The sequence below is a fragment of the Rutidosis leptorrhynchoides genome, chromosome 6 (genome assembly GCF_046630445.1).
Source record: "Rutidosis leptorrhynchoides isolate AG116_Rl617_1_P2 chromosome 6, CSIRO_AGI_Rlap_v1, whole genome shotgun sequence".
Taxonomy (NCBI): Eukaryota; Viridiplantae; Streptophyta; class Magnoliopsida; order Asterales; family Asteraceae; genus Rutidosis; species Rutidosis leptorrhynchoides.
The window spans coordinates 176,316,548-176,388,636 of record NC_092338.1 but is presented as its reverse complement, the minus strand read 5'-3'; the positions used below and the strand labels follow the sequence as shown (position 1 = coordinate 176,388,636).

Here is a 72,089-nt window from a genome sequence, read left to right as displayed (position 1 = left end):
CAACTTTGTTTCCTCGTCATCAAGGACGGGGGTTTTGTTCACATCCTTAGCCATGCTTTCGCACCAGACAAGTATTTGCGGGAAGTTGGCTCCCACAACAGATTGGTCAATAAAAAAGAACGTTTCTTTCCAGTGACCCGCGTTCGATTTGGGGGTTTTGGTGAAGTTCTGACGGGCGAAGAAAGTAAACCATGACTTATAATGATTGGCTAGGCGGTATAGATGGCAGAATACCTTAACTAATGGTACCTTGTTTAGTGCAACGCACCACATCTCAAACAACACTATTTTCCCTATGGCGTAAGGGTGTAATTTCCCTAGTCCTACGCAGAAATGATCTAGAACGCCTAAAAAGAAGTCGGAAGCTGGCATCCTAAAATTTCCATGCTTAAACGCATGCTCATATATGGCTACCTTATTCTCCGGCAGTTTGTGGGCACGTTGATTAGATTGGGGAAGCAACGGATTATACTATGCTAATGGTGGGTAATGTTTCACTAAAAAATCTATATGTTTTTTCTCTATTATTGACACTACACTATCTACATAAGTCTCATTAACTTTAGTCATTTTCTTTGAGTGATCGAAGAGTAATTAACCTTTTGAAGTTGGCCGGAATATTTGGGATTTGATCGGAATTGATTTCGCAGCGTATCGGAGGAGCTTGAGACCGAAAAATAGAAATGAGGGTGAATCAGGCCTATTTATATTGCAGATTGGGAGTCATGGGGTGAAACGGTTTCATCGTGGTTGTACACGCGCGTGGATGTCAGTTTGATGTGCCCACTATTGAGCGTGTGGCTAACACGTGCCTGCCAACTGCCACTTTACGTCTTGTCAGCCGAATGAGCTTCTGCGACAGTGACAGGCATTTAATGACCTCGAGCCGCACGCGGAAAATTTAATGCTAGCCGTTTTCTTGTTTTTTCTTTTTCGCTTAATAGTTTGATATCATATGTCATGCGTCATATAACATCAAACTGGGGAGACATAATGATACCGCAACCCGCATGCGCATTCTATCTGTATGCGGGCACTCGCTAGCATGTATATGCGTGTATCTTGTATGCGGTATGCGGCATGCGATGATGTATCGAATGCCTTTGTTCCCGGTATGGCGGTTACTTGGTTATCAAGTCAATATCTTTTCCATAATTATATACGTGATTCGGGGGAGTTAGTTATGGGCGAAATTATCAATATCTTAGATGGTTCTAGAATTAGGGTTTGCCTATATATATAAACTCTAATTATCATTCTAGGAACAACCAACATTACGTAACCACCACCTACTACACATTCTACGTAGCAAGCTACCATCATTCATCTTCTCAAGGTTTACAGGTTAGTTTCTTATTGGCTAGCACCTACAACCTTGCTAGGGGCCTTCTGATCAACGACCGTTATCGAAGGTGGACTTAATCACTTAGCCACCCCGCTGACATCATCATGTCGGCCAGGGTTATTCACGGTAGCTGGACCGGAGAGCCTTGTTCTAAGATCCTTAAACCCCCCCTTTTTTACATATTGAACAGGCATATTGACCCTATGGAAAATATATGCATGATCAGAATACCTCCCTTTTGATGAGTAGGAGGCATTATACATTGCAGAATTTAACAGACGTCCTCATCTTGACGAAATTCGTGAGACAATGCTGCTTTATACAGATCAAGCAAGGGTAATATTTACAAATTCACCATGTAAGTTACCTGGACCAATCCACATGCCAGACCATGTTTATTTTGATCCCGACAATCTTCATGAGGGGGACAATAGATATGGTTATGGGTCAGGTGCTTATACACGCTCATCATATGAACATGGTTCATCAAGTCAACAAAGGAGAAATGATAATGTGGTTGATATCTCTGATATTTCTGAAAGTGCAGAGATTGAGGATATCAAGCATGATAATATTGATTTCTTTTTAGATGAGGTGATTCCTAAGAGAGAAGGTGACTCGGAGATTTTAAGGATAATGGATGTAGACAGAAAGATGCTTTGGATGAACAAACATTACAAGATGATCAACACCAACAACAATCGGAGAATAAATTGGTACCCGAGGATAATCAAAACTTTGAGGACATTGAGGAAATTCTAAAGGAAAAGAGTGTAGTAAATGTGTTTTCAGAGCTTCTATTTATCAACATTCAGACATGGACAGTAGAGTTATGTCTACAAATTGAAAAGGAAATTTTCTCAAATGGCAAAGAAGATTCTTCAACACCTCTGAATCTCGATGTTTCACTTCAAACTTCAGAGGTTGTATTTATCAGAGGGGTTGATTACAAAATTGAAGATGATGAAGAATATCTGATTCTACGATCACCGTATATTGAAGAATAAGCTTACAAGATCTTCGATGAAACAGATCTAATATTGGCACCATCAATGAGTGTACTCGGTGCCTGAAAATTCCATAAGAAGCCTGAATATCTAAGATCTTATCTAGCCATTTGAAAGTCCTACAAGATAAAGAACGAAGAAAATCTTTAAGATCAAAGGAGCTATGAAATTAAAAGTGTAAGGAACTAGAGAGGGGGGTGAATAGTTACTTAGTGATTTGTTAAAACTTTTTTGATTACTTTTGTTGTCTTAAGACCAAAGTATGAGTTTTAACATAAAATCGTATGTGCTTGCAAAAGATAAACGTAATGAACATGAACACAAGAATTTGTAGTGGTTCGGGTGGATGTTAACTAAGAAACCTTAATCCACTCCTCAATTCACTAATCGAGAGTTATCTTCACTAGCTTTCTCCAAATACGTTGAAGATCCGGTTACACCAAAAGCTCTTCAATAAGCTACATCATCACCATCTTTGATCACTCCAAAGACTACCTAGATCTCACTTGCCTTAACCTTGGACAAGCACCAAATTTCTCACTAGAAATTTATCCAACTTCCAATTCCCTTTAAGGAAGAGGGATCACTAAGTACAATGATGTTGTTACCACAAAAGCTAACCTAAAGCTAGTATGTCATCTACTATTACAAATTCTCCAAAGAGAACTATACTACTTCTTTGATTACTACTTCTTTGATTACTATCAAAGAATGTAGTTTAAAAACTCACAAATGATAGAAATTAAGCTTTGGAGTTTACACATAATTTTACTAATTAAGTAGAATCTCTCTTTCTCTCTTAATCATGATCTCTCTAAAGATGTGTTGTTGAAGCTTAGGAGATCAGCTCATATTGATTTTGAAGTGTGTTGAAAAGAGGTGGTCTTCAAGTTTGTCAAATGTTGGTATATATAGGAAAGGAAAAATTCTCTTAGATGGTGCACGGTTGACTTCACGGTCGACCGTGCATTGACCTTGCTCATACTGGACAGCTTTTCAATATATCCTTTGGAGCTTTTTTTTCTTTGAATTTTTGGCTTTTTTACCCAATATAGAGCTTTCAAAAGATGCTTAATACACCTAGAAGTCCTTAACCTTCATCTTATACTTTTGGATGCATTCATTGAAGTGGACATGAGCATGCTAAAGAGGAAAGTCACATAGTCTTCTTTTGTGTCATTGATTTGTAGATTTTTTATGCTTTGACAACCCACAACACTCCAAACATCATATCCCATGTCTTTAACAATTTGTCAATACTTTGATGGATGTATCTTGCCTTATTGGTTGTTTGGAACAAGTCAAATGAGACTAATTTGAATCTTGTAAAGACTCTTTGGGAGTTGCATTTATCCTTTGACAAAACACAACAAGCCAAACACCTATCCCATGTATTTAAACTATTTGTCAACATTTGATTGCAAGTATATGCATTCATTAGTTACTTGCAACCCTCCAAATAAGACCCATTTGTTTTATATGAAGACATCTAGGAAGTTACACTAATCACAAAGAGATAAGAATACTTAAGCATGGAAGTAATGCTTAATGATTAATCAAGTGGAGAGCATGTCTTTAGTTGGGACTTAATGACCATCCTAATCATGTCTATATTTAATTTAGATTTAAAAGGATGGTTTTGTAAAAGGACATTTAGCAACACTTATGTGCTTAACATTAATCACAAGCTAAATTTTCATTAAGACGTCATTAGGTGTGATTAACCAAGATTATCGTTCTAGTGACAAAACTCATTTGCATATGAAGGGTGTAACTATTGTAAGCATGTTAAAACAAGTTTTATGAATTATAGATGCCCCAAAATGGTCAACCTTTATTTGATCAAAAACTTGGGCAGAGAAAACTTCGATCGACCCACGGCTGACCGTGGAGTCGACCGTGCACCTTATTCCTCAGAACCAAGGTACAAGGCATCTACAGTCTAACCTGTAGTCGATCGTGGACCCAGCCGTGCTCATTCAAGATTTTACAAATGACTTTTTTGACTTTGTTATTGTGTGCATTGGTCGTTTACTAGACATTGTGTAGGCTCGTAAACTTGTGTTGTTCTATACGCTTTTTAAATACATAAGACTTGGTGTCATCATCAAAACAAATTGGTTAACATTTGAATATTATCATTGGATCACTAACCAACAAAAAGCATCAACAACATCTTGATGATTAATCAAAAGGGAGTTTTTATGCCTGTATTCTTAGTGACCAGAATGGATGATGAGGATTATCAATTCTCAAAGGTAGATTTTGACAAATTAAAGATGAACGACATCATCTTCAATTACAACTACTTAACCGACTAGGATGATGCAACAACTTTTCATGCAATTGCATTGAAAGCAGTTTACAGGTTTATCTTTGATTCAATGAGATGGATGTATGTTCATGAATTTCAGATGGAGTTAGACTCTGGACATACAAAAATTGGAATTAGACCTCCAAATTTACTGGTTGAAGGATTGCGATATATGTTCTTACTTCAAGTCTGTGACAATCCATATGGATTTTTCTTTCCGAATTCGAATTACACGAAAACATTCATAAGAGCTTCTGAATTCATGAGATACTCCGACGGAACGTTGAGATACTCTCTCAAGTATTTGAAAAAGAGATTGGAGAATGGGTGCTACTCTTAAGAAGATGCTAAAATTGTTAAAGTGCTTATTAAGAGACTTTGAAGCCAACTCAAAACAAGAAGAAATGTGAGAAGGTATGAGAAGCTCAAAGGATTCAAATCAAGGATTCATTTCAGAGGAACAAAATTTCTGTAGATGTTTGATTAGGATTACATTGTAAAATTCACATTTAACACTAAGGGGGATATTGTTAAGACCCTAAAGTTGTATATTGTTAAAGTGAATAATGCTTTAATAGAAGTATCTATAGAGAAGGGCTATATATAAAACCAAACTAGTCCTAAATACATAGCCATTGCATTGTAGTGAGTTTAAGAAGCTGTGGAATAATATTTCGTCCGAATTACTCTTTGTCCGAATCTGTTGCTTTCTGTCCGAATCACATTCTTCTCTTGATTCTTCGTTATTCAATCATGATCTGACCTATCGCAGTGTTCAGTCAACTCAAGGCGAGGATCTTCTAATTGGTAAGCGCAAAAATCTCCCTTTACACTCTAGACTTAAATGATGCTAAAACATCTGATACTCATTGTCTTGCAACAACTGCAACATCTAAAAATTCATGGTTGTCGCATCACCGGATGTTGCACATGAATTATAAAAGCCTCAACAAACTAGTCTTGAAAGACTTGGTTGATCGCATTCCATCTTTCTAATAAAAGTAACATCACGTATGTCCAACATGTGCAATGGGGAAACTTTCTTTGATTTCTTATAAGTCCAAGGTAACCCCAAGTACAATAAGTTGTTTGCAATTATTGCATATGGACTTGTGCGGACCAATGCGTATTTCTAGTCTTGGTGGCTGAAAATATGTGTTGTTATTGTTTATGATTACTCTCGATTCACTTGGGTGTTTCTTTTGAAATCCAGATTCGATACCACATATTCTCTCATCAATTTCATAAAACAAATTTAACTAACTCACAATTTTCTAGTTCAAGGGATAAGATCTGATAATGGGATGGATTTCAAGAATGAACAAGTGGTGAAGTATATGCGGAAACTCGGGTATTACGCATGAATTTTTTAGTAACACGTACCCCACAACAAAATGGAGTAGTTAAACGACACAACATAACGTTAGTTGAATCGTCTTGCACGATGCAGGCATATACTAGACTACCACCATCATTATGGAAAGAAGCCAAATCTACTGTTTGTTTCACACAAAATAGCTCTATCATCACTCAACATCATGGAAAAACTTCTTACGAAATTCTTTATGGTCAAAAACCTAATGTCAAATTCTTTCGAGTCTTTGGATGTACATGTTACATTCTTAATGACTTAGTCAACTTAGGAAAAGTTGAATTACATGGTGATCAAGCCATATTCGTAGGGTATTCATCGAACAAAGTTACGAATTGAGTGTATCATAGACGCTTGAAAACAATCAAAGAAAGCATTAGTGTTCGATTTGATGAGATATTAGCAATGGCACTTGAACAACTCAGTTCAAGACCTGGTCCAAACATGTAATCTTCTTCTGCACTTAACTCTGATTCTTTGAAGACAAATTGTCTGAAAGCAATTGAAATGTCTTATTGATTAAAAACGTTCCATATTAATTGATTTCGTTGCGAGGTTTTGACCTCTATATGAGACTTTTTCAAAGACTGCATTCATTTTAAAACAAACCATAACCTTTATTTCATAAATAAAGGTTTAAAAAGCTTTACGTAGATTATCAAATAATGATAATCTAAAATATCCTGTTTACACACGACCATTACATAATGGTTTACAATACAAATATGTTACATCGAAATCAGTTTCTTAAATGCAGTTTTTACACAATATCATACAAACATGGACTCCAAATCTTGTCCTTATTTTAGTATGCAACAGCGGAAGCTCTTAGTATTCACCTGAGAATAAACATGCTTTAAACGTCAACAAAAATGTTGGTGAGTTATAGGTTTAACCTGTATATATCAAATCGTAACAATAGACCACAAGATTTCATATTTCAATACACATCCCATACATAGAGATAAAAATCATTCATATGGTGAACACCTGGTAACCGACATTAACAAGATGCATATATAAGAATATCCCAATCATTCCGGGACACCCTTCGGATATGATATAAATTTCGAAGTACTAAAGCATCCGGTACATTGGATGGGGTTTGTTAGGCCCAATAGATCTATCTTTAGGATTCGCGTCAATTAGGGTGTCTGTTCCCTAATTCTTAGATTACCAGACTTAATAAAAAGGGGCATATTCGATTTCGATAATTCAACCATAGAATGTAGTTTCACGTACTTGTGTCTATTTTGTAAATCATTTATAAAACCTACACGTATTCTCATCCCAAAAATATTAGATTTTAAAAGTGGGACTATAACTCACTTTCACAGATTTTTACTTCGTCGGGAAGTAATACTTGGCCACTGGTTGATTCACGAACCTATAACAATATATACATATATATCAAAGTATGTTCAAAATATATTTACAATACTTTTAATACATTTTGATGTTTTAAGTTTATTAAGTCAGCTGTCCTCGTTAGTAACCTACAACTAGTTGTCCACAGTTAGATGTACAGAAATAAATCGATAAATATTATCTTGAATCAATCCACGACCCAGTGTATATGTATCTCAGTATTGATCACAACTCAAACTATATATATATATTTTGGAATCAACATCAACCCTGTATAGCTAACTCCAACATTCACATATAGAGTGTCTATGGTTGTTCCGCAATATATATATAGATGGGTCGACATGATAGGTCAAAACATTGTATACGTGTCTATGGTATCTCAAGATTACATAATATATAATATAAGTTGATTAGGTTATGGTTGGAATAGATTTATTACTAACTTTCACGTAGGTAAAATGAATAGTTTTTATCAATCTTGTTTTACTCGCCATTTCTTCGTTTCTAATCCGTTTTGAGTGATTCCAGTGGCCATGGTTTCGTATTGAACTTAACTTTATGAATCTAAATAGAAAAAGTATAATTTTATAGTCAGAAATACAAGTTACAAGTCGTTTTTGAAAGAGGTAGTCATTTCCGTCGAAAGAACGACATCTTGATGACCATTTTGAAAAACATACTTTCACTTTGAGTTTAACCATGATTTTTGGATATATTTTCATGTTCATAAGAAAAATCATTTTTCCAGAAGTATAGATTTTAAATCAAAGTTCTTCTTAGCTTTTAATTATCCCAACCAAAACAGCCCCCGGTTTTACTACGACGGCGTATATCCAGTTTTATGGTGTTTATCGTGTTTCCGGGTTTTAAATCATTAAGTTAGCATATCATATAGATGTAGAACATGTGTTTAGTTGATTTTAAAAGTCTATTTAGAAGGATTAACTTTATTTGCGAACAAGTTTAGAATTAACTAAACTATGTTCTAGTGATTACAAGTTTATAACGTTGAATAGAACAGCTTTTTATGTATGAATTGAATGATGTTATGAACATCATTACTACCTCAAGTTCCTTGGATAAACGTACTAGAAAGGGGAAAAATGGATCTAGCTTCAAAGGATCCTTGGATGGATTGAAAGTTCTTGAAGCAGAATCATGACACGAAAACAATTTCAAGTAAGATTTCCACTCGAAATAAGATTGTTATAGTTATAGAAATTGAATTAAAGTTTGAATATGATTATTACCTTGTATTAGAAAGATAACCTACTGTAAGTAACAAAGGTTTCTTGATCTTGGATGATTACTTGGAATGGATTTAGAAACTTGGAAGTAAACTTGCAATCTTGGAAGTATTCTTGATTTTATGAAACTAGAACTTTTGGAATTTATGAAGAACACTTAGAACTTGAAGATAGAACTTGAGAGAGATCAATTAGATGAAGAAAATTGAAGAATGAAAGTGTTTGTAGGTGTTTTTATTCGTTGGTGTATGGATTAGATATAAAGGATATGTAATTTTGTTTTCATGTAAATAAGTCATGAATGATTACTAATATTTTTGTAATTTTATGAGATATTTCATGCTAGTTGCCAAATGATGATTCCCACATGTGTTAGGTGACTCACATGGGCTGCTAAGAGCTTATCATTGGAGTGTATATACCAATAGTACATACATCTAAAAGCTGTGTATTGTACGAGTACAAATACGGGTGCATACGAGTAGAATTGTTGATGAAACTGAACGAGGATGTAATTTTAAGAATTTTTGTTAAGTAGAAGTATTTTGATAAGTGTCTTGAAGTCTTTCAAAAGTGTATGAATACATATTAAAACACTACATGTATATACATTTTAATTGAGTCGTTAAGTCATCGTTAGTCGTTACATGTAAGTGTTGTTTTGAAACCTTTAGGTTAACGATCTTGTTAAGTATTGTTAACCCAATGTTTATAATATCAAATGAGATTTTAAATTATTATATTATCATGATATTATGATGTATAAATATCTCTTAATATGATATATATACATTAAATGTCGTTACAACGATAATCGTTACATATATGTCTCGTTTCAAAATCATTAAGTTAGTAGTCTTGTTTTTACATATGTAGTTCATTGTTAATATACTTAATGATATGTTTACTTATCATAATATCATGTTAACTATATATATATCCATATATATGTCATCATATAGTTTTTACAAGTTTTAACGTTCGTGAATCACCGGTCAACTTGGGTGGTCAATTGTCTATATGAAACCTATTTCAATTAATCAAGTCTTAACAAGTTTGATTGCTTAACATGTTAGAAACACTTAATCATGTAAATAACAATTTCATTTAATATATATATATATAAACATGGAAAAGTTCGGGTCACTACAGTACCTACCCGTTAAATAAATTTCGTCCCGATATTTTAAGCAGTTGGAGGTGTTGACGTATCTTCTGAAAATAAATGCGGATATTTCTTCTTCATCTGATCTTCTCGTTCCCAGGTGAACTCGGGTCCTCTACGAGCATTCCATCAAACCTTAACAATTGGTATCTTGTTTTGCTTAAGTCTTTTAACCTCATGATCCATTATTTCGACGGGTTCTTCGATGAATTGAAGTTTTTCGTTGATTTGGATTTCATCTAATGGAATAGTGAGATCTTCTTTAGCAAAATATTTCTTCAAATTCGAGACGTGGAAAGTGTTATGTACAGCCGCGAGTTGTTGAGGTAATTCAAGTCGGTAAGCTACTGGTCCGACACGATCAAGAATCTTGAATGGTCCAATATACCTTGGATTTAATTTCCCTCATTTACCAAATCGAACAACGCCTTTCCAAGGTGCAACTTTAAGCATGACCCTCTCTCCAATTTCAAATTCTATATCTTTTCTTTTAATGTCAGCGTAGCTCTTTTGTCGACTTTGGGCAGTTTTCAACCGTTGTTGAATTTGGATGATCTTCTCGGTAGTTTCTTGTATTATCTCCGGACCCGTAATCTGTCTATCCCCCACTTCACTCCAACAAATCAGAGACCTGCACTTTCTACCATAAAGTGCTTCAAACGGCGCCATCTCAATGCTTGAATGGTAGCTGTTGTTGTAGGAAAATTCTGCTAACGGTAGATGTTGATCCCAACTGTTTCCAAAATCAATAACACATGCTCGTAGCATGTCTTCAAGTATTTGTATCGTCCTTTCGCTCTACCCATCAGTTTGTGGATGATAGGCAGTACTCATATCTAAACGAGTTCCTAATGCTTGCTGTAATGTCTGCCAGAATCTTGAAATAAAGCTGCCATCCCTATCAGAGATAATAGAGATTGGTATTCCATGTCTGGAGACGACTTCCTTCAAATACAGTCGTGCTAACTTCTCCATCTTGTCATCTTCTCTTATTGGCAGGAAGTGTGCTGATTTGGTGAGATGATCAACTATTACCCAAATAGTATCAAAACCACTTGCAGTCCTTGGCAATTTAGTGATGAAATCCATGCTAATGTTTTCCCATTTCCATTCCGGGATTTCAGGTTGTTGAAGTAGACCTGATGGTTTCTGATGCTCAGCTTTAACCTTAGAACACGTCAAACATTCTCCTACGTATTTAGCAACATCGGCTTTCATACCCGGCCACCAAAAATGTTTCTTTAGATCCTTGTACATCTTCCCCGTTCCAGGATGTATTGAGTATCTGGTTTATGAGCTTCTCTAAGTACCATTTCTCTCATATCTTCAAATTTTGGTACCCAAATCCTTTCAGCCCTATACCGGGTTCCGTCTTCCTGAATATTAAGATGCTTTTCCGATCCTTTGGGTATTTTATCCTTTAAATTTCCCTCTTTTAAAACTCCTTGTTGCGCCTCCTTTATTTGAGTAGTAAGGTTATTGTGAATCATTATATTCATATATTTTACTCGAATGGGTTCTCTGTCCTTCCTGCTCAAGGCGTCGGCTACCACATTTGCCTTCCCCGGGTGGTAACGAATCTCAAAGTCGTAATCATTCAACAATTCAATCCACCTACGCTGCCTCATATTCAGTTGTTTCTGATTAAATATGTGCTGAAGACTTTTGTGGTCAGTATATATAATACTTTTGACCCCATATAAGTAGTGCCTCCAAGTCTTTAATGCAAAAACAACCGCGCCTAATTCCAAATCATGCGTCGTATAATTTTGTTCGTGAATCTTCAATTGTCTTGACGCATAAGCAATCACCTTCGTTCGTTGCATTAATACACAACCGAAACCTTGCTTTGATGCATCACAATAAATCACAAAATCATCATTCCCTTCAGGCAATGACAATATAGGTGCCGTAGTTAGCTTTTTCTTCAATAACTGAAACGCTTTCTCTTGTTCATCCTTCCATTCAAATTTCTTCCCTTTATGCGTTAATGCAGTCAAGGGTTTTGCTATTCTGAAAAAGTCTTGGATGAACCTTCTGTAGTAACCAGCTAGTCCTAAAAACTGGCGTATGTGTTTTAGAGTTTTCGGGGTTTCCCACTTTTCAACAGTTTCTATCTTTGCCGGATCCACCTTAATACCTACTTTGTTCACTATGTGACCGAGGAATTGAACTTCTTCCAACCAAAATGCACACTTTCAAAATTTAGCGTACAATTCTTCCTTCCTCAATACTTCTAACACCTTTCTCAAATGTTCACCGTGTTCTTGATCATTCTTTGAGTAAATAAGTATGTCATCAATGAAAACAATGACAAACTTGTCAAGGTATGGTCCACACACTCGGTTCATAAGGTCCATGAACACAGCTGGTGCATTAGTTAAACCAAACGGCATGACCATAAACTCGTAATGACCGTAACGTGTTCTGAAAGCAGTCTTTGGAATATCATCTTCTTTCACCCGCATTTGATGATACCCGGAACGTAAGTCAATCTTTGAATAAACAGACGAGCCTTGTAGTTGATCAAATAAGTCGTCGATTCTCGGTAGTGGGTAGCGGTTCTTAATGTAAGTTTGTTCAACTCTCGGTAGTCGATACACAACCTGAATATACCATCTTTCTTCTTGACAAACAAAACAGGAGCTCCCCACGGTGATGTGCTTGGTCGAATGAAACCACGCTCTAAAAGTTCTTGTAATTGGCTTTGCAGTTCTTTCATCTCGCTGGGTGTGAGTCTGTAAGGAGCACGAGCTATTGGTGCAGCTCCTGGTACAAGATCTATTTGAAATTCAACGGATCGATGTGGGGGTAATCCCGGTAATTCTTTCGAAAATACATCGGGAAATTATTTTGCGACGGGAACGTCATTGATGCTCTTTTCTTCAGTTTGTACTTTCTCGACGTGTGCTAGAACAGCATAGCAACCTTTTCTTATTAGTTTTTATGCCTTCAAATTACTAATAAGATGTAGCTTCGTGTTGCCCTTTTCTCCGTACACCATTAAGGGTTTTCCTTTTTCTCGTATAATGCGAATTGCATTTTTGTAACAAACGATCTCTGCTTTCACTTCTTTCAACCAGTCCATAATGATTATCACATCAAAACTCCCAAACTCTACTGGTATCAAGTCAATCTTAAATATTTCGCTACCCAGTTTAATTTCTCGATTCCGGCATATATTATCTGCTGAAATTAATTTACCGTTTGCTAATTCGAGTAAAAATTTACTATCCAATGGCGTCAATGGACAACTTAATTTAGCACAAAAATCTCTACTCATATAGCTTCTATCCGCACCCGAATCAAATAAAACGTAAGCTGATTTATTGTCAATAAGAAACGTACCCGTAACAAGCTCCGGGTCTTCCTGTGCCTCTGCCGCATTAATATTGAAAACTCTTCCGCGGCCTTGTCCATTCGTGTTCTCTAGGTTTGGGCAATTTCTAATAATGTGGCTCCGGTTTTCCACATTTATAACAAACTACATTGGCATAACTTGCTCCGACACTACTTGCTCTGCCATTACTCGTTCCGACACCATTTGTTCCTTTCGTTCTGTTAACCCCTGGTCTGTAGACCTCACACTTCGCCGCGCTATGACCATTTCTTTTACACTTGTTGCAAAATTTGATGCAGAACCCCGAGTGATACTTTTCACACCTTTGGCATAGCTGCTTCTGATTGTTGTTGTTGTTGCGGTTGTTATTGTTGTTGGGATGATTGTTGTAGTTGCTGTTGTTGTTGTTGTTGTTGTTGTTGTTGTTGTTGTTGTTGTTGTTGTTGTTGTTGTTGTTGTTGTTGTTGTTGTTGTTGTTGTTGTTGTTGTTGGGCTGTTTGTTGTAGTTGCGATTGATGTTGCGATTGTTGGGATAATTGTTGCGCTTATTGTTGTAATTGCTGTTGTTGTTGTATTGGTGATTCTTATCACCGTTTTCCTCCCACTTTCTTTTAACTTACTTCACATTGGCCTCTTCAGCAGTCTGTTCTTTAATTCTTTCTTCAATCTGGTTCACTAGTTTGTGAGCCATTCTACATGCCTGTTGTATGGAGGCGGGCTCGTGTGAACCTATATCTTCTTTGATTCTTTCCGGTAATCCTTTCACAAACGCGTCGATCTTCTCTTCCTCATCTTCGAACGCTCCCGGACACAATAGGCATAATTCTGTGAATCATCTTTCGTACGTGGTAATATCAAATCCTTAGGTTCGTAACCCTCTAAGTTCTGTCTTGAGCTTATTGACCTCGGTTCTGGGACGGTACTTCTCGTTCATCAAGTGCGTGAATGCTGACCACGGTAGTGTGTAAGCATCATCTTGTCCCACTTGCTCTAGATAGGTATTCCACCATGTTAACGCAGAACCTGTGAAGGTTTGCGTAGCGTACTTCACTTTGTCCTCTTCAGTACACTTACTTATGGCAAACACCGATTCGACCTTCTCGGTCCACCGTTTCAATCCGATCAGTCCTTCGGTTCCATCAAATTCCAAAGGTTTGTAGGCAGTGAATTCTTTGTAGGTGCATCCTACACGATTTCCTGTACTGCTAGATCCAAGGTTATTGTTGGTATGTAGCGCAGCCTGTACTGCGGCTATGTTTGAAGCTAGAAAAGTACGGAATTCCTCTTCATTCATATTCACGGTGTGTCGAGTAGTCGGTGCCATTTCCTTCAAAATAGTCAAATGGAACAAGTTAATCATACAGAATATTAAGAGTAGTTAATAGTATTTCGTAGCATAATATGAACTCATTTATAAAAGCTTTTTCTTCATATTAGCGTTTTATAAGTTTAAATTCGGGTAGTACCTACCCGTTAAGTTCATACTTAGTAGCTAATATACAATTCAACTACTACAATTCTATATGAAAAACTGATTATAATAATATTTCGCGTTCAAACTTTTATACAATATTTTACAAACTTACAATACCGCTTATTTTACTTAAAGCATGAAATATAGCACACAATAACTTTGATACAAGATAGTTGTGAAGATAATTCTAGCTAGTACACAAGTCATTCAGCAAAGGCAATAAAGACACGTAATTCATACGTCCAGAAACAAGTCATGCATTCTGGTTTTACTAGGACTACTTCCCATCCTTGGTCTTGTGGAACATAACCGTTATGGCCGTTGATAAGACAGCGTGTTGTAACGTCGTCAAAGGGACGAGGGTTACGTAATGTCCAACAGTCCCGTAACAATCTAAAAACCTTGTTTCTCACCCAACTACTGAGTCCGTTACTTGTGGAAATGTTTTGTTTAATAGTTGTAGCCCGATGTTCTTGTTCTCACTTTGGTGAGAAGCGAACATTACTAACCCGTAAGCATAACATGCTTCTTTATGTTGCATGTTAGCCGCTTTTTCTAAATCATGAAGTCCTATGTTCGGATACATTGAGTCAAAATAATTTCTTAACCCGTTGCGTAAAATATCACTTGGGTTCCCCGCAATATATGCGTCAAAGTAAACGCATCGTAACTTATGGGTTTCCCAATGTGATATCCCCCATCTTTCAAACGAAAGTCTCTTATAAACCAAGGCATTCTTGGAAAGTTCTTCGAATGTCTTACAAACTGATTTTGCCGTAAATAGTTGTGCCGAAGAATTCTAACCGACTCTAGACAAGATTTCATCAATCATGTCTCCGGGTAGGTCTCTTAAAATATTAGGTTGTCTACCCATTTTGTGTTTTTATACTGTAAAATAGACAAGAGTTAGATTCATAAAAAAAAATACTTATTAATACAAGCAATTTTTACATATATCATAAAGCATAAGCACACTATATTACATATATTACACCATACGAATACAACTATCTTATTCTGACTCACTCGTTTCTTCTTCTTCGGTTTTGGTTCGTTTTTCCAAGTTTCTAGGGATATATGATGTTCCCCTAATACTAGCTGTCGTTTTCCACAACGGTTTAGAAAAACCTGGTGGTTTAGAGGTTCCCGGGTCATTGTTACAACTTAAGGACTTCGGGGGTTGACGATACATATAAAGTTCATCGGGGTTGGAATTAGATTTCTCTATTTTTATGCCCTTTTCCTTATTATTTTCTTTTGCCTTTTTAAATTCAGTTGGGGTAATTTCTATAACATCATCGGAATTCTCGTCAGAATCCGATTCATCGGAGAATTGGTAATCCTCCCAATATTTTGCTTCCTTGGCGGAAACACCATTGACCATAATTAACCTTGGTCGGTTGGTTGAGGATTTTCTTTTACTTAACCGTTTTATTATTTCTCCCACCGGTTCTATTTCCTCCTCCGGTTCCTCCTCTTCCAGTTCTGATTCTTCTTCCGGTTCTGATTCTTCTTCCGGTTCTGATTCTTCTTCCGGTTCCTCTTCGGGAACTTGTGAATCAGTCCAATATATATTCGACTCTTCGTTATTATTAGGTGAGTCAATAGGATTTATGCTAGAGGTAGACATCTATCACACAATATCAAACATGTTAAGAGATTAATATATCACATAATATATACATGTTAATAATATATAGTTTCCAACAAAAATGTTAAGCAATCATTTTTAAAGAAAACACGGTCGAAGTCCAGACTCACTAATGCATCCTAATAAACTCGATAAGACACACTAATGCAAATTTTCTGGTTCTCTAAGACCAACGCTCGGATACCAACTGAAATGTCCCGTTCATATTGATTAAAAACGTTCCATATTAATTGATTTCGCTGAGAGGTTTTGACCTCTATATGAGACGTTTTTCAAAGACTGCATTCATTTTAAAACAAACCATAACCTTTATTTCATAAATAAAGGTTTAAAAAGCTTTACGTAGATTATCAAATAATGATAATCTAAAATATCATGTTTACACATGACCATTACATAATGGTTTACAATAAAAATATGTTACATCGAAATCAGTTTCTTGAATGCAGTTTTTACACAATATCATACAAACATGGACTCCAAATCTTGTCCTTATTTTAGTATGCAACAGCGGAAGCTCTTAGTATTCACCTGAGAATAAACATGCTTTAAACGTCAACAAAAATGTTGGTGAGTTATAGGTTTAACCTATATATATCAAATCGTAACAATAGACCACAAGATTTCATATTTCAATACACATCCCATACATAGAGATAAAAATCATTCATATGGTGAACACCTGGTAACCGACATTAATAAGATGCATATATAAGAATATCCCCATCATTCCGGGACACCCTTCGGATATGATATAAATTTCGAAGTACTAAAGCATCCGGTACATTGGATGGGGTTTGTTAGGCCCAATAGATCTATCTTTAGGATTCGCGTCAATTAGGGTGTATGTTCCCTAATTCTTAGATTACCAGACTTAATAAAAAGGGGCATATTTGATTTCGATAATTCAACCATAGAATGTAGTTTCACGTACTTGTGTCTATTTTGTAAATCATTTATAAAACCTGCATGTATTCTCATCCCAAAAATATTAGATTTTAAAAGTGGGACTATAACTCACTTTCACAGATTTTTACTTCGTCGGGAAGTAAGACTTGGCCACTGGTTGATTCACGAACCTATAACAATATATACATATATATCAAAGTATGTTCAAAATATATTTACAATACTTTTAATACATTTTGATGTTTTAAGTTTATTAAGTCAGTTGTCCTCGTTAGTAACCTACAACTAGTTGTCCACAGTTAGAGGAACAGAAATAAATCGATAAATATTATCTTGAATCAATCCACAACCCAGTGTGTACGTATCTCAGTATTGATCACAACTCAAACTATATATATATTTTGGAATCAACCTCAACCCTGTATAGCTAACTCCAACATTCACATATAGAGTGTCTATGGTTGTTCCGCAATATATATATAGATGGGTCGACATGATAGGTCGAAACATTGTATACGTGTCTATGGTATCTCAAGATTACATAATATACAATATAAGTTGATTAGGTTATGGTTGGAATAGATTTATTACTAACTTTCACGTAGGTAAAATGAGTAGTTTTTATCAATCTTGTTTTACTCGCCATTTCTTCGTTTCTAATCCATTTTGAGTGATTCCAGTGGCCATGGTTTCGTATTGAACTTAACTTTATGAATCTAAATAGAAAAAGTATAAGTTTATAGTCGTAAATACAAGTTACAAGTCGTTTTTGAAAGAGGTAGTCATTTCCGTCGAAAGAACGACATCTTGATGACCATTTTGAAAAACATACTTTCACTTTGAGTTTAACCATGATTTTTGGATATAGTTTCATGTTCATAATAAAAATCATTTTTCCATAAGTATAGCTTTTAAATCAAAGTTCTTCTTAGCTTTTAATTATCCCAACCAAAACAGCCCCCGGTTTTACTACGACAGCGTATATCCAGTTTTATGGTGTTTATCGTGTTTCCGGGTTTTAAATCATTAAGTTAACATATCATATAGATATAGAACATGTTTTTAGTTGATTTTAAAAGTCTAGTTAGAAGGATTAACTTTATTTGCGAACAAGTTTAGAATTAACTAAACTATGTTCTAGTGATTACAAGTTTATAACGTTGAATAGAACAGCTTTTTATGTATGAATTGAATGATGTTATGAACATCATTACTACCTCAAGTTCCTTGGATAAACCTACTGGAAATGAGAAAAATGGATCTAGATTCAAAGGATCCTTGGATGGCTTGAAAGTTCTTGAAGCAGAATCATGACACGAAAACAATTTCAAGTAAGATTTTCACTCGAAATAAGATTGTTATAGTTATAGAAATTGAATTAAAGTTTGAATATGATTATTACCTTGTATTAGAAAGATAACCTACTGTAAGTAACAAAGGTTTCTTGATCTTGGATGATTACTTGGAATGGATTTAGAAACTTGGAAGTAAACTTGCAATCTTGGAAGTATTCTTGATTTTATGAAACTAGAACTTTTGGAATTTATGAAGAACACTTAGAACTTAAAGACAGAACTTGAGAGAGATCAATTAGATGAAGAAAATTGAAGAATGAAAGTTTTTGTAGGTGTTTTTAGTCGTTGGTGTATGGATTAGATATAAAGGATATGTAATTTTGTTTTCATGTAAATAAGTCATGAATGATTACTCATATTTTTGTAATTTTATGAGATATTTCATGCTAGTTTCCAAATGATGGTTCCCACATGTGTTAGGTGACTCAAATGGGCTGCTAAGAGCTGATCATTGGAGTGTATATACCAATAGTACATACATCTAAAGGCTGTGTATTGTACGAGTACGAATACGGGTGCATACGAGTAGAATTGTTGATGAAACTGAACGAGGATGTAATTGTAAGCATTTTTGTTAAGTAGAAGTATTTTGATAAGTGTCTTGAAGTCTTTCAAAAGTGTATGAATACATATTAAAATACTACATGTATATACATTTTAATTGAGACGTTAAGTCATCGTTAGTCGTTACATGTAAGTGTTGTTTTGAAACCTTTAGGTTAACGATCTTGTTAAGTGTTGTTAACCCAATGTTTATAATATCAAATGAGATTTTAAATTATTATATTATCATGATATTATGATGTATAAATATCTCTTAATATGATATATATATATATATATATATATATACATTAAATGTCGTTACAACGATAATCGTTAAATATATGTCTCGTTTCAAAATCATTAAGTTAGTAGTCTTGTTTTTACATATGTAGTTCATTGTTAATATACTTAATGATATGTTTACTTATCATAATATCATGTTAACTATATATATATATCCATATATATGTCATCATATAGTTTTTACAAGTTTTAACGTTCGTGAATCACCGGTCAACTTGGGTGGTCAATTGTCTATATGAAACCTATTTCAATTAATCAAGTCTTAACAAGTTTGATTGCTTAACATGTTGGAAACACTTAATCATGTAAATAACAATTTCATTTAATATATATATAAACATGGAAAAGTTCGGGTCACTATAGCAATGACATTCGAAGTAAATGAGTTGTTTGATACTTTATATATATAACTCAACTCCATCTATCAATGTTTTTCAAATGAAAATGTTTAGTCTATGTCTATTGAGTATCCCCTAAGTCTTCTAGAGGAATATTATGCTATTCAGAATACAAAATCGTATGTTGTTATCCATGAATCTTTTTCTGAATCAAGTTCATCTCTCCCTATGACTCAAAACGATACCCTTGAAGGAGGTCATCAAGAGTCTAATAATTCCATTCATAAAGATCACGATTCCGCATCGACCTATGTTGATGATTCACTTGAATCCTAAATGTATGAAATACATCCGCATGAATTTCGATGGAAGAAAGATTATCTGATAAATCAAAACATTGGCGATCCTGATGTTGCTATTAGAACAAGAAGCGCTACAAGAAATGAGTGCTTATTGCTATTTTTCTTAGCATGATCAGACCAACAACAGTTTCAATTGCATTGCAAGATCCCAATTGGGTTAGTGCAATGCATGAAGAAATCAACCAGGTTAATCGTCTGAAGTTATGGACTTTAGTTCCACCACCGGAAGGACAAAAGCCTATCAGAGTGAAGTGGAATTTCAAGAAGAAGACGGAATCAGATGAAATCGTTGTGCGTAACAAAGCTCGCTTAGTGGCTAAGGGATGCCATCAGCAAGAAGGCATGGACTACCACGAAACTTTTGCTCCTATGGCTCGAATTGAAGAAATTTGACTATTTCTATCTTACGTCGCACACAAGAAATTCATGGTCTACCAAATGTATGTGAAAACAGCCTTCCTAAATAGTATACTACAAGACGAGGTTTATGTCGAGCAGCCTAAAGGTTTTGTAGATCCCACTCACCCGAAGCATGTTATTATCTTCAAAAGGCTTTGTATGGTCTTAAGCAAGCACCGAGAGCATTGTACGAAACTTTAACAAAGTACTTGCTGAAAAACGGATTCACTCGCGAAATAATTGACACGGCTCTATTTATCTGGAAACGGAAATCCCCTATCCTTTTGATACAGATTTTTGTTAATGACATAATCTTTGGTTCCACATCCCCTGCCGTATATAAGAAATTATCCGATCTCATGAAAGACAATTTTGAGATGAGCATGTTAGAAGAGCTTCATTTCTTCTTAGTGTAGCAAGTAATATAACTACAAATGGCATATTCATTAGTCAGACAAAATACATTAACGATATACTTAAACGTTTTAAAATTACTGAACTAAGAACAATGTCAACCCCGATGAGAACTCTTGCAGAAGCTGTCAAAGACGGGGAACCCTTCGATATTACCATGTATAGAGAAATGGTTGGATCTCTCATTATTTGTCTGCAAGCCGATCTGACATTACTTTACCTGTCGATGTATGCACGAATTCAATCGAGCCTGAAAGAGTTACATTCGAAAGCGGCCCATAGAATATTTCAATATCTAAAAGGAACACCAAACCTTGGGATTTGGTATCCACAAGGAGCCAATTTCACTCTGATTGCATACGCTGATGCAAATCATGGTGGTTGTCATGTTAACCGTAAGAGAACATCTGGAAGCTTTTATATGTTGGGAAATAGACTAGTTGGTTGATCATCCAAAAATCAAACCCGTGTTTCTTTGTCAACAACTGAGTCAGAGTATGTTACTGCTGCTTAGTGTTGCTCACAAGTTTTGTAGACTATCTAAAATGGATCGAAACCGTGTTGGGTTACAATGTCGTCTAACAGGAAAGCCTTCATTAATAAACCGATGAATCGAACATAAATCAGCGATTTCACGAAATCGAAGGTTAACGAATTCGAATTTAGGTTGTTCTTACAACCTTGACCACATTAATAATCAATGAGGGTTCATTTAATTCAACAAAGGCAACAGCAACCCCCATTTGTTTAAGCTCAGAAGAAACTTCTGCAACGTATAACAACTTGCCAAAAGTCTTCGTCACCTCCATGATGTTTTTCGATGAAAAACAATTGACCGGAAAACTGAAAATGGCTACCCAAGATAATCGAAAAAATCCCTCGGACCGAGTGGTCAGTGGTTCGATTAGAAGAATGTCCTACACTTTACGGTGTTGAGTTTAGCTAGGTTGTCTTCATCGAGATAGCGGCCACATAACCAAACGGATCCCATTTAACATTGTTATTCACAATTTCACCTCGACGAGTCAAACACGCCACTAGCTTTTCTTCCGAAAAGGGGCGTAATCGACAGTCAACACACTAAGAACAACCTTATATACCATGTCGTAATTGACATTCAGATTAGCCCTTACAATCTGATTTCGAACACGATGAAGAGTATCTAATTTAGAGTCAACTTTGACTGGGATTGATTCGCCTAACCTGTATAAATTGGTTATGGTATTCATCAGAAACTGGGCAGACCGTGAAAACCGGGTGGAAAGTTACATGATAGATCAGAAAATAAATTAGGGTTCGCGATGAAATGTCCCGTTCTTATTGATTAAAAACGTTCCATATTAATTGATTTCGTTGCGAGGTTTTGACCTCTATATGAGACGTTTTTCAAAGACTGCATTCATTTTTAAAACAAACCATAACCTTTATTTCATAGATAAAGGTTTTAAAAAGCTTTACGTAGATTATCAAATGATGATAATCTAAAATATCCTGTTTACACACGACCATTACATAATGGTTTACAATACAAATATGTTACAACAAAATAAGTTTCTTGAATGCAGTTTTTATACAATATCATACAAGCATGGACTCCAAATCTCGTCCTTATTTAAGTATGCGATAGCGGAAGCTCTTAATAATCACCTGAGAATAAACATGCTTAAAACGTCAACAAAAATGTTGGTGAGTTATAGGTTTAACCTATATATATCAACTCATAATAATAGACCACAAGATTTCATATTTCAATACACATCCCATACATAGAGATAAAAATCATTCATATGGTGAACACCTGGTAACCGACATTAACAAGATGCATATATAAGAATATCCCCGTCATTCCGGAACACCCTTCGGATATGATATAAATTTCGAAGTACTAAAGCATCCGGTACTTTGGATGGGGTTTGTTAGGCCCAATAGATCTATCTTTAGGATTCGAGTCAATTAGGGTGTCTGTTCCCTAATTCTTAGATTACCAGACTTAATAAAAAGGGGCATATTCGATTTCGATAATTCAACCATAGAATGTAGTTTCACGTACTTGTGTCTATTTTGTAAATCAATTATAAAACCTGCATGTATTCTCATCCCAAAAATATTAGATTTTAAAAGTGGGACTATAACTCACTTTCACAGATTTTTACTTCGTCGGGAAGTAAGACTTGGCCACTGGTTGATTCACGAACCTATAACAATATATACATATATATCAAAGTATGTTCAAAATATATTTACAACACTTTTAATATATTTTGATGTTTTAAGTTTATTAAGTCAGCTGTCCTCGTTAGTAACCTACAACTAGTTGTCCACAGTTAGATGTACAGAAATAAATCGATAAACATTATCTTGAATCAATCCACGACCCAGTGTATACGTATCTCAGTATTGATCACAACTCAAACTATATATATTTTGGAATCAACCTCAACCCTGTATAGCTAACTCCAACATTCACATATAGAGTGTCTATGGTTGTTCCGAAATATATATAGATGTGTCGACATGATAGGTCGAAACATTGTATACGTGTCTATGGTATCTCAAGAGTACATAATATACAATACAAGTTGATTAAGTTATGGTTGGAATAGATTTGTTACCAATTTTCACGTAGCTAAAATGAGAAAAATTATCCAATCTTGTTTTACCCATAACTTCTTCATTTTAAATCCGTTTTGAGTGAATCAAATTGATATGGTTTCATATTGAACTCAATTTTATGAATCTAAACAGAAAAAGTATAGGTTTATAGTCGGAAAAATAAGTTACAAGTCGTTTTTGTAAAGGTAGTCATTTCAGTCGAAAGAACGACGTCTAGATGACCATTTTAGAAAACATACTTCCACTTTGAGTTTAACCATAATTTTTGGATATAGTTTCATGTTCATAATAAAAATCATTTTCTCAGAATAACAACTTTTAAATCAAAGTTTATCATAGTTTTTAATTAACTAACCCAAAACAGCCCGCGGTGTTACTACGACGGCGTAAATCCGGTTTTACGGTGTTTTTCGTGTTTCCAGGTTTTAAATCATTAAGTTAGCATATCATATAGATATAGAACATGTGTTTAGTTGATTTTAAAAGTCAAGTTAGAAGGATTAACTTTTATTTGCGAACAAGTTTAGAATTAACTAAACTATGTTCTAGTGATTACAAGTTTAAACCTTCGAATAAGATAACTTTATATGTATGAATCGAATGATGTTATGAACATCATTACTACCTTAAGTTCCTTGGATAAACCTACTGAAAAATAGAAAAATGGATCTAGCTTCAATGGATCCTTGGATGGCTCGAAGTTCTTGAAGTAGAATCATGACACGAAAACAAGTTCAAGTAAGATCATCACTTGAAATAAGATTGTTATAGTTATAGAAATTGAATCAAAGTTTGAATATGATTATTACCTTGTATTATAATGATAACCTACTGTAAGAAACAAAGATTTCTTGAGGTTGGATGATCACCTTACAAGATTGGAAGTGAGCTAGCAAACTTGAAAGTATTCTTGATTTTATGAAACTAGAACTTTTGGAATTTATGAAGAACACTTAGAACTTGAAGATAGAACTTGAGAGAGATCAATTAGATGAAGAAAATTGAAGAATGAAAGTGTTTGTAGGTGTTTTTGGTCGTTGGTGTATGGATTAGATATAAAGGATATGTAATTTTGTTTTCATGTAAATAAGTCATGAATGATTACTCATATTTTTGTAATTTTATGAGATATTTCATGCTAGTTGCCAAATGATGGTTCCCACATGTGTTAGGTGACTCACATGGGCTGCTAAGAGCTGATCATTGGAGTGTATATACCAATAGTACATACATCTAAAAGCTGTGTATTGTACGAGTACGAATACGGGTGCATACGAGTAGAATTGTTGATGAAACTGAACGAGGATGTAATTGTAAGCATTTTTGTTAAGTAGAAGTATTTTGATAATTGTATTGAAGTCTTTCAAAAGTGTATAAATACATATTAAAACACTACATGTATATACATTTTAACTGAGTCGTTAAGTCATCGTTAGTCGTTACATGTAAGTGTTGTTTTGAAACCTTTAGGTTAACGATCTTGTTAAATGTTGTTAACCCAATGTTTATAATATCAAATGAGATTTTAAATTATTATATTATCATGATATTATCATGTATGAATATCTCTTAATATGATATATATACATTAAATGTCTTTACAACGATAATCGTTACATATATGTCTCGTTTAAAAATCATTAAGTTAGTAGTCTTGTTTTTACATATGTAGTTCATTGTTAATATACTTTATGATATGTTTTCTTATCATAGTATCATGTTAACTATATATATATCCATATATATGTCATCATATAGTTTTTACAAGTTTTAACGTTCGTGAATCACCGATCAACTTGGGTGGTCAATTGTCTATATGAAACATATTTCAATTAATCAAGTCTTAACAAGTTTGATTGCTTAACATGTTGGAAACATTTAATCATGTAAATATAAATCTCAATTAATATATATAAATATGGAAAAGTTCGGGTCACTACAGTACCTACCCGTTAAATAAATTTCGTCCCGAAATTTTAAGCTGTTGAAGGTGTTGACGAATCTTCTGGAAATAGATGCGGGTATTTCTTCTTCATCTGATCTTCACGCTCCCAGGTGAACTCGGGTCCTCTATGAGCATTCCATCGAACCTTAACAATTGGTATCTTGTTTTGCTTAAGTCTTTTAACCTCACGATCCATTATTTCGACGGGTTCTTCGATGAATTGAAGTTTTTCGTTGATTTGGATTTCATCTAACGGAATAGTGAGATCTTCTTTAGCAAAACATTTCTTCAAATTCGAGACGTGGAAAGTGTTATGTACAGCCGCGAGTTGTTGAGGTAACTCAAGTCGGTAAGCTACTGGTCCGACACGATCAATAATCTTGAATGGTCCAATATACCTTGGATTTAATTTCCCTCGTTTACCAAATCGAACAACGCCTTTCCAAGGTGCAACTTTAAGCATGACCATCTCTCCAATTTCAAATTCTATATCTTTTCTTTTAATGTCAGCGTAGCTCTTTTGTCTACTTTGGGCGGTTTTCAACCGTTGTTGAATTTGGATGATCTTCTCGGTAGTTTCTTGTATAATCTCCGGACCCGTAATCTGTCTATCCCCCACTTCACTCCAACAAATCGGAGACCTGCACTTTCTACCATAAAGTGCTTCAAACGGCGCCATCTCAATGCTTGAATGGTAGCTGTTGTTGTAGGAAAATTCTGCTAATGGTAGATGTCGATCCCAACTGTTTCCGAAATCAATAACACATGCTCGTAACATGTCTTCAAGCGTTTGTATCGTCCTTTCGCTCTGCCCATCAGTTTGTGGATGATAGGCAGTACTCATGTCTAGACGAGTTCCTAATGCTTGCTGTAATGTTTGCCAGAATCTTGAAATAAATCTTCCATCCCTATCAGAGATAATAGAGATTGGTATTCCATGTCTGGAGACGACTTCCTTCAAATACAGTCGTGCTAACTTCTCCATCTTGTCATCTTCTCTTATTGGCAGGAAGTGTGCTGATTTGGTGAGACGATCAACTATTACCCAAATAGTATCAAAACCACTTGCAGTCCTTGGCAATTTAGTGATGAAATCCATGGTAATGTTTTCCCATTTCCATTCTGGGATTTTGGGTTGTTGAAGTTGACCTGATGGTTTCTGATGCTCAGCTTTGACCTTAGAACACGTCAAACATTCTCCTACGTATTTAGCAACATCGGCTTTCATACCCGGCCACCAAAAATGTTTCTTGAGATCCTTGTACATCTTCCCCGTTCCAGGATGTATTGAGTATCTGGTTTTATGAGCTTCTCTAAGTACCATTTCTCTCATATCTCCAAATTTTGGTACCCAAATCCTTTCAGCCCTATACCGGGTTCCGTCTTCCTGAATATTAAGATGCTTCTTCGATCCTTTGGGTATTTCATCCTTTAAATTTCCCTCTTTTAAAACTCCTTGTTGAGCCTCCTTTATTTGAGTAGTAATGTTATTATGAATCATTATATTCATAGATTTTACTCGAATGGGTTCTCTGTCCTTCCTGCTCAAGGCATCGGCTACCACATTTGCCTTCCCCGGGTGGTAACGAATCTCAAAGTCGTAATCATTCAATAATTCAATCCACCTACGCTGCCTCATATTCAGTTGTTTCTGATTAAATATGTGTTGAAGACTTTTGTGGTCGGTATATATAATACTTTTGACCCCATATAAGTAGTGCCTCCAAGTCTTTAATGCAAAAACAACCGCGCCTAATTCCAAATCATGCGTCGTATAATTTTGTTCGTGAATCTTCAATTGTCTAGACGCATAAGCAATCACCTTCGTTCGTTGCATTAATACACAACCGAGACCCTGCTTTAATGCATCACAATAAATCACAAAATCATCATTCCCTTCAGGCAATGACAATATAGGTGCCGTAGTTAGCTTTTTCTTCAATAACTGAAACGCTTTCTCTTGTTCATCATTCCATTCAAATTTCTTCCCTTTATGCGTTAATGCAGTCAAGGGTTTTGCTATTCTGGAAAAGTCTTGGATGAACCTTCTGTAGTAACCAGCTAGTCCTAAAAACTAGCGTATGTGTTTCGGAGTTTTCGGGGTTTCCCACTTTTCAACAGTTTCTATCTTTGCCGGATCCACCTTAATACCTTCTTTGTTCACTATGTGACCGAGGAATTGAACTTCTTCCAACCAAAATGCACACTTTGAAAACTTAGCGTACAATTCTTCCTTCCTCAATACTTCTAACACCTTTCTCAAATGTTCATCGTGTTCTTGGTCATTCTTTGAGTAAATAAGTATGTCATCAATGAAAACAATGACAAACTTGTCAAGGTATGGTCCACACACTCGGTTCATAAGGTCCATGAACACAGCTGGTGTATTAGTTAAACCAAACGGCATGACCATAAACTCGTAATGACCGTAACGTGTTCTGAAAGCAGTCTTTGGAATATCATCTTCTTTCACCCGCATTTGATGATACCCGGAACGTAAGTCAATCTTTGAATAAACAGACGAGCCTTGTAGTTGATCAAATAAGTTGTCGATTCTCGGTAGTGGGTAGCGGTTCTTGATGGTAAGTTTGTTCAACTCTCGGTAGTCGATACACAACCTGAATGTACCATCTTTCTTCTTGACAAACAAAACAGGAGCTCCCCACGGTGATGTGCTTGATCGAATGAAACCACGCTCTAAAAGTTCTTGTAATTGGCTTTTTAGTTCTTTTATCTCGCTGGGTGCGAGTCTGTAAGGAGCACGAGCTATTGGTGCAGCTCCTGGTACAAGATCTATTTGAAATTCAACGGATCGATGTGGGGGTAATCCCGGTAATTCTTTCGGAAATACATCAGGAAATTCTTTTGCGACGGGAACATCATTGATGCTCTTTTCTTCAGTTTGTACTTTCTCGACGTGTGATAGAACAGCATAGCAACCTTTTCTTATTAGTTTTTGTGCCTTCAAATTACTAATAAGATGTAGCTTCGTGTTGCCCTTTTCTCCGTACACCATTAAGGGTTTTCCTTTTTCTCGTATAATGCGAATTGCATTTTTGTAACAAACTATCTCTGCTTTCACTTCTTTCAACCAGTCCATACCGATTATCACATCAAAACTCCCTAACTCTACTGGTATCAAATCAATCTTAAATGTTTCGCTAACCAGTTTAATTTCTCGATTCCGACATATATTATCTGCTGAAATTAATTTACCATTTGCTAATTCGAGTAAAAATTTACTATCCAAAGGCGTCAATGGACAACTTAATTTAGCACAAAAATCTCTACTCATATAGCTTCTATCCGCACCCGAATCAAATAAAACGTAAGCAGATTTATTGTCAATAAGAAACGTACCCGTAACAAGCTCCGGGTCTTCCTGTGCCTCTGCCGCATTAATATTGAAAACTCTTCCACGGCCTTGTCCATTCGTGTTCTCCTGGTTCGGGCAATTTCTAATAATGTGTCCCGGTTTTCCACATTTATAACAAACTACATTGGCATAACTTGCTCCGACACTACTTGCTCCGCCATTACTCGTTCCGACACCATTTGTTCCTTTAGTTCTATTAACCCCTAGTCCGTAGACCTCACACTTCGCCGCGCTATGACCATTTCTTTTACACTTGTTGCAAAATTTGGTGCAGAACCCCGAGTGATTCTTTTCACACCTTTGGCATAGCTGCTTCTGATTGTTGTTGTTGTTGCGGTTATTATTGTTGTTGGGATGATTGTTGTAGTTGCTGTTGTTGTTGTTGTTGTTGTTGTTGTTGTTGGGCCGTTTGTTGTAGTTGCGATTGATGTTGCGATTGTTGGGATAATTGTTGCGATTATTGTTGTAATTGCTGTTGTTGTTGTATTGGTGATTCTTATCACCGTTTTCCTCCCACTTTCTTTTGACTTGCTTCACATTGGCCTCTTCAGCAGTCTGTTCTTTAATTCTTTCTTCAATCTGGTTCACGAGTTTGTGATCCATTCTACATGCCTGTTGTATGGAGGCGGGCTCGTGTGAACTTATATCTTCTTGGATTCTTTCCGGTAATCCTTTCACAAACGCGTCGATCTTCTCTTCCTCATCTTCGAATGCTCCCGGATACAATAGGCACAATTCTGTGAATCGTCTTTCGTACGTGGTAATATCAAATCCTTGGGTTCGTAACCCTCTAAGTTCTGTCTTGAGCTTATTGACCTCGGTTCTGGGACGGTACTTCTCGTTCATCAAGTGCTTGAATGCTGACCACGGTAGTGCGTACGCATCGTCTTGTCCCACTTGCTCTAGATAGGTATTCCACCATGTTAACGCAGAACCTGTGAAGGTATGCGTAGCGTACTTCACTTTGTCCTCTTCAGTACACTTACTTATGGCAAACACCGATTCGACCTTCTCGGTCCACCGTTTCAATCCGATCGGTCCTTCGGTTCCATCAAATTCCAAAGGTTTGCAGGCAGTAAATTCTTTGTAGGTGCATCCTACACGATTTCCTGTACTGCTAGATCCAAGGTTATTGTTGGTATGTAGCGCAGCCTGTACTGCGGCTATGTTTGAAGCTAGAAAAGTACGGAATTCCTCTTCATTCATATTCACGGTGTGTCGAGTAGTCGGTGCCATTTCCTTCAAAATAGTCAAATGGAACAAGTTAATCATACAGAATATTAAGAGTAGTTAATAGTATTTCGTAGCATAATATGAACTCATTTATAAAAGCTTTTTCTTCATATTAGCGTTTTATAAGTTTAAATTCGGGTAGTACCTACCCGTTAAGTTCATACTTAGTAGCTAATATACAATTCAACTACTACAATTCTATATGAAAAACTGATTATAATAATATTTCGCGTTCAAACTTTTATACAATATTTTACAAACTTACAATACCGCTTATTTTACATAAAGCATGAAATATAGCACACAATAACTTTGATACAAGATAGTTGTGAAGATAATTCTAGCTAGTACACAAGTCGTTCAGCAAAGGCAATAAAGACACGTAATTCATACGTCCAGAAACAAGTCATGCATTCTGGTTTTACTAGGACTACTTCCCATCCTTGGTCTTGTGCAACATAACCGTTATGGCCGTTGATAAGACAGCGTGTTGTAACGTCGTCAAAGGGACGAGGGTTACGTAATGACCAACAGTCTCGTAATAACCTAAAAACCTCATTTCTTACCCCAATTACCGACTCCGTCACTTGTGGGAACGTTTTGTTTAATAGTTGTAGCCCGATGTTCTTGTTCTCACTTTGGTGAGAAGCGAACATTACTAACCCGTAAGCATAACATGATTCTTTATGTTGCATGTTAGCCGCTCTTTCTAAATCACGAAGTCCTATATTCGGATATACTGAGTCAAAATAATTTCTTAACCCGTTGCGTAAAATAGCATTTGGGTTCCCCGCAATATATGCGTCAAAGTAAACACATCGTAACTTATGGATTTCCCAATGTGATATCCCCCATCTTTCGAACGAAAGCCTTTTATAAACCAAGACATTCTTGGAACGTTCTTCGAATGTCTTACAAACTTATCTCGCCTTAAATAGTTGTGCCGAGGAATTCTGACCGACTCTAGACAAGATTTCATCAATCATGTCTCCGGGTAGGTCTCTTAAAATATTGGGTTGTCTATCAATTTTGTGTTTTTATACTGTAAAATAGACAAGAGTTAGATTCATAAAAAAAAAAAAATACTTATTAATACAAGCAATTTTTACATATATCATAAAGCATAAGCACACTATATTACATATATTACACCACATGAATACAACTATCTTATTCCGACTCGCTTGTTTCTTCTTCTTCGGTTTTGGTTCGTTTTGCCAAGTTTCTAGGGATATATGATTTTCCCCTACTACGAGCCGTCGTTATCCACATTGGTTTAGAAAAACCTGGTGGTTTAGAGGTTCCCGGGTCATTGTTACAACTTAAGGACTTCGGGGGTTGACGATACATATAAAGTTCATCGGGGTTAGAATTAGATTTCTCTATTTTTATGCCCTTTCCCTTATTATTTTCTTTTGCCTTTTTATATTCAGTTGGGGTAATTTCTATAACATCATCGGAATTCTCGTCGGAATCCGATTCATCGGAGAATTGGTAATCCTCCCAATATTTTGCTTCCTTGGCGGAAACACCATTGACCATAATTAACCTTGGTCGGTTGGTTGAGGATTTTCTTTTACTTAACCGTTTTATTATTTCCCCCACCGGTTCTATTTCTTCATCTGGTTCCGATTCTTCTTCCGGTTCCGATTCTTCTTCCGGTTCCGACTCTTCTTCCGGTTCCTCTTCGGGAACTTGTGAATCAGTCCACGATTCATTCCAATTTACATTTGACTCTTCATTATTATTAGGTGAGTCAATGGGACTTGTTCTAGAGGTAGACATCTATCACATAATATCAAACACGTTAAGAGATTAATATATCACATAATATTCATATGTTAAAAATATATAGTTTCCAATAAAATTTGTTAAGCAATCATTTTTCAAGTAAACACGGTCGAAGTCCAGACTCACTAATGCATCCTAACAAACTCGATAAGACACACTAATGCAAATTTTCTGGTTCTCTAAGACCAACGCTCTGATACCAACTGAAATGTCCCGTTCTTATTGATTAAAAACGTTCCATATTAATTGATTTCGTTGCGAGGTTTTGACCTCTATATGAGACGTTTTTCAAAGACTGCATTCATTTTTAAAACAAACCATAACCTTTATTTCATAGATAAAGGTTTTAAAAAGCTTTACGTAGATTATCAAATGATGATAATCTAAAATATCCTGTTTACACACGACCATTACATAATGGTTTACAATACAAATATGTTACAACAAAATAAGTTTCTTGAATTCAGTTTTTACACAATATCATACAAGCATGGACTCCAAATCTCGTCCTTATTTAAGTATGCGATAGCGGAAGCTCTTAATAATCACCTGAGAATAAACATGCTTAAAACGTCAACAAAAATGTTGGTGAGTTATAGGTTTAACCTATATATATCAAATCATAATAATAGACCACAAGATTTCATATTTCAATACACATCCCATACATAGAGATAAAAATCATTCATATGGTGAACACCTGGTAACCGACATTAACAAGATGCATATATAAGAATATCCCCGTCATTCCGGAACACCCTTCGGATATGATATAAATTTCGAAGTACTAAAGCATCCGATACTTTGGATGGGGTTTGTTAGGCCCAATAGATCTATCTTTAGGATTCGCGTCAATTAGGGTGTCTGTTCCCTAATTCTTAGATTACCAGACTTAATAAAAAGGGGCATATTCGATTTCGATAATTCAACCATAGAATGTAGTTTCATGTACTTGTGTCTATTTTGTAAATCATTTATAAAACCTGCATGTATTCTCATCCCAAAAATATTAGATTTTAAAAGTGGGACTATAACTCACTTTCACAGATTTTTACTTCGTCAGGAAGTAAGACTTGGCCACTGGTTGATTCACGAACCTATAACAATATATACATATATATCAAAGTATGTTCAAAATATATTTACAACACTTGTTGTCCACAGTTAGATGTACAGAAATAAATCGATAAATATTATCTTGAATCAATCCACGACCCAGTGTATACGTATCTCAGTATTGATCACAACTCAAACTATATATATTTTGGAATCAACCTCAACCCTGTATAGCTAACTCCAACATTCACATATAGAGTGTCTATGGTTGTTCCGAAATATATATAGATGTGTCGACATGATAGGTCGAAACATTGTATACGTGTCTATGGTATCTCAAGAGTACATAATATACAATACAAGTTGATTAAGTTATGGTTGGAATAGATTTGTTACCAATTTTCACGTAGCTAAAATGAGAAAAATTATCCAATCTTGTTTTACCCATAACTTCTTCATTTTAAATCCGTTTTGAGTGAATCAAATTGCTATGGTTTCATATTGAACTCTATTTTATGAATCTAAACAGAAAAAGTATAGGTTTATAGTCGGAAAAATAAGTTACAAGTCGTTTTTGTAAAGGTAGTCATTTCAGTCGAATGAACGACGTCTAGATGACCATTTTAGAAAATATACTTCCACTTTGAGTTTAACCATAATTTTTGGATATAGTTTCATGTTCATAATAAAAATCATTTTCTCAGAATAACAACTTTTAAATCAAAGTTTATCATAGTTTTTAATTAACTAACCCAAAACAGCCCGCGGTGTTACTACGACGGCGTAAATCCGGTTTTACGGTGTTTTTCGTGTTTCCAGGTTTTAAATCATTAAGTTAGCATATCATATAGATATAGAACATGTGTTTAGTTGATTTTAAAAGTCAAGTTAGAAGGATTAACTTTTATTTGCGAACAAGTTTAGAATTAACTAAACTATGTTCTAGTGATTACAAGTTTCAACCTTCGAATAAGATAACTTTATATGTATGAATCGAATAATGTTATGAACATCATTACTACCTTAAGTTCCTTGGATAAACCTACTGAAAAAGAGAAAAATGGATCTAGCTTCAATGGATCCTTGGATGGCTCGAAGTTCTTGAAGTAGAATCATGACACGAAAACAAGTTCAAGTAAGATCATCACTTGAAATAAGATTGTTATAGTTATAGAAATTGAATCAAAGTTTGAATATGATTATTACCTTGTATTATAATGATAACCTACTGTAAGAAACAAAGATTTCTTGAGGTTGGATGATCACCTTACAAGATTGGAAGTGAGCTAGCAAACTTGAAAGTATTCTGGATTTTATGAAACTAGAACTTTTGGAATTTATGAAGAACACTTAGAACTTGAAGATAGAACTTGAGAGAGATCAATTAGATGAAGAAAATTGAAGAATGAAAGTGTTTGTAGGTGTTTTTGGTCGTTGGTGTATGGATTAGATATAAAGGATATGTAATTTTGTTTTCATGTAAATAAGTCATGAATGATTACTCATATTTTTGTAATTTTATGAGATATTTCATGCTAGTTGCCAAATGATGGTTCCCACATGTGTTAGGTGACTCACATGGGCTGCTAAGAGCTGATCATTGGAGTGTATATACCAATAGTACATACATCTAAAAGCTGTGTATTGTACGAGTACGAATACGGGTGCATACGAGTAGAATTGTTGATGAAACTGAACGAGGATGTAATTGTAAGCATTTTTGTTAAGTAGAAGTATTTTGATAATTGTATTGAAGTCTTTCAAAAGTGTATAAATACATATTAAAACACTACATGTATATACATTTTAACTGAGTCGTTAAGTCATCGTTAGTCGTTACATGTAAGTGTTGTTTTGAAACCTTTAGGTTAACGATCTTGTTAAATGTTGTTAACCCAATGTTTATAATATCAAATGAGATTTTAAATTATTATATTATCATGATATTATCATGTATGAATATCTCTTAATATGATATATATACATTAAATGTCTTTACAACGATAATCGTTACATATATGTCTCGTTTAAAAATCATTAAGTTAGTAGTCTTGTTTTTACATATGTAGTTCATTGTTAATATACTTTATGATATGTTTTCTTATCATAGTATCATGTTAACTATATATATATCCATATATATGTCATCATATAGTTTTTACAAGTTTTAACGTTCGTGAATCACCGATCAACTTGGGTGGTCAATTGTCTATATGAAACATATTTCAATTAATCAAGTCTTAACAAGTTTGATTGCTTAACATGTTGGAAACATTTAATCATGTAAATATCAATCTCAATTAATATATATAAATATGGAAAAGTTCGGGTCACTACACGCGAAATCAGCTAAGGTAACAGAGTTAGAGGTGGTACTGTGAGAGGGAGAGGTTAGGTTCTTCGTTCAATCGGCTGCAAGGGGTGGCTGATTGGTGGAGAAAAAATTGAAACATGAAGGTTTTGGGTCGGGCTACCGTTGGGGTTCAAAAAGGTGGGGAGCATGAGGATCATTTTTTCGAAATCACTAGAGTTTACAATGTTGCTTACTCCTTCGCTTATAAAAAATTATATATTATCATATATAATTATATAGGAGTTTTTTAAGATAAGGGGATAAGTAATTTGTTATTTTTCATAACATTAAACTTAAAGGTTAAAATTTAGATTTTTCAATTTATGTGGTTGGTATTCGTTGTGTAGATTGACAAAAAAAAAACAAAATATGTTTTTACAGCACATTAACATAAGTCAGATGTATGTTAATTAATTATCATACATCTGATCGAATGTATGATAATTTGTTGACATACATCTGATGTATGTTAACGTGCTGTAATTTTTTTTTATATATTTTGAGAATATACACAATACATACTAACTTCAGAATTTTTTTTTAAAATCTTAACTCTAATTTTAATCTTATAAAAATAATAATTTACTTATCTCCTTATTCCCAAAAGGAGTACTTGGCTCTGAATCTTCTTCCTAATTATATAATAATTTTACAATATTTATTTACTTAAAAATGAATAACTACTAAATGTCAATAAAACTCTCTAGTTCTCTATTTATTATCACCAATTATATATTCTTAAAGTCAGACTTACTTTGATTAAATATAATGACAAAATAAACATTCATCAAATCTTTTTCTAAATTTAATAAAATTCTTTTAAGAAAAAATAAAAAATTTAGATACAGCCTAGAGGGAGTGCAATTTTTACCACTTACAACAGGATGCAAGAATGCAAGTAAAACATATCATGATCCAATCATAATTAAGAAATTAAATGAGACCCCACAAACATTTTTATGTGGTATAAATAAGACACAATGAAACACATCTACAACCCCCTCTTGGGCACATCCTCCTATACACTTAAAATTTTCTTTTGATATCATATCATGTTAGACATGGGATCACACCCAGATTCAGATTGCTTCAGCACCTTCTTTGATACCTTATCCAGCAACAAGAACAACAAAATACAAAGAAGGTTCACAAATCAACAAATCAAATCACTCGAGACAATTTTCCAATCCGAATCCAAACTCGAACCACGTAAGAAGTTGCAATTAGCTAAAGATCTTGGGTTGCAACCAAGACAAGTTGCAATATGGTTTCAAAATAAACGTGCTCGTTGGAAATCAAAGCAATTAGAACGCGATTACAACGTGTTAAGAGCTAGTTATGATTCGCTCTCATCTAGATTTGATGTTCTTAATAGAGAAAACCAATCATTAACCCTCCAGGTATATACCATCAATAATCATCTTTATTCTTCGTATTACATTACTTTTGGTATCACATTTAACTCTTTTAATATGTAAATGATTGTGACAACAGTTGAAGAAGTTGCGTGAAGCGACTGATAACAAAGCAAAAAGCTCTAGCACAGAGGAGAATTCGAATAATTCAAGGGACGAGAAGGCGAGTTTATCAATGGAGAAAGGATTGTGCATTGTATCGGATGCTGATAGCGACATGAAACTAGAATATGTAGCACACAATGATATGGTTGTTGCTGAAAATAGGAATGAAGAAAATTGGGATGATTTGGAGTCTCATCAATTGCTAAATGAGTCTATCATTGGTAATACTAGTAATCAGTGGTTGGACTTTTGGTCTTAAATTGGAAATTGAGGAGTACTTGCTTCTGTATATGATGGTTTATATATGTACAATAAGTAAGGATGCATGTTACAGAGATTATTGTTAGTTTACGCTTTTAACTTTCAATTCTCTACTGATTAATATAATTTTTGGGAATTAGATTATAGTCAAAATACTCATGAGCATTTCGGCTATCACATATACAGTCCTGCTATCTAGTAAAATAAGATACGCAACCTAATCAGATTATTTCCGACCCTTTTTCCCTTAATGAGAATTGAATATGTGACCTTCAGAAACAGGGCTCAACCACTATGCTTATGGTTCTAATTTTTCTTCTAAGTAATATTTTGCTATTTATAATGAATACAAATCAAGTAGAAAATTAGAAACCGTTGATGTGATTTTATTTTATTTAAGATATATAAAGGATGCTGGATCAAATGGTATTCAAAATATCTATTAAAGAACTTGTTGAGTTGTAATTATTTGATTCTAGAAGAAGAATCTTATCTTGAATTAATTATTATGGAGTTTGATTAATCTTTAAAAGAAAAGGGAAAGAGATAACTTAAAATATTAAAGTTTCTTTTTAATTTAGGAGACAATATACAAGATGATTTTGAAAAAGGAGATTAATAACTTTAAGAAAACACAAACAGGTTCCGTGTATGCAAGAGATATCACAACCCACAACACCAAAACCTCAATTCACATACTACAAATCTTGGTGTTACTTCCATATATTATATTTTCAAGCCACGCTACTAGAAAACTTAAGGATGAATTTTTTCTTCCTTTTCGGTCGACATGTCGTCCTCAATATCCTTTCCGGACATATCTTGTGGAAAGTGTCGCCTCCAATAGTTCGTCCAAAAAAGTCTTTCTGGACGAAATATATATTTTTCCCGGAAAACGATGGATCTCACTTTGACTTTTTCAACTGGAATAGAGGACATCCTTTCCGGACGACATTTAGACACGACATGTCGTCCAAAAAAAATATATTAAAATAATATTTTTTTATTATTTATTCAAAAATGTCCGTGAAAATTAATTAGAGACGGCCTTTTTAGGACGACATGTCGTCCCGGAAAGTAAAATAATAAAATAATGTGTATTTAATATTCATTAACCAATATTAAAAAAGGATTTAGTACTTTTTTACGAACGATCCTTTCGGAACGACATGTCTAGAGTCGATGAGATTCTAACCTTGTAAAGTTTCTCCTTGTTTGATATTCTGATCCGTTATTAATGTTATTACGTTCATTCCCGAAAACAAAATAGAGCCTAATTAGGTATAAATGTTCATGTCTAGAGTTAATGTCATTAACGTTGGCCCGACAAGTCTAATCACGCTCCTCTAATGTTTATATGTCTAGCGTTAAAGACCAAGGTTGAGAGAGAAGCGTTGGTGTTAACCTGGTTATATAACCTTTTTTCTTTGTAGGTCTATTTTTACACAAAATTTAACAATGAACCACTCATCAAAAAATCATGCCCAATGTTAAACTTGGTGTTGAAAGTTGACACCAAGCTATAACATCGACCCACTCTTAATTTGTGCTCTAAAGTCGTCCTTGCTAATCATTCCCTTTGCAAATATAAGGGAACATGAGAAAGTTACTTTACTCGAATGTCAAGAAAATATAGATATTTACGGAAGGTTATCTCAGAACTACAAAATAGATTTTAAAAATTCAAGAAAAACATGATACAGACAGCAGGTGACTCGGCTCATACAAATGATAATTTAGGACTTACATGTCTTACACGAAGACAACATCTATTGATAAGCAAAACAACACTTCACGCAATTAGCTACTCCGTAATTGGTTTCTTTCACACAAAGTCAAGTTGTCAACTATTCTTGTTCAATACTACAGTAAGACCATTCTGAATGTTAGAACAAATTGTTGGAGTGTTGTGGAGGAAATTTTGCTGATGTGGGTTTGTTATTGAATTGAGTGAACGTTGTGGTAAATATATTGTTGTGCTGTTGTGTTATTGTGGGATGATAATGTGACATTTATTTTTTAATTTTGGTATATTAAAATATTTATTAAATATTATTTAAGTTTATATAATTAAAATATTTAAAAAACGAAATTATTAAATCCTAAAAAGAGAAATTACCTTCCTTAAACAAGAAAAAAATACATAATCTAAATCCTAAAAATAGAAAATACACTCCTTAAAAATAAAATAAAAATACATAAGAAAAAAATACATAATTTAAAACGTCCTAAAAATAAAAAAAAATACATAATTAGAAGTTCTAGAATTTAATAATACGAGTACATAAAACACTGTTTAATTTTTTCCATCGAACGAGTCCTGACACACGTAAACTGACTCAAGGCTATTTGAATCGGAGGGCGCCCGATTAATAGTTGATTGGCCCATGTTTACAAGATACAACTAAATTCGACAAGGTCGTGTCTTTGCTCACTCTTTTTGCTTATCCCATTGTTCATTCGTAAACAGAAACATCAACGATTGGTGCTCTTCGCCGAAATACACAATATTTGTAAACACGTATGGTGTTTCTTTTTCGAGGAATTTTTTCAACTTTGACCAATCAAAGTCGGAAACGTCAACATCTTCAAAAGATTTTTTTTTTCGCCGTCAATGTATGATTTCCAGTCATACTCAACTCGACCCCCGTAATGCACATAAATGAAAACTTTGTTTGAATTCATGGTGTGAAAGTGTTTGAGAGAAATGTTTATAAAATGATTTGAAATGTGTGGATGATGTTTGACAGAAATGTTTAGAAAATATGAAATGTGTAAGAAAAAAATGGAATTGAGTGTATATTTATATTGGAAATTATTTTATTTTTTTTTATTTGCAAACATTCAAACGATCCAGACTTTCAAACATTCAAACGCGCCAACCAATGAAATCATGCCATCTGGACTCGCCGACCGTTGTCTTCTTCGTGGTTTCTTCCCACAACGGCACAACGAAGCCGTCGACAACGGTTGCACAGTGGCCGTTGTCGACGTTGTGGAACAACAAAATGGATACGTTGTGGTGTGTAGTGAGTAGTCTAATAGTCAATAAGTTTTGCCAATCATCTTATAAGAACTTTTAAAAATAAAAAAGTAGTATTTTTTGAGATATATAAGAAAGAAAAAAAAAAAAACAGTATTTTTTGAGATATATAAGAAAGAAAGCAGTTGCTCTGCTTGGTGAACTTATAACTAATTTGAAATTCAAATGCAGTCTACTTATATAATGTATCACATAAACAAGATAATTGCAAGAACGATCGAAAACAGATTGATCAAAAACAAGTTAAACGAGCTTATAAGTGCTAACATAAACATAAATTTCAGGGTTATAACTGTTTTTTATCAATAACAAATTGAACGAGCTTAAAAGTTCTAACATAAACATAAATTTCAAGGTTATAACAAAATACTCCAGAAACATTCAAAGTTCGTGTAAAAGAGTAAGCACTACCCATTACAATTATTTTCATTTTCATTATCTTTTAAAGCAAGTACCATAACATCTTTAATCAATGAGCTTCTTCTTTGGCCTCAACTACAATTCATAACCCAAATATCAAAATCAATAGAAGTCAATGTAAAAATTACAAGAAAGAAGATAAGTATAAACAAACAAACAAACAAAACCAAATTCATATACTCGATAAGCAACGCAATGGAAAATAAGTACCTGGTTACTGTGACCACACTTCTTCTTCCTACAATTGACAGCACGAGGATGGAGACGGGCATAGCATCTACAATATACAACAAATTCAAAATTTTTTAATGATAACTGATATTTGAATATAACAAAATGCATAGATTAAATAAAGTAAAATAAAAACTTACTTGCGGCAGATACTTTTTTCCTCCTTATATTTCCTTGCTAAAGCCAGCAAATATGGTTCAATCTTTATCGCTAATTTCCCTCCACCACTAAGCCTCAACACCAAATGAAGAGTAGACTCTACACATTTAATTTAATAGATATATTATAATTATATTTAATCCAGTTTGTGGACTTTGAATCTTGTGATCACAGTGGGGATATATTGACCAAGTTTAATGGATATCATGGTTAATTGGTTACCAAAGAATTAGGATTACTTGGGCTGTTGTCATGTTGCTCAATGTATGCACATTCACTATGTTCGTTTTAAAAGAAGTTACTGTATTTCTTTAGTGTTAACTTCATTAACTAATTAGCGTTAATTGTGTGACAACCCAAGTCCTTTAACCTTTACATCCTAAGTCCCTAGCCTAACAAAACTAACGGAGACTGACAAGTTTTATTCCTTTTGTCTCTACTGCTGAAACACGAATTATGGCCTGACCACTATGTCAAGAACCAATAGGAAAACTCCTTCACGTTTTCCTTAGCCAATCAAATTTAAAAGAAATCATCCCATTATTTTCCATTCAGTTTTGGCATATACATTCGAACCATAACCAATTAAAACAAAAAAATCACATACATCCAAAAAACAATTTGCCACCCAATAACGGACATAAACCACCATTACCACCACCGTACGCACACCACTGTAATATCACCACTTTTACTTATTATTTTTGTTGTTCTTTTTGTTCATTTATTTAATTTCAAGAAATCTGTGAAATCATGTAAGATTTGTGGCATGAGCTGATAATGAAAAACATATATTTATTATGAGTTTTACGCCCCCTGTTTTCATTTTATATACGGTTTAAGCAAGTATTAAATCTAACATCTAGCACAAAACATAGTTTTACATTTAGTTTATAAATAGATATCTTGGTGCTTTAATCCAATTTGTACCTCAGTTTTGCTAAATAATATAGACAGAAAAAATTGCTCCAATTGTGTGTTGCTTTTCCTCCTTATTTTTACTTTGGTAATTCATATTAAGGGCTTAAGGCCTGGTTGCAACAAATCCTAATTTATAACAAAAAAACTATAAATAAAAACTTTACATAGCACAAACTAACTACCTTTCTGAATATTGTAATCAGCAAGAGTTCTTCCATCTTCGAGTTGTTTTCCGGCAAAGATTAAGCGCTGTTGGTCCGGTGGAATTCCTAATTAACGAATTTCAATAAAACTTAGGTTAAGATTGTTGATGTGATTTAAAAATTTGGTTAAACTTAAAAACCTAAAAAAATATAAAACGAAATGACATTACCTTCCTTATCCTGTATCTTAGCCTTAAAATTATCGATCGTATCACTCGATTCAACTTCGAGCGTAATTGTTTTCCCTGTCAACGTTTTCACGAAGATCTGCATTTTCTCTTTTTTTCACCGCTTTTTGTAAACCCTATACATATACAAACCACATAACTCAACAACCGAATTTAAGATCCAAATCGAAAGTAAACATCATAAAATATCAATCCAAATCAATTGCAAAACACTAAGCATACAAGTGTTAAGCGTATATCGCTAAACCAATAATCCGTACACTTACTTCATTTAATAATCAGTATACAATCATTAATGATTAAGCTAATCTACCAACATGATTAATGCAGGAGATAAAAAAATTAAATGCTTAATTGAATAAACAATTTAATGATAAACATGCAACCATGCAGATCAACATTACGTGATTCGAGTGATAAATTACTAGAAAAATTAAATAATTGATGAAAAAGACCTGGACCTGATAAATCGGAAGAACGTGTTAGTATACGGACAAGTGTATATATTGGTATATATATAGAGCAGCAATAGATACGCGCCGTAGTTCTCTAATTTTATATTAGGGTTTTTTAAATGTTCGTAGATTGTGACTTGATCCAATGGTGTAGATTGGCTGATATAACCTCCATATCTTTACACGCTAATTTCGAAGAAACCAAAAATAACCCTGATATCTTTTAAAATAAGTTGGACAGAGGGGATATCGGGCTCAAGAATAAGAATCGGCTAGCCCATAAGATGATCTCTGAGGAGATACCTATGGGCTTTTTGTAGAAGAGCCCAATAATGATTATTTTGTTAAAAATAGGCCAACGAATGAGGAATCTGTAAAAGAGTCATCTCATGATATTGGACCAATAGAGGATGGGCCCATCGATGATAATCTTAATAATACTTCATCTAAGGCCTAAGGGCAAGGTTGTAAAAGACGTGAGACGGAGTCGAAACGGTCTGAACTTTGGAGCGTCACAACGGGCAAAACGAGGTCAAGAACATTAACTTTATATATATATATATATATATATATATATATATATATATATTTCATACTGAAACATTTCATATTTAAATATTTTAAAGTAAACATAAATATTTGCCTTTAATTTGAAATATTGATGTTTGAAATCTGTATAAAAAGTCAACGTTTTCAACATATGTTTCGACCTCGTCTCGGCTAGTTTTTTAGCTTTTTGACCGTCTTTTACAGTCTTTTGCCGTTTTTACCGTTTTTACCGTTTTTGACCTTTGTTTAATCGTTGACCGTCGTTTTACCCGTTTTTAGAACCATTGCGACAGTATACTAATAAAAACGTTGCTACAGATGTCTCAGTCGTTTATTACAACACTCATCTTAGGTAAATAATCAAACTGTTGAAACACCATTACTTACTTGTAACGATTATTTTGCACATAAGAAGGTTGAAGATAGAAATTGTGAAATCATGCATGACTCAATGTGAATCGAAGGAAAGAGCGAAGATCATTCGACAAAGAATAACAATCATATGTAGATCATTAGGTACGAACCATTTGAACAGTAACCGATCACACGAATTATTCTGGAAAAAAAGAATTGGTACATAGAATTTCTCATTAAGAATTCTTCGCGCAAAGTATACTGGATGATGGGTTCATTAGATTAGCTGTGATGCCCGGATTTTTTGTTGAAAAAAATTGATACCAATCTTGTCTTGAAAACAACCTTTGTGTCGTTAGTGCAACATTTCTCTAGTTTGGGATAGTGATAACGGGCTCCGGTATTTTATTATAAAAGTTGATGGGTGGCTGACTTTGTTAGTCCTTTCTTGCAAAGTTCACATTAATACTAAAACTAGACAAAACCAAGAGGGTGATCAAACGAGTAAGAAGTCGAATTCGAAGCCTGTAAATGTAACACGAACTGGTGTTTGATCATAAAGACTTTGGGGGGCAACTTAGGATTAGCTTGAATAGATCAACTTAACAATTCCTTTCCATCTCTTATTTCCTACTATAAATATCTTTTAATAATGAAAATTATCTCTCTTAGAATTCGTGGTTGTGGAACGGATAAAGTGGGTTGTCTAAAGGGATTATGCAAAATAGAGAATCATGTGGTGGTAGCCTTACAGGAAACGAAATGGAAGGAAGTAACAGATTTGTTGGATTGAGCATATGTAGGGATCAACGAATACTGAATACGTACAAAAATGGGCTAGTGGGAATGTAGGGGGCGTACTATTAATCTGGGATCCATGTATACTGAAGGTAAACCATGCAGTTGAGAAGGATTATTTCATTGCAATAAGGAAGGGTTACGATACATAGTTTATGTTTATGGGCTGCATGAAGATGCGAAAAAGATATTGTTTTGGGAAAGTTTGGAAAACGTGATGGGTTATAATGATGAAGTTTGGATTCTTTTGCGTAGACTTAATTGATGTTAGATATCAATTAGAAAGACAAAAATGTCTATTTGTAGAATTGAGAACTAAAAATATTCAATGAGTTCATAAATAAAATGAATCTCGTGGAGATTCTGTTGGTGGAAAAAAGGTTCACAAGAATTAGCGAGAATGCTTTCTGTAACATCCTAATTTACTAAGTCTAATAAATGATATAAAAAGAACTTCAAAGACTTAATCTTATTTAAAGTCAGACCATAGTTAAAACCGAATTTAACCGACACATTCTAAGAGTACTAATAAGACAAAATAAAGTACTAAATCTAGAAACAAAAATCTCTAAGGCAATGGTGCTAAGTTCACTTCATTCTACAGTCTTCTCACATTCATCTCCCCATTGGCACCTGGCGTATAAAAAAGGAATATGGACTATGAAAGAGCCAAAGTCTAGTGAGTGGATATAACGTTGACTAGAGAATAGTATGACATGTAAAGTCTTATTTCAGGACAAGCTTATTTTTAACATTGACTTATTTACAAAGCGAAGTTCAAAGTTGTATACATCGACATTACCAAAAATGTCAATATGTCAAAGTATTGTACTAAGATTGAAACAAATTTATGAAATAATGCACTAAGAGTCATACAAATAAGTAACAAAGTAACAAATGAAATCAAATTGTAGGTACTCCACTAATCATTTATTTTGGTGCAAGTGTTTCGTATGACACTACGATAAACGTCCAACATCAAACAAACATCATAGCTATGACCAGGGGCAGTGTCAAAGAAGTACAAATGGGGTCATATGACCCCCATGGTTTGAAAAATTTTACTAGTAAATTTTTATTTTATTTTTTACCCCACTACCAAAAGTCAGCCCACTTAATAGTTATTCTTTTATTTATGAAAAAATTCAATCCAACAAAAAATAAACTTTGAGTCAAACAATGTAGGGTCCAATATTTACACAACACTCCAACCATAATATACACAAGTCAACAATACGATTTCCTTTTCTTTGCTCAGTTCCTTTTCTTTGCTCTGTACTTACCTCTCAAAAGTCCAAAATTCTTTCATCTTTAACAAATTAAGGAAGGTGTGAATTGTTCTATCTCATCAACTCATTTTACTTACTACATATAGTGCTCAAGCCCCAATTTAACATCTGTCTAGGTATTATGCAAGGTAATTGTTTCAATTAATTAATTAATTAGGGTTTGTAAAATTTATCTAATAAATCCGAAATATATATACTATAATGTTATATTCATGTTGTTCTAGACTTCATGTTGTAATTATAACTACAATATTTGTGCGAAAATTTGATTTTATGCTATATTGTTAGTTTTGTATTTGTTAATCTGATAAATGAGGGGTTGGAATGTATTCGAGGAAGCTGCTAAACTTAGATGACATTTGATGTGTCATATTTAATTATGAATGTGTTATTCTAATTTATTTAATTTTCTAATTAATTTTGTCTAGCCTATGTTTTGTTTCTGTCTTTACCTTTTTTACTTTATGTTATTATACTTTTAGTTTGTTTATTAATAAGATGTTTTTGATTTGATAGATATGAGAAAGTATCTTAAAAGAAAGGAATCATCGTCTCCAACGCCTATTAGTGTAGTTGAAATGGATAATCTTCCGTGGGATCCGTATGATAGACCAAGAATTTTGCAATATAACCCTAATCAAAGAGATGAGATAAGGAGACAATATTGGATTAGAGGGCCTTCTCAACCACGTGGCTATGATTTTCCAAAAACAAACGGGACGCGTTTTATCAAAGCTTGGTTTGATAAATATTGCAATTGGATAGAGTATAGTGTTAAAGCGGATAGAGCCTTTTGCTTGTGTTGTTACTTGTTTAGAGATCATATTGGAGACCAAGGTGGAAATGAAGCATTTGTGACGTAAGGGTTTAATGCTTGGAACAAGACAAAAAGATTTAGAAATCATGTTGGTCGTGTTAATAGCTTTCATAATAAAGCACTACAAAAGTGTGATTTGTTAATGAGACGAAATCAATCTATTTTCACCGCATTTCATAAACAAGACGAAAATGAGAAAACTGAAAATCGACTTCGTTTGACTGCAACAATTAATGCTTGTAGGTATTGCCTGAAATGTGCACCATTTCGTGGTCACGATGAGACGGAATTGTCTCTTTGTAAACGAAATTTCTTGGAATTGTTAGACTTGATCTCAAGTCAAAATGAGGAACTTCGTAAACTACCGAAAGCTCCGGGAAATAATAAATTAGTATCTCCTTGTATTCAAAAGGACGTTGTTAAGTGCTTTAAACAATAAGTACTCGAATCTATTTTTAGGGAAATCGGTGATGATGTGTTTGCGTTGTTAGTTGATGAATCAAGTGAGGTATCCAAAAAAGAACAACTGGCAATTGTTATACGATATGTTGATACACATGGACTTGTCAAGGAGAGATTTGTTGGCCTTGTTCATGTAAATGATACGTCCTCTTTGTCGCTTAAATCTTCCATCGATTCTTTTTTTGCTAAGCATAAATTGAGTTTTTCACAATTAAGAGGTCAAGGTTATGACGGAGCAAGTAACATGAGAGGTGAATTCAATGGTTTAAAAGCAAAAATCTTGGAGGAGAATAACTTAGCATATTATATACACTGTTTTGCTCATCAACTTCAATTAGTGGTTGTATCGGTTGCAAGAAAACACTTGGCCATCGTGAACTTCTTTGACAAGCTAGCCATTTTAATGAGTGTGGTTTGTGCTTCTTGTAAAAGAAAAGATATTTTGATTGACGAGGAGAAAGAAAGGGTAGAAAAGGGAATTGGTAGTGGTATAATTGAAACGGGAAGAGGATTAAATCAAGAGCTTTCTCTTATACGACCCAGAGATACACGATGGAATTCTCACTATAAAACACTTTTGCGTTTGGTTGAAATGTTTCCATCCATTATCAAGATCCTTGAATATGTCAAAGAAGAAGGAACCAATGGTACTAGCCAAAATCAAGCACGTAGTCTTTTGAAGTATTTGAAATCATTTGATTTTGTATTTTATTTGCATCTAATGTTGCGAATTTTAGGACTAACAAATCTATTATCACAAGCTCTTCAAAGAAAAGATCAAGACATAATAGAATCGGTTTCATTGGTGGAGTTAACTAAAGAAAAGTTGCAAGAGTTTAGAACAATGGGTTTTGAATCACTTTTAAAGAAAATGTCATCTTTTTGTGAAAAGTATGATATCCAAATGTTGAAGATGAATGTAAATTGTGTTAATTCAAGAAGAAAAAAGGACAAGACCACTAATCAACATTATTATGAGGTTGAGTGTTTTAATACCGTTGTGGATATGCAAATTCAAGAGTTTGGTGATCGATTTAGTGAAGCAAGTAACAAGTTACTTATTAGTATGGTGGCGTTAAATCCACGTGATTCATTTTCAATGTTTGATGCATCAAAGTTAATAAGGTTAAGTGAGTTTTATCCAAGAGATTTTGATAGTTTGGAGATGGTTGAGCTTGAAGTATAACTTGAGTTGTACTATGATAATGTTAGAAAAGATGATAGACAGGCTAACTTGATTGGTATTCGCGACCTCGCTAGAGTGATGGTGGAAACAAGGAAAAATCTATCATATAATTTGGTTTATCGATTACTGAAGCTTGCCTTGGTTTTGCCCGTTGCAACAGCATCCATCGAGAGATGCTTTTCAGCGATGAAGATTGTAAGTCAAATTTGCGCAATCGTATTCAGGATGAGTTTCTGAATGCTTGTGTGATTTGTTCGGTAGAAAAAGAAGCCCTCTCAAAAGTTAAGGATGAAGATGTAATTCAACGTTTTCAGAAAATGCGTTTTCGTAAGGGGAAAGTGTAGTTTTTGGGCTCATCTTGTGATTTTTTTTGCTATAAATTGTGCTGTTTCTTGGATGTAATTGGTGCAATTTTTTGTTAGAATTTATGCAGTTTTTTAAGTATAATTTGTGCAGATTTTCTGGGCTGTTTTTAAGTTGTTTTGGCTATTTTATACTTGTTTTTATGCTGTTTTTTGGGGATGTTTGGAAGATATTACTAAACTGTTTTTGTGCAGTTTTTTATGCTATTTCTTTTTGCAATATATAATAGTGAAGCTTGTTTGCGTAGAACTACTATAGTTGTTGCATTTTTTTTCGCCTCCAGTGTTACAAAATCCTGGATCCGCCACTGGCTATGACCGATCCATAGGCCTCTTATAAAAATGCAATAATAAAGAGCTCGTATCAATTACTACTGGCCTACTGGGTGATCTAAAGGACACAACGCAGATATAACAAAATACACAACTATTGTCGATGTCACGTTACATGTGTCACAGTTGCGCGCACATGAGAACTTATCAATCGGTTACTCTTAGCCTCTTAGGCATATATTAAGGGAGCGGTTTAACCCACTTAGGATTACAAATTCTAAATACTTTAACAACTTTTCAAGTGATCAATGGACTTCAAAATATGTATAAAAAGAATTAATGAAATGCACTTAGATATTTTATGTTAGACTCGATACTTCAAAATTTTTAATAATATAGCATATCGTTTTATTTGAAAATCGCTTGTCTACCCAACAATTCGGTATAATTCTTATCACGAGTCACGTAACATAGTTTTAGAGAACTTTCTGAATTAACAAAATAAACGAGACTTAACGGGTCAAGAAAAACCACATAAAATGAGAGATACACGATACGAATAAACGTACCACTCGTCACACTCACACGTGTTCTTTACCTGGGTGTTGCGGGACATTTTCGGGGCTATTTCGTGAAAATTTCAGAGCTGTTTCCAGGATCGAATTGAATCTATTTTGGGGGAAATTTATAGCACGTGCTACCGATGATTTGAAAAGTTAGGGTTTGTTTTTCTAATAGAATAATAATTTTCTGGTTTAAGAGTTAGGGTCAATTTTTTGGTAGAAGTTATTTGCAGGTTTCAAGATTAAGAATGAAAATAATAGTTTTTTTTTATAGTACCTTCATCTTATATATTATAACTAGGTTTTTATCTCGTGCGATGTACGGTTTTTGAAAAATCAACTAAAATGTTAGTTTGATTAACTTGGAAATAAGTTGTGTCGTTAAATTTAGAGGAGAAGCCTACAAATAAAATGAGATGAATGTGTAACATTTATATCTATGTAGAAAAATGATTTTTCATCCTATCATATCATCCTACTAATCCTCATATTATCATGAGATTATCACATGTGTCTTCTACTAATTATCTCCATTTGTAAATTTTCATGTGTAATTATATTAATGAGTAGCATTATTGGTAAGTTGAATTAGTATGTTGATAAATCATTAATAGGGTGATGATATATCTACTTACTAAATTGATAGATTCACATGAAATACCTAATATACCCTTAAATGATGGGTTATACAATTTTTATGTTTGAGTTTCTTTAAGGGTATTACTGAAAAATAGTGTGAAACAAGTGTGGATATATCAAAAGTTAATTTGGAAATATCACTGCCCATTACTCATCTATGTATATGAAACTTAATTAAATGAATAGAAAAATTGCAATGAAAAATTTCAGAGTTTTCTCAAAACTATTATAATATAACGATTTTTTAAAGTTTCAACAATCTTTCTAATTTCATATTTTCGTTCAACTCCGATAGATATAATCAAAATGCACATGATAATTTAAAGTATATGTCAGTATTATGCATAAAGAAAAATACGTATTTCATCTAGATGCCAAAAATTCTCGAGATAAAAAATACTACAAAAACTCTATATAAAGTAATTTTACTAAATTTACAACTTAATTCGAGTCTCGATATTTTAATCTTACTTCTATTTTCGTATATTTATACTTCTTTATTTGTTTGAATGTTATTAACTGTATAGTAATCATATGTAATTCTAGAAGAAAATGATCGATATTCATAACTTATCATTGTATTAAAGTGGAAGATACTTTATTATAAAAAGATAAAAATAGATACTTCATTTTGCAAATTATGAATATTCATAACTTAGTTTATTTGCTAAATTGAAAAATCATAAGTTTTCATATCTTCTTCTTTATTAAGTTACATTATTCTAAACTAAGTCATACTTAAAATTATCTGTTACTTGATCTTAAGCCGGTGCGATAAACAATCATTCAAAAAATAGTTAAACTTTTAATTATATATTTAATTTAAAACTAAAAGCTATGTATAACAATAATAATCTATATTTGTTACTAGTTTTATGAGTGAGTGTGTTGCACTACATTTGTATAAATTAGTAGTCGATAACGTTAATATTGATACTTATCAAATATATAATACAATTACAATAAAAAAATATTTATTACTAATAAAATTTGTATCGAAGACATTAGTATTTAATATTAACGCATAGATTATGGGCCCGTCCGTTTGAATCATTTTACCTTCAATTGACAAATAATCGATAAAACACTAAACATGAACCCCTAAAAAGTTTTTTTTTTCCAAACCGATCGATAAGAATAACATTTTATGTACATATCTGATTATGTATGTTTTTAGTACAAATTAATTCTATTATGTCAAAATCTCAAACGAAGTAGAGCATGCATACATCTAAATATCTATAAGGATTATCAAATAATTATTTTAACTTCAATTGACAAACATCAGCTCGTGCTTTTATATAATATTCTACAAATATTATATTAACGTAATTTTTAAAATTTATGCGCAAACTGCAAATTAATTTTATGTTATAAAATATAATTTAAATATTATAATGTTAATAAAGAAATATATATTTTATAATTTGTATTACTATAAAAAAAATATTGTAAATGGTTTTTGTAACACCCCGTCAAAAATCCCTTTAATGGAATGTTAACTCTGGTCCCAGTGCTTGGCTTGACTTCTACGTAACATCAATATTCTACAGCGGAAGCAATTAATACCTGAGAATAAAACACGCAAAACGGATCAACAACAATGTTGAGTGAATCTACAGGTTTTAGGTAAACAATACAGCATGTTTAAGAAATACATTTCGAAAACGGTTATTAGTGGAAGACCACCAAGGTTCAATGTTAAAAGTTTGTAGACAACTCCGTGTCCCATTTCAAAAGTTTGTTGACACTACCAATACAAGTTTCAATCATTTGTAGACAATACCATGTCAAGTTTCAAATATTCGTAGCCAATACCATGTCAAGTTTTATCTCATTTGTTCGTAAACCACAGTTTTAAATAACGTTGTATAGTATCTGAAAAACAGTTATCAGAAAATAGTTTAAGTTCCTTGACCACGAGATTTTACAAGTGCAACTCCAAGTTGCGAAACATTTGCATAATCTATGAGCACCTGAATACTAGCAATGACCCGAGTATAGAAACCACTACACTCGCCTTTACCTCATAAAATGTTATACACTTGTTCGAGTGTATCTAATGTTCAAAGTAAATGCACCACAGTTAATATTGTAGGGTGAGGTTGTCAACCTAACGGATCCGTCCATCTAAATTGTGCTTACACCGATGGTATTAAAAGTATTCAAGCTAAAGGCTTTATGAATAAACTCAATATGCATATATATTACTCGTGTCAATACAAAAAGCATTTAATAATTTAAGTATAACAGCGTGTATTCTCATCCCTGAAAACATGTAAAAAGCGGGACTGTAGACTCACCTTGAGTGCACAATAAAGCTTAGTGAAATAGTACGGAAAAACTAACGATCGCAACGTAAAACGCAACCTAATCATTTAGATTATCTTAAGTAAGTACATAAGTTACACTATGTCATCCCATAGTGTACGCATAGTCCTAGTGCTCAGACTGACTCAACGAACAAGTAAAAGTCAACTAATTCAAGCAAGTCAAACCAAAGGTCAACTCGGTCAAAGTGGTCAACTAAAGTCAAACATCTCAGTAGGTCATGCAAACATGGTCAACATATCAAACCTAGGTCAAGTATCATGTTACAGTTCATAGTTCAGCAAATTACACATTCGCAGTTTATCGTATGTCTTTGAAATATGCACGTCATAGAAAGACACAAGTATAAAGCTTAGCACATAACTCCTAAAATTATGGCCAAGTTCAGTTCACAATTATACTAAAAATTGATTCCATAAAGTTTAACCCTGCCCTCATAAGGTTCCTGTAAGTCGAGTTTCAGAAAGGGTCTAGTTAAGGTTTACTAAATCAGTTTCAGCATGCGCATAAGTTTTAGAACATTTATCCAAAAATATAGAAAATAGATTTTAATGAAAGGCCAATTAGAGAATACTACAGACATCCCGATCCTTCTGTGATAAAATAATCAAGGACATCCCTTTAGCCAATTTGTACAGACTAACCGATCTTTACTGATCTATCAGTTTTGGACAGCAACTAGACATGTCAACTTGTCAAGCTTATAACTCATGGAAATTAATGTTTTCAAATGTTAACATGCAAATGAAATATGTCAAGGAACATATGAAATAACATAATCCAGAATATAAAAGCCTCAATAAATTTCTAGTTCACTCTAGGTAATTATTTCTAGCATTAAAACAGTTTCGGTACACTTTAATGTATGAATCTTTGTTTAAACATATCGGGAGCATTACAAAAGCTTTTGATGCAATTCTTAAATCTAACATGCATGATTTTTCACAAGGATTACATTAGTACACTTTTCATTAGCTAATTCAATAAAAACATATCTCAGAGAATTCGGATTTCAATTATAAACTAGTCAAAACTTCGATTTAGCATATCTTAAGCATACGGTAACGAAATCAAGTGAAATCAAAGCCTAAAGTTAATATTTTTTCGAAAGCTAAACATCTAAACATGTTACATGATCATATCAAAAGTCAACTCTCATCAGATCCTTGAGAATACAATTCATTTTTCATGTAAACAATATCAATTGATCAAATTAGCGACTAACAACGAGTAATAACACAGTCAATTGAGCACTAGACTTGATTACTCTATGTAATTGAATAAAATTAGATTTAATTGAATTGGGGTTAGTGTAATTATACCTCAAAACACAAATTGTTTATACTAGCGCGTAGAGAACGACGATCGAAACAAGAATGATCAAACAAGCAAGAGCAATTGAGCAATTTTTGATGGTGATTTGGTGGTGGTGATATATGACGTGAAAGAGAGGGAGGAGAGGAAGGATGAGCTGCATTTTTTTCATAGGTAGGATGGAATGAATGATTAAAGATTGTATAGAGAATTATCTAACTAGTTATTTAGTGCCTAAAAACCAAAAGTCAACAAACATGGGCCTAAAAACCAATAGTCAACAACCATGGACTAATCATGGGACCAAGGATGATGAGGTATGAGGTCATGGCCATGTGGCCTCGGGTTTGGGTCTCGGGCTCGTTTTGTGTAAAAGCTCGTTCGCGCGTGGTTCGTTTCGAGTGCCGTTAACCGTACCGAATCTCCGGAACGTTAACTAGTCGTTGAAACAAAATCACCGTGTTTAATTCATTAAGTAAATAATAAATTAAATTTCTTTCGTAAGTTCAATAATTATTAACAATAATTATTCTATCATTTTTCTGAGTTCCGTTAACTGAAAAGTTTTCTAAGCGATTAACTTTAATCGTCTCGTTTCTAGTTTAATTCGTCAACCGAATTAAGTTCACTAATTAATATAACATATTAATTCAAGTAATCCACTAAGGATCAAGTACGCATTTAATTACTTTAAATATGAAAAAGTTTCACGTAGCCACTGTTAACTATTCTGGGAAAAAAAATTAGGCGTATGAAAATCGTATGATTTAACTAACGATCGTCAAGTATTTAACGGAAGTTTTAACGGAAAAGCTCGGGTTGTTACATTACCTACCCGTTATTGAAAATTTTGTCCCGAAATTTGGATGATGGCAGTTATTGATGAAAATAAAATATTTTCGTATTATTAGATATCCACGTTTCAACGTGAGCTTGAATTCTATAACGAAGTTTGCAAATAAAGTTTATACTTGGCTTGAATAGTTTGTCTTTCCGGACGTAAGCCTTCATAGATTATTTTAATAAAAGAATTTGGTCATATACGAGTGTTTCGTCAAATAATATGATAAGATTAAATAATCTTTCGAGATCTCTATATGGATGGACTTCTAAGGTCCGTTCGGTTTCGTAATGAATACGAGTTAAGTGTATAGAATTTCTTATCATCAAGAATATGAATGAAATGATTCGGTTACGTGTAAAAATACGACTAAATATGTCACTAATGGATGTATTGAAGTAATAGTTGTCCGCCTTGACTTTTCGATGTAATCACTATTGATTCTCCTAAATTTAAGGGATTTGAATATAATCGTTTGAAATCTGTGAGATTTGGATCCCGGTAATTAAGGAAATTAGAATCCTTTTTTTATACGATTATCTTAATCGACTGACGCGTTGCTATGGTAAAAAGTTTTGATATAAATTAATCATCTCTGCGTCCTTATTTTCTCAATCTCAATCTTCTTAATTTCAAAATTCTATTTTCAAAAATTCTGTGAAGATGCTTCATCCGCTCTTGATTTTTGTTACTATTTTGACTGTGTATGCAGTCATTATTCTTTTTAGTCTACCACCAGAAGAATCTCTGTTCTTCTATAATGCTCTAGGGGTGACAGTATTTTTAATTCTACCATTCCTCTGTTTTTCAATACTTATTAATATAAATGGTTTATGATCTTCCATGTTTGTTGTCTTTTATATTCTGACCTATTTTTCGAAGACTCGTGCTTTTTATCCAAGAAGATCTTCAACTTGTTCTTCTATACATGGTTAAATAATACGGATCAATAGCTGGTGATGATGCAGAAGCATTCGCTGTTCATCGTCATAGTATCCATTTTCACCTTGTTTTCTCTTCTCGACTTTAAATTGAGTAAGTAATGGTCCAGAATTCATAGATATGCAGTTTCGAATGAACCTAATGTTCTAAGCAGAAAGGAAAGGTAATGGCATGATTTGATTTAGTAAATTACCAGAATCACGGAGGATAGAACTATCAAGAATATATTTTCTTGATATGTTCAGAGGTTAAATAGAATGACAGAGTCATGTAATATGGCATATGGTGATGGTAAAGTTGATCAAGTCTTATCATTCTCAAGTTTCATTAGAACTTCCGCATGACTTAGAATAAATAGGAGCAAAATTATTCGTTTAAAGGTTTCAGCAGATACTGAATTATCTGGATTCGTTAAGTACAGGTTTAGTCTTTGTGATTTGTCCACAGTCTCTTTCATGGTTTGTTCAATTCGTTTTCCAGTACCAATTTTCTATTGAGTGTTTCCAACACTCCATTCTTTATCATCAAACTTTTGGCCATTAAGACCATCTATAGTTTTGCTGCTTCATTAGCATCATAACTGAATCATTAGTTATCAATCCGAGGTGTTTCAAGAATTTCGAAAGATTTGAAAGCAGATTGTAATCGTCAAGATACAAAAGATTGTTTAAGATGAAATCAAGTGGCAAAATTTGAAGAAATATTTGTTCTTCGGTAAACGGATACATATATCGGTGGATGTAAGTAGGATAGTTAATGACTTGCTGAATCAGAATTGAATAATGTACAGTGTAACATATTAATATGAACTTAGATATTTCTCGGGTATCACCTACCCCACACGTCATAGCTAATATGAAAATGATTTTTATTTCGATCCTTATATATATAAATATATATTTTATTCATACAGAAATAAAGAATTACAACCTTATTAATCTCGCTTGATTTGTGGTCGGGATAGGGATGAATAATTTCTAAAACTTTCGAAATTACATAATCGCCGAAAAATGAAAATGGTGTCTGGGGTGCTGGCGCTCATGGTGCGGGTGCCTGTGCATATGATGTTGATGACGCCGGTGTTGGTGGTGCTGCTGGTACCTGTAAAGTGCGCACCGTGTTCTCCAAGGCCACCACTCGAGTACGGAGCGAGTTAACTTCTTCTGCTAACCCTGGTTGGTTAGCAGTGCGGAAAAGAGGCTGGATAACCCATAGAATTTTAGAGATCACATACTCATTGCGAGATATCTGTGATGACCCGGGAATTTCTGACCAAATTTAAACTTAATCTTAATATGAAATCGACACGATAAGCAAAGTCTGTAATATTGAAGTCTCAAAAACTTTGAACTGTATTAATGTATACATGTAACCTTGACTTATCCCGACGATTCACGAACAAGTGTGTATAAGTAAATATGTAAATAAATATATATGTAAATATAAATATATATATATATATATATATATATATATATATATATATATATATATATATAAATGTGTGTATATATTAATTTGTATTAATATGATACCATTTAATCATTGACTTAAACATGTAAAGTAAATTACAAAATAGTAAGATATTATTAAATTAAATATATATGAATTCTGTACATAATCAATATTATACGTATGTTGTAATATATCTAATATACATAAATATTAAATATCCAAATGAGTTAATGTAAGTATTACATAACTAATAAAATGTAATATTATTATAATTAAATTTAATTATGAGTTAAAATATAGTTATATTATATAATCTAAAAAAATGTAATATTAGTATACTAAATAATTGTTGTAATAATATTATTACTACTTACAATGCTAAAATCAATACTAGTGTTATTAAAAAAATTTTTATCTTAAATATATAATCTATAAATATGAATTTGTTATATATATAAAATGTCATAGTATTATTATTACCATTTTCACTAAGGATTGTTATTATTATAAATATAAATTATTTATCATTTATATTATTATCATAAAAATAACACAGACTATTAATATTATCATTAATAATATCATATCTAATATTGTTATTAAAAATTTTATTGTAATTGTAATTGTTATTAATATTGTTATTAAGTTATTATTGTCATATAATTATTGTTCCTATTTTTATTACTAATGTTATAACAATATTAATATTATTAATATCATTAATATTATTGTAGTTATAATTTGGAAATAATACAATGATCATAAATAATATTGATATCTCTATTTATTAGTATAGTATATCTATTATTAATTATGTATTAGTAATATAATTATTGATTAGCATTAATATTATTAATATATTTATTAAATTAATAGTAATTAATATATAACTAATAAAGCAAGGAGAATTACGTATGTATCTGTTAAACATAGCTTTCGTTCTGCAGTCAAATTGATTCTTTATCTACAAAATCGTACTAATCATGATCCAATCACTGGACAAATCCAAATTCTGTTAGGGGTTGTTTTCTCTTTTAAATTTTTATGTATTTATAATTTGTATATGATTAAATATGGCTGTCGATCCCTTACTCTCTCAAAACAACCAAAAATCAATTAAGGAATTCACACATCAATCATTCAGTTACCCTCTTTAATTTTTCTGCTGTGAGAGTGAATAAATAAAAAAATATATACAGCGACGGTCTCTCTGTTCTTGTTCATTTTATTCAACAATGTATAATCTAATCTATTTCAAAATGTAGAAATGTAAAAGGTATCTAATCCAAGTCGTGAAACTATCTTCAAAATTTCAAGACTCAATTCGTAATATCGAAGGTGAATTTTCGAGTCAAAGTTTTGGTAATAAAAGTCAACATTCGTGTTCATATTAAAATTCGAAATCTGTTTGATGATTCAGAGGCAATTGAGAACTCGTAGAGTTTCTATGAGTCATTTACAAACTAATTCATGTTGAAACTTTATTCTAAAACTTCCTCAAATTCGTAATCACGATTGGAGTTCATGGTAGTCTTCGAAGGTCCTGCTGATGCGTTATATATATATATATATATATATATATATATATATATATATATTTTCTTGTTCCTTGCTGTTAATCAAATCGTACCACAACCGAACCGTTTCTGTTAAATTCCAAGTTCTAAGTCAATTAATTAACTCGCTGTGGTGATTATTTGGTCCTCTGGTCGAGTTATGGGTTTGAAGAAGAAGATGACAGATCAGTATACCTTATATTTATTTCTTTTGGGTATAAATCAGAAAGAACACGGATGGAGAAATGGTTGGGTGTGTTTGTGTTAACCGAGAGGTCTCGGGTTCAAGTCCGGTTGGGAACATTTCTTTTTAGAAAAGCTTTATAAGGTAGTTCATTTTTTTTTATTTTTTATTATCATTTCCTTTATAATTATTATTATTATTATTATTATTATTATTATTATTATTATTATTATTATTATTATTATTATTATTATTATTATTATTATTATTATTATTATTATTATTATTATTATTATTATTATTATTATTGATGTTATGAGTGTAAGTATTACTGTTATTATTATAAATCTTATTATTAAGGTTAAAATTATGATTACAATTAATTATTGTTATTATTAATATAATTATTATTGTATTAACATTAGAATATAATTATATGTATAACTAATATTATCATTACTAGTATTATTACCACTAAGTATTAACAATAAGTATTATTAGTATTATTATCACTATCATAATGCGATTTATTATTATATATCATTAACATTAATATTATTATCATATTTATAGTTATTATTACAAAATATTAGTACTAAGTAATATTAAGTCTTAGGAAATAGAATCAAAACTAATGTTTTTAATTTAAAAATAATATAACATTTATATTTGTTATTAGTATCGTTTTATACATATCAGTATTATTACTATCATTAATTACTAAAAGTATTATTATCTTAAACCTATCACTTTTATTAAATTTAGTATTATCGTTATTATTATAAATATTACTAAGTATCATTATTATTAATACTAGTAATAGAATTATCGTCTAAACACCATTATTAGTATTGTTACTAATACGATCACGAAAAAAATTACTATTAAAACTATAATTATTATTAACATTACCAATATCGTTACAAATATTATTTTTATCATTTTACCAACTGTATTAAAATTTTCATTTTTATTATCATTAATAAATTTATTATTAGTAGTATCAGTTATATTATTAGTATTACTAAAATTATCATGATATTAAAACTATAATTATCATGATATTAAAACTATCCTTTTATTTAAAAAAAAATATTTGATTATCATTATTAATTTTATAACAAGAGAATAATATACATGTGAGAAAATATTTATAATAAACATAAGTATGTATTAATGATATTAACAAATTTTGTATAAATAACCATATATAATGAGTTAGGTGTTCTTAATATAATATTAATCAGATAAATATATACATAATATATAATTTAATGATATAAAATATATATTTGTTCGATTACCATTACATGTATTAATATACATGATTGAATAATAGGTTCGTGAATCCGAGGCCAACCCTATACTTGTTCAATGTCGTTATATGTATTTTTACTACAAAATACAATACGGTGAGTTTCATTTGCCTTTTTACCCTTTATATTTTTGGGCTGAGAATACATGCGCAACTTTTATAAATGTTTTACGAAATAGACACAAGTAATCGAAATTACATTATATGGTTGAATGATCGAAATCGAATATGCCCCTTTTAGTCTGGTAATCTAAGAATTAGGGAACAGACACCCTAATTGACCCGAATTCTAAAGATAGATCTATCGGGCCCAACAAGCCCCATCCAAAGTACCGGATGCTTTAGTACTTCGAAATTTATATCATGTCCGAAGAAGGATCCCGGAATGATGGGGATATTCTTATATGCATATTGTGAATGTCGGTTACCAGGTGTTCAATCCATATGAATGATATTTTTGTCTTTATGCATGGGACGTATATGTATGTGAAATGAAAATCTTGTGGTCTATTAAAATGATGAAAATGATTATTTATGTTAAACTAATAAACTCACCAACCTTTTGGTTGACACTTGAAAGCATGTTTATTCTCAGGTATGAAAGAAATCTTCCGCTGTGCATTAGCTCATATTAGAGACATTACTTGGAGTCATTCATGGCATATTTTAAAAGACGTTGCATTCGAGTCGTTGAGTTCATCAAGATTATTATTAAGTCAATTATAGTTAGATGTACTATGAAATGGTATGCATGCCGTTAACTTTCGATGTAATGAAAGATTGTCTTTTCAAAAACGAATGCAATGTTTGTAAAATGTATCATATAGAGGTCAAGTACCTCGCGATGTAATCAACTGTTGTGAATCATTTATAATCGATATGGACTTCGTCCGGATGGATTAGTACGGGTCTTCTGTCACGACCCAGAAAATTTCGACTAATTTTAAATCAAACTCTCGATACGATATTGTATTTTTGACACGATAAGCAAAGTCTGTAATGATGAAGTCTCAAAAATTCTGAACTGTTTCATATATTGAACTTCGACTATTTCCGACGATTCATGAACCACTATTTATAAATAGTTACATATATATTTAAATATATAATATAAATATATATATATAGTTATATGATCTAATTGAAAGAATTAATTTGTAAAATAATAAATGATATAATTAAGTTGTTAATAAATGAATATATATACACTTAATTTAGAATTATAGATTTTATATGTAGACTTTTATCTATAACTAAAACAATGGAACACGATATAACACTCCGTGAAAACTGTCGGTACAATCATTATTTTTGTAGGCACGTTCCTTATGTTTAAGATATTAATGTAATTATTATGAAATAATGAATTAGATGCACTGAATGAAACTTTTACTGTTCGATTACTATGTTTAATTGATTACTTTTGTGGATATTACTATGCTTGATTAATGCTACTTACAATTCCCGTGACTTGGTTTTCCTTTATAACTTTTTCTCTATATATAATATATTATATATTATATATATGCTCATAATGAACAAACACCATACAAACCCGCCTACTACTCAATCACTTCATGTTCGTTATTGGTACCAGTGGAGAGAACTAACAAACTCATTATCAAACCACCTAACTAAAATCACGATTGTTGCTACACCACTTTTATGTTCGTTAAAACTATTGCTATGCTTCTTCCTGTCTTCTATTTATCAAAATCTTCATCATCGAACCACCTTTGTATTTTCTCTACAAATTTTGTATACACTACAACCCATCGAACACTCAAGTTGTTTTCCTGTTTCGAGCACACGACCAAACCTAGAACATCACTTTGTATTTTCTGTTTTGGTCACACATAAACCACCTTGAGCCATCTCCTAACGGTCACCTTTATCACCACCTACGGCCCTCACCACCATCATAACAACCGTCACCCATCCACCTCTATCACTACCACCTTTGAACCACCATTCACCTTGCAAACTTCAAACCTCAATCACCACCGCCACTACTATTATTCTCTACTACTATATATATTGTTGCTGTAAACCAAAACCATCACCACCGTAAACCCTAAACAACCATCATCTCAACATTAAAAATCACCAACTATTTTGCTTCTGTTTTTGCAACCTTAAAATCAACCATCAACATTATAAACCACTTATTACTACTCGATTAGCTGTTACAGCTTCCTATTCGATTCCTGTTTTACCCATAAATCACCCCATCGCCACTGCTATATTGTTATGTTACTACCACTTATTGTTCGAACTAAACAAAACCAAAACAACCGTAGGGTTTATAAAGAAAAAAAAAGGTGATTGCATATTTTTTTTTTCTTTTATTGACCGACACTTTTTCCTCCACTTGACAAAAGGGTTCGGTAATAATAGTGATATAATAATAGAGAGTCACAATAAATTAATCAAAGGGTAACATATCCGGGCCCTCGTTCCACAAAGCAAGTTATAAAGTTCGAGTACAAGCATATTCGTGTAGGAAATTGGTTCATGATCGAATAAACTAATCTCTCCATGTGGGGACCTTGATTAGTTTATGATAGAAAAGTTTAGGGATAGAGACTATAATAAGGCAAGGGATGGTGATTAAAAATTATACTGAATCATTTAAGTTCCACTTTATGTAACTTGGGTTTATTAAATTGTTGTTTGGCCATTATCTCTTCCTTCTGTTTTCCTTTATTGATCGAGCCCCACCCATTTCTATCAACGCACTGGAACTCACAAGTGGGATAAGATAACCAATATGCTGTGTGAGGTAATCGGGCTGTACATGGGCCATCTTTACACATTGGGCCGAATTCTTTTAGCTTGTTGGGCCGAGACCTTAAATTAATTAGATGATGGGTGAAGAATTGAAAAGTTATAATGATAATATATACGTGATGTTGTTGACGAGTACTCGATGGTGAAGTCACAAAGTAGATCGTGATGATAAGATGATGATCATAATATTGTAGAGATTAGATAATTATGTTAGATTGATGAGGGTGATTGTGTACATAATATGGTTATGATGAAAGTAGGATAACGATGATGATTATGAAGATCATGAATATGATGATGAAAGGATAAGTGTTTGATGAAGATGAACTAATTAATCATGCGGGTTAATACCAAAACAAATCGCTGGTTCGTTGGTTTAAAGGTTTTAACGGGTTAGCGGGACGTCGCGGGTTCAAACCCAGACTTGGGCATATTTTTTTAGGGCTGAGGTAGTAATTTTACTCTAATTATTATTATTATTATTATTATTATTATTATTATTATTATTATTATTATTATTATTATTATTATTATTATTATTATTATTATTATTATTATTATTATTATTAATATCATTACTAACACAAGTATGATTAGATTATCATTATTATTATCATTATTATTAGAACACTTATTATTACTTTTAGAATCATAATTATTATTATTATCATTATTAAGTATAATTACTAATATTATTATTATTATAAAATAATACAACTTTTTCTTTATTATTATTAATATTACTTTATCAAATGATTTTTAGTTATATAACATAACAAAATTAATATTTTTATTTATTTAAAATCTATAAAATGAGTACATGAAACATATAAGTTATTAATATGAAAATGATATAACTAATAAATTTATATATATATATATATATAAATTTGTTCGATTACGTGTGTTAATATATATTAATGATATAGGTTCGTGAATTCGAGACCAACCCTATACTTGTTCAATGTCGTCATATGTATTTTTACTACAAAATACAGTATGGCGAGTTTCATTTGCTCCCTTTTTAATTGCTTTTGCAATATATATTTTTGGGCTGAGAATACATGCGCTGCTTTTATAAATGTTTACGAGATAGACACAAGTACTTAAAATATATTCTACGTTGAGTTGTACCACTCCGCATATCTTCCCTAATAGCTTGGTAACTACTATTTACATGTGGTATTGTAAACGCGAATCCTGTTGATAGATCTATCTGGCCTGACAACCCCAACCGGACTGGACGACCAGTATTCAACGGTTGCACAGTACTTCATTTCGGTGACTACACTTGGTACGGTGTAGTGAGATTTCATAATAAAGGGAATATGCAACGTGATTAAATGTTAAGTATGGTTACCAAGTGCTCAACCACTTAGAATACTTTACATACACTTGCGAGTGTATTATGTTTATTATTATGAAATCTTGTGGTCTATTAAAATATTGAAATGATTGTTATGATAAACCTATGAACTCACCAACCTTTTGGTTGACACTTTAAAGCATGTTTATTCTCAGGTACGAATTAAGTCTTCCGCTGCGCATTTGCTCAATTTAAGGATATTACTTGGAGTCGATCATCTCAATGGGACCAAATGTTGATGACTTCGTCCAGGTGGATAAGGACGGGTCGTTACAGGTGGTATCAGAGCGGTGGTCGTAGCGAACCAGGTCTTGCATTAGTGTGTCTAACTAGTAGTTGTTAGGATGCATTAATGAGTCTGGACTTCGACCTAGTAGTTGTTAGGTTATGTTAATGAGTCTAGACTTGAACCTGGTCTGCATGTTAAAAGCGTTTGCTTACCACCATTTGTCGAAAAATATCTACTTGTCATTTTCAGTCTCGACGCGTCTTATTGCAATTATTGCATAGACAGTGTACAGACAAATTCACATCCCATCACATTAAGTCTTGTCTGACACGTTTTCTTAATTCCCTCCGTAATCTACGGGATCTCCTGTACTATGTATAGGTATTCTATGTAATTAGAATATCATCCGATATTCGAAAAATCATTTCATATCAAAAACCCTTTATCTAATCGTACGAAATGGAACTCACCACTAGTTCAAGTCCCTCGGATTTCGATATGGAATTTCACCTAAGCTCCGAAAGCAGCATCACCAGAATGAATCACCCAGTCATCCATCCCCAATTCATCTGATGTGTTCGTAGTTGACTTAATCAATGGAGACGAGAAGAAGGCGATCCTTTCCTTCCACCAACCGAATTCACCTCTTGGCGAAAAACCTGAAGCACTTACCGACGAACCAGTTCGAAACACCATCTTCACTCTCATTTCCAGAATATCTCGCAACGATTATATAATATCTCAAATTCTAAACCTTATCCATTCCCTTGTTCAAACCGCCAATCATTCCAGAATAATAGAAGAAGTCAATGAATTTCACGCTCGAGTTGTAGCTTTGGAAAATATGGTGCAGAACCTACCAGTTTCAGCAACATCACCGGCACCAACAGTACCACCAACAACCCAAGTTTCAACACCACACGCCGCCATATCCTAATCTACACCACGAGTATGATCTTAGTTCTACATACCGTTCTACATCGATTATCTTCGCTCGACATGGTGATTATGTAATTTCTAAAGTTTTAGAGATTATGTAATCTAGTACTAACGATAAATCAAATGAGTTTAATATCTTATTAACTTATAAAATCCATGATTACATCTGAAGAAAATATATATATGTATGTATATTTTCATAAAGATTGTAATTAAATTTTGTACAAACTGTTAATGGTGAAAATATTTTAACGGGTAGGTAATACCCGAAGAATATTTAGATTTCACATTAATAAGTTACACTGTACATCCTTCGAATCTGATTCAACAGTCATTTACTATCATATTTACATTCACCGATATACGTATCCGTTCACCACAGAATAACCATTTTCGTTCAATTTCATATTTGGATTTTGACCAATCAAAATCCAACAAGTGTCATAATGAAGAAAACATCGGACAAAATAAAATTGTTAGAAACAAACAAATTAATTATAAAGAATTTTGTTAAGAATCCACGCTAACTGTTCCTAGCTAACTGTTCCTAGCTAACTGTTCCTAGCTAACTGGTTATATTTTATTTACCGCAATTTAATTATCGCAATTTACATTCTCGCAATTTACATTCTCGCAATTTTATTTATCGTCATTTAATTTCTGTATTTATTTTTCGCACTTTAAATAACGGGACACGTATACAAGGTTTCGACATATCATATTAACCCATCTATATATTTATCTTGGAACAACCATAGACACTCTATATGCAAATGACGGAGTTAGCTATACAAGGTTGAGGTTGATTCCAAAATATATATATAGTTTGAGTTATGATCAATACTGAGACCGGTACACGGGTCACGATACGTATTAATTAATTCGAATATTATATATTAAACTATATATGAATTATTGAACTGCTAATTGTGGACTATCAACTGTGGATTACAAACATTGGATAATTAAAATGAGTTAAAATATTGATTATAACATATGAAACTAAACAATTCTTCAAGTTTGCCACTTGATTTCATCTTAAACATCATTTGAATCTTGACGATTCTAATCCGTGTTCAAACCTTTCATAATTCTTGAAAACACCTCAATCGAGAGAATGAACCAACCGCACTTCATCTACGGAAGGAAGGATTTATGCATATAGTTATGCACCTGAAAAACTCTTGGAACCTGAGAAAACGTTAACACATAGATGTGCTAATTCTTTTAGCATTATCATTACCAAAAATAACTTTGCAACTTCTGTTCGAGATAGCCAATTTTGTCACAGCTCCAGCAAGACAACTCCAACTTTTCGTTCGAAACAACCTTATTATAACCTTGATATATATGCGTGCTCATTTATTGTTACCAGAGAATCTTTTATATTCCACCATACTACCATCAACGTTTAATCATCTAAAAGCACAATTCTTCTGAAAACACCTCAGATTGAAAACCGATGATTCAAAAATGGCTGCATTAAATGCAGACGAAATAGTAAAATTGTAGATGGCCTAAATGGCCAAGAGGTTGATGATAAAGAATGGAGTGTTGGGAACGCTCGATAGAAAATTTGATATTGAAAAACGGATTGAGCTAACCATGAAGGAGACCAAGGACAAATACAAGTTTGCTAATTTTCAAAAGAATCCAGGTAATTCTGGATCCACCGAAATCTTTAGAGAATATCTTGTTCCGAAGACATGTTTAAATCTTGCGGAAAATTTTTCTTTATCAATCTTCGAACTTAGAAATTCCAGAATATCATCATAAATATCTTCGATATTTCTGTGGATACTTTTATAAATATTCTTGTCCGAAATTATCTACCTCTTCGTGTTTTCTGTATTCCATTATATTGAAAACTTCTGTAAAATCTAATTATAAATTATGAGTGAATTATGGAGAAGTGTTGAGAATTGAAGCATAAGTTAGTATAATATAATGACACTTGGCCAACGTGATTATATTACAGTAAGTCATGCTAAATTTCTAATGTAACGTGATGATGGATCACATACCTTATCCTCATCATGTACCATGTTACACAACTCTTTCATTCTACTTAATTTCTAAGCATATCACGGAAATATTTCCTTGATATTTCTGTTCTTCCGTAATTCCAACAGTTTGCTAATAAATCGTGCTATTACATTCCTTTCTGATTAAAAGATTTCCTTAAATTCCTTGAATTCCGAAAATCTACCGTGACTACGTCAAAGAGTTAAATCTCTATCTCAATCTTTTGTGACAGATTCATTCATACGCTTCAAGTAATCGAATTGTTTTATCCATATTACTCAATGATGATAAAACTCTATTTATCAATTCATATTCATCGTAAAAACATTTTTATTGTTAGCCATGACGACCTCACTCAAATTTCGGGATGAAATTTCTTTAACGGGTAGGTACTGTCACGACCCGGAAAATTTCGACTAATTTTAAATCAAACTCTCGATACGATATTGTATTTTTGACACGATAAGCAAAGTCTGTAATGTTGAAGTCTCAAAAATTCTGAACTGTTTCATATATTGAACTTCGACTATTTCCGACGATTCATGAACCACTATTTATAAATAGTTACATATATATTTAAATATATAATATAAATATATATATATATAGTTATATGATCTAATTGAAAGAATTAATTTGTAAAATAATAAATGATATAATTAAGTTGTTAATAAATGAATATATATACACTTAATTTAGAATTATAGATTTTATATGTAGACTTTTATCTATAACTAAAACAATGGAACACGATATAACACTCCGTGAAAACTGTCGGTACAATCATTATTTTTGTAGGCACGTTCCTTATGTTTAAGATATTAATGTAATTATTATGAAATAATGAATTAGATGCACTGAATGAAACTTTTACTGTTCGATTACTATGTTTAATTGATTACTTTTGTGGATATTACTATGCTTGATTAATGCTACTTACAATTCCCGTGACTTGGTTTTCCTTTATAACTTTTTCTCTATATATAATATATTATATATTATATATATGCTCATAATGAACAAACACCATACAAACCCGCCTACTACTCGATCACTTCCTGTTCGTTATTGGTACCAGTGGAGAGAACTAACAAACTCATTATCAAACCACCTAACTAAAATCACGATTGTTGCTACACCACTTTTATGTTCGTTAAAACTATTGCTATGCTTCTTCCTGTCTTCTATTTATCAAAATCTTCATCATCGAACCACCTTTGTATTTTCTCTACAAATTTTGTATACACTACAACCCATCGAACACTCAAGTTGTTTTCCTGTTTCGTGCACAAGACCAAACCTAGAACATCACTTTGTATTTTCTGTTTTGGTCACACATAAACCACCTTGAACCATCTCCTAACGGTCACCTTTATCACCACCTACGGCCCTCACCACCATCATAACAACCGTCACCCATCCACCTCTATCACTACCACCTTTGAACCACCATTCACCTTGCAAACTTCAAACCTCAATCACCACCGCCATTACTATTATTCTCTACTACTATATATATTGTTGCTGTAAACCAAAACCATCACCACCGTAAACCCTAAACAACCATCATCTCAACATTAAAAATCACCAACTATTTTGATTCTGTTTTTGCAACCTTAAAATCAACCATCAACATTATAAACCACTTATTACTACTCGATTAGCTGTTACAGCTTCCTATTTGATTCCTGTTTTACCCATAAATCACCCCATCGCCACTGCTATATTGTTATGTTACTACCACTTATTGTTCGAACTAAACAAAACCAAAACAACCGTAGGGTTTATAAAGAAAAAAAAAAGGTGATTGCATATTTTTCTTTGTTCTTTTATTGACCGACACTTTTTCCTCCACTTGACAAAAGGGTTCGGTAATAATAGTGATATAATAATAGAGAGTCACAATAAATTAATCAAAGGGTAACATATCCAGGCCCTCGTTCCACAAAGCAAGTTATACAGTTCGAGTACAAGCATATTCATGTAGGAAATTGGTTCATGATCGAATAAACTAATCTCTCCATGTGGGGACCTTGATTACTTTATGATAGAAAAGTTTAGGGATAGAGACTATAATAAGGCAAGGGATGGTGATTAAAAATTATACTGAATCATTTAAGTTCCACTTTATGTAACTTGGGTTTATTAAATTGTTGTGTGGCCATTATCTCTTCCTTCTGTTTTCCTTTATTAATCGAGCCCCACCCATTTCTATCAACGCACTGGAACTCACAAGTGGGATAAGATAACCAATACGCTGTGTGAGGTAATCGGGCTGTACATGGGCCATCGTTACACATTGGGCCGAATTCTTTTAGCTTGTTGGGCCGAGACCTTAAATTAATTAGATGATGGGTGAAGAATTGAAAAGTTATAATGATAATATATACGTGATGTTGTTGACGAGTACTTGATGGTGAAGTCACAAAGTAGATCGTGATGATAAGATGATGATCATAATATTGTAGAGATTAGATAATTATGTTAGATTGATGAGGGTGATTGTGTACATAATATGGTTATGATGAAAGTAGGATAACGATGATGATTATGAAGATCATGAATATGATGATGAAAGGATAAGTGTTTGATGAAGACAAACTAATTAATCATGCGGGTTAATACCAAAACAAATCGCTGGTTCGTTGGTTTAAAGGTTTTAACGGGTTAGCGGGACGTCGCGGGTTCAAACCCAGACTTGGGCATATTTTTTTAGGGCTGAGGTAGTAATTTTACTCTAATTATTATTATTATTATTATTATTATTATTATTATTATTATTATTATTATTATTATTATTATTATTATTATTATTATTATTATTATTATTAATATCATTACTAACACAAGTATGATTAGATTATCATTATTATTATCATTATTATTAGAACACTTATTATTACTTTTAGAATCATAATTATTATTATTATTATCATTATTAAGTATAATTACTAATATTATTATTATTATAAAATAATACAACTTTTTCTTTATTATTATTAATATTACTTTATCAAATGATTTTTAGTTATATAACATAACAAAATTAATATTTTTATTTATTTAAAATCTATAAAATGAGTACATGAAACATATAAGTTATTAATATGAAAATGATATAACTAATAAATTTATATATATATATATATATATATATATATATATATATATATATATATATATATATATATATATATATATATATATATATATATATATATATATAAATTTGTTCGATTACGTGTGTTAATATATATTAATGATATAGGTTCGTGAATTCGAGACCAACCCTATACTTGTTCAATGTCGTCATATGTATTTTTACTACAAAATACAGTATGGTGAGTTTCATTTGCTCCCTTTTTAATTGCTTTTGCAATATATATTTTTGGGCTGAGAATACATGCGCTGCTTTTATAAATGTTTACGAGATAGACACAAGTACTTAAAATATATTCTACGTTGAGTTGTACCACTCTGCATATCTTCCCTAATAGCTTGGTAACTACTATTTACATGTGGTATTGTAAACGCGAATCCTGTTGATAGATCTATCGGGCCTGACAACCCCAACCGGACTGGACGACCAGTATTCAACGGTTGCACAGTACTTCGTTTCGGTGACTACACTTGGTACGGTGTAGTGAGATTTCATAATAAAGGGAATATGCGACATGATTAAATGTTAAGTATGGTTACCAAGTGCTCAACCACTTAGAATGCTTTACATACACTTGCGAGTGTATTATGTTTATTATTATGAAATCTTGTGGTCTATTAAAATATTGAAATGATTGTTATGATAAACCTATGAACTCACCAACCTTTTGGTTGACACTTTAAAGCATGTTTATTCTCAGGTACGAATTAAGTCTTCCGCTGTGCATTTGCTCAATTTAAGGATATTACTTGGAGTCGATCATCGCAATGGGACCAAATGTTGATGACTTCGTCCAGGTGGATAAGGACGGGTCGTTACATCTTCACAGTTGGTATCAGAGCGGTGGTCTTAGCGAACCAGGTCTGCATTTGTGTGTATAACTGATAAGTCGTTAGGATGCACTAGTGAGTCTGGACTTCGACCGTGTCTGCATGTTAAAAGTTTTGCATATCATTTCGTGTCGAAAATTACTTGTTTATCATCCTTAAAGTCTAGACACGTCTTACTGCTGCTATTGCATAGACAGTGTATAGATACATTCATATCTTAGCATATCTGTTGTTGTTACTTTGCCTGACAGCTTCCGTAGATTCCTCCGTAACTTATGGGATTTTAGTATTATATATGCATATGTAAATTATGTATTGCAGAGTACTAATCTACATCCTATAATCTATTTCTTATCGAAAATTCTTCATCTGATTGTACGGGATGAATCCTTCAACCAGTTCAAGTCCCTCGAATTCCGATAGCTATTCTGACAGCTATTCCGACGTGGACATTCACCTAAGCTCTGAAAGCAGCGTCAGTAAAATGAATCAACCAACCATCCCCAATTCATATGATGAGTTCGTAGTCGACTTAATTAATGGAGACGAGAAGAAGACAATCCTTTCCATCAACCAAATTCACCTCTTGGTGAAGAACCTGAAGCACTTACCGACGAACCACACCGAAACACCATTTTCACCCTCATTTCCCGAATATCTCACCATGATTATATTCTATCTAAAATTCTAAACTTTGTTCATCCATTCGTTCTGACTGACAATCATCCCGGAGTAATACAAGAAGTCAGCGAACTTCGCGCCCGAGTTATAGTCTTGGAAAAATATGGTGCAAAATTTACCAGCTTCAGCAACATCACTAGCACCAACAGTACCACCAAC

General features: G+C 33.0%; 3 protein-coding genes across 4 annotated transcripts; 2 read left to right on the top strand and 1 right to left on the bottom strand.

The window, feature by feature from the left end:
- The first annotated feature begins 36,288 nt into the window (after positions 1 to 36,288).
- LOC139852371 (homeobox-leucine zipper protein ATHB-7-like) lies at positions 36,289 to 37,150 on the top strand. Its single transcript, XM_071841656.1, has 2 exons — positions 36,289 to 36,679; positions 36,774 to 37,150. The coding sequence occupies exons 1-2, from the start codon at positions 36,332 to 36,334 to the stop codon at positions 37,056 to 37,058; spliced, it is 633 nt and encodes a 210-aa protein (XP_071697757.1). The 5' UTR covers positions 36,289 to 36,331; the 3' UTR covers positions 37,059 to 37,150.
- Positions 37,151 to 40,358: 3,208 nt separating this feature from the next.
- Positions 40,359 to 42,343, bottom strand: LOC139856054 (ubiquitin-ribosomal protein eL40 fusion protein-like). Of its 2 annotated transcripts, none has more exons than XM_071845286.1 (5): positions 42,208 to 42,343; positions 42,017 to 42,103; positions 40,895 to 41,012; positions 40,704 to 40,800; positions 40,359 to 40,598 (listed from the first exon to the last, which is right to left on the bottom strand). In XM_071845286.1, exons 1-5 carry the CDS (start codon positions 42,308 to 42,310, stop codon positions 40,569 to 40,571), a joined length of 435 nt encoding a protein of 144 aa, XP_071701387.1. In that variant the 5' UTR covers positions 42,311 to 42,343; the 3' UTR covers positions 40,359 to 40,568. The 2 variants fall into 2 exon arrangements, with proteins under 2 accessions (XP_071701387.1, XP_071701388.1); XM_071845287.1 differs by having other exon boundaries at positions 40,734 to 40,800.
- A 3,845-nt stretch (positions 42,344 to 46,188) lies between these two features.
- On the top strand, positions 46,189 to 48,479 carry LOC139854271 (uncharacterized). Its single transcript, XM_071843585.1, has 5 exons — positions 46,189 to 46,529; positions 46,731 to 46,808; positions 46,947 to 47,596; positions 47,687 to 48,129; positions 48,360 to 48,479. Exons 1-5 carry the CDS (start codon positions 46,189 to 46,191, stop codon positions 48,477 to 48,479), a joined length of 1,632 nt encoding a protein of 543 aa, XP_071699686.1.
- The last annotated feature ends 23,610 nt before the right edge of the window (positions 48,480 to 72,089 follow it).

Excerpts from the sequence above, each read along its gene's own strand:
- LOC139852371 (XM_071841656.1), top strand. The coding sequence starts at position 36,332 with ATGTTAGACATGGGATCACACCCAGATTCAGATTGCTTCAGCACCTTC. Across the intron at positions 36,680-36,773 it reads ACCAATCATTAACCCTCCAG|TTGAAGAAGTTGCGTGAAGC; the intron begins GTATATACCATC and ends TTGTGACAACAG.
- LOC139856054 (XM_071845286.1), bottom strand. The coding sequence starts at position 42,310 with ATGCAGATCTTCGTGAAAACGTTGACAGGGAAAACAATTACGCTCGAA. Across the intron at positions 41,013-42,016 it reads TGATTACAATATTCAGAAAG|AGTCTACTCTTCATTTGGTG; the intron begins GTAGTTAGTTTG and ends TTAAATGTGTAG. Across the intron at positions 40,801-40,894 it reads GAAAAAAGTATCTGCCGCAA|ATGCTATGCCCGTCTCCATC; the intron begins GTAAGTTTTTAT and ends TGTATATTGTAG.
- LOC139854271 (XM_071843585.1), top strand. The coding sequence starts at position 46,189 with ATGAGAAAGTATCTTAAAAGAAAGGAATCATCGTCTCCAACGCCTATT. Across the intron at positions 46,809-46,946 it reads AAACGAAATTTCTTGGAATT|GGAAATCGGTGATGATGTGT; the intron begins GTTAGACTTGAT and ends ATCTATTTTTAG. Across the intron at positions 48,130-48,359 it reads TGGAGATGGTTGAGCTTGAA|GATGAGTTTCTGAATGCTTG; the intron begins GTATAACTTGAG and ends AATCGTATTCAG.